Source organism: Saccopteryx bilineata, chromosome X (assembly GCF_036850765.1).
Source record: "Saccopteryx bilineata isolate mSacBil1 chromosome X, mSacBil1_pri_phased_curated, whole genome shotgun sequence".
In the NCBI taxonomy this organism is placed as follows: domain Eukaryota; kingdom Metazoa; phylum Chordata; class Mammalia; order Chiroptera; family Emballonuridae; genus Saccopteryx; species Saccopteryx bilineata.
This window is the reverse complement of record NC_089502.1, coordinates 95,738,412-95,810,500: the sequence shown is the minus strand read 5'-3', so window position 1 is coordinate 95,810,500 and position 72,089 is coordinate 95,738,412. Positions and strand designations below refer to the sequence as shown.

General features: G+C 38.0%; 1 pseudogene; it reads right to left on the bottom strand.

The window, feature by feature from the left end:
- Positions 1-38,955: 38,955 nt before the first annotated feature.
- On the bottom strand, positions 38,956-51,941 carry LOC136317733 (protein O-glucosyltransferase 1-like; annotated as a pseudogene).
- Positions 51,942-72,089: the final 20,148 nt, after the last annotated feature.

Sequence of the window (72,089 nt, the reverse complement as noted above, 5' to 3'; positions counted from 1 at the left end):
GTGTTGCAACCAAGAATTGATGCTTCTTATCTCTCTCCCTTCCTGTCTGTCTGTCCCTCTCTCTTTGACTCTGTCTTTGTCACAACCCCCCCCAAAAAACAACAATAACAACAGAAAAAACTACATTGATTCTTCCAATTCTTGAACATGGGATATTGTGTCTGTCTCAATTTCTTTCAATAATGCTTTATAGTTTTTAGCATATAGGTCCTTCACATCCTTCGTTAAGTTTATTCCTAGATATTTTATTTTTGTTGTTGTAATTGTAAAAGAAATTGTGTTTTTGAGTTTATTTTCTGAAGTTTCATTGTTGGCATATAGGAAAGCAGTAGAATTGTGTCTTGATTTTGTATACTAAGACTTTGCTGGATGTCTTTATTGTTTCTAATAGTGTTTTAGTAGAGTCTTTGGAGTTTTCCATGCACAGGATTATGTCACCTGCAAAAAGTGATACATTTCCTTCTTCTTTCCCAATATGGATGCCTTTTATTTCTTTCTCTTATCTGCTGCTTTGGCTAGGCCTCCAAGTACTATGTTGAATAAGAGTGGAGGGAGTGAGTGGCCTACTCTTGTTTCTGATTTTAGAGGACAAGCCTTCAGTTTTTCACCATTTAGTATGATATTGATTAATGGTTTGTCATATATGGCCTTTATTATGTTGAGGTACTTTCCTTCTATACCCATTTTATTGAATGTTTTAAACATAAAAGGATGTTTTATCTTATCAAATGTTTTCTTTGCATCTATTGATAGGCTCATATGATTTTTGTCCCTTGTTTTGTTGATGTGGTGTATTATATTGATTGACTTACATATGTTGATCCATGATTGTGCTCCTGGAATGAATTTCACTTGATTGTGATTTGTTTTTTTAATGTATTGTTGTACTTAATTTTCTAGTACAGTGGTCCCTCATCTGTCACTGGGGTTAGGTTACAGAACCTCGCACGATAGGCAAAAATTTGCGAAGTAGAAACCTTGTATTTACTTTATTATTTATATATTTTTTAAAGTGTTTTTTTTTCCTTTTTTAATTAATTTTACTAGGGTGACATCAATAAATCAGGGTACATATGTTCAAAGAACACATGTCCAGGTTATCTTGTCAATCAATTATGTTGCATACCCATCACCCAAAGTCAGATTGTCCTCCGTCACCCTCTATCTAGTTTTCTTTGTGCCCCTCTGCTTCCCCCTTTTCCTATCCCTCCCCCTCATAAGCTCCACACTCTTATCAATGTCTCTTAGTCTCGTTTTTAATGTCCCACATACGTATGGAATAATACAGTTCTGGTTTTTTCTGATTTACTTATTTCACTTTGTATAATGTTATCAAGATCCCACCATTTTGTTGTAAATGATCTGATGTCATCATTTCTTAAGGCTGAGTAGTATTCCATAGTGTATATGTGCCACATCTTCTTTATCCAGTCTTCTATTGAAGGGCTTTTTGGTTGTTTCGATGTCTTGGCCACTGTGAACAATGCTGCAATGAACATGGGGTTGCATGTGTCTTGATGTGTCAATGTTTCTGAGTTTTTTGGGTATATACCCAGTAGAGGGATAGCTGGGTCATAAGGTAGTTCTATTTTCAGTTTTTTGAGGAACCACCATACTTTCTTCCATAATGGTTGTACTACTTTAAATTTTCATGAACAGTGAATGAGGGTTTCTTTTTCTTCACAGCCTCTCCAACATTTGCTATTACCTGTCTTGTTAATAATAGCTAATCTAACAGGTGTGAGGTGGTATCTCATTGCAGTTTTGATTTGCATTTCTCTAATAACTAATGAAGATGAACATCTTTTCATATATCTGTTGGCCATTTGTATTTCTTCCTGAGAGAAGTGTCTGTTCATGTCCTCTTCCCATTTTTTTTATTGGATTGTTTGTTTGTTTGCTGTTGAATTTTATAAGTTTTTTGTATATTTTGGATATCAGGCCCTTATCTGAGCTGTTGTTTGAAAATATCATTTCCATCAAAGATCTAAACATAAGACCTGAAACAATTAAGTACATAGAAGAAGACATAGGTACTCAACTCATGGACCTGGGTTTTAAAGAGCATTTTATGAATTTGACTCCAATGGCAAGAGAAGTGAAGGCAAAAATTAATGAATGGGACTACATCAGACTAAGAAGTTTTTGCTCAGCAAGAGAAACTGATAACAAAATAAACAGAAAGCCAACTAAATGGGAAATGATATTTTCAAACAACAGCTCAGATAAGAGCCTAATATCCAAAATATACAAAGAACTCGTAAAACTCAACAACAAACAAACAAACAATCCCATAAAAAAATGGGAAGAGGATATGAACAGACACTTCTCCCAGGAAGAAATACAAATGGCCAACAGATATATGAAAAGATGCTCATCTTCTTTAGCTATTAGAGAAATGCAAATCAAAACGGCAATGAGATACCACCTCACACCTGTTCGATTAGCTATTATTAGCAAGACAGGTAATAGCAAATGTTGGAGAGGCTGTGGAGAAAAAGGAACCCTCATCCACTGTTGGTGGGAATGTAAAGTAGTACAACCATTATGGAAGAAAGTATGGTGGTTCCTCAAAAAACTGAAATTAGAACTACCTTATGACCCAGCAATCCCTCTACTGGGTATATACCCCAAAAACTCAGAAACATTGATACGTAAAGACACATGCAGCCCCATGTTTATTGCAGCATTGTTCACAGTGGCCAGGACATGGAAACAACCAAAAAGCCCGTCAATAGATGACTGGATAAAGAAGATGTGGCACATATACACTATGGAATACTACTCAGCCATAAGAAATGATGACATCGGAACATTTACAGCAAAATGGTGGGATCTTGATAACATGATACGAAGTGAAATAAGTAAATCAGAAAAAACCAGGAACTGCATTATTCCATACGTAGGTGGGACATAAAAGTGAAACTGAGAGACATTGATAAGGGTGTGGTGGTTACGGGGGGGGGGAGGGGGGAATGGGAGAGGGAAAGGGGGAGGGGGAGGGGCACAGAGAGAACAAGATAGAGGGTGACGGAGGACAATCTGACTTTGGGTGATGGGTATGCAACATGATTTAACGACAAGATACCCTGGACTTGTTATCTTTGAATATATGTATCCTGATTTATTGATGTCACCCCATTAAAAAAATAAAATTATTTAAAAAAAAAAAAGAAAATATCATTTCCCATTTAGTTGGTTGTCTGTTTATTTTGTTGGCAGTTTCTCTTGCTGAGCAAAAACTTCTTAGTCTGATGTAGTCCCATTCATTTATTTTTGTCTTCACTTCCCTAGCCTTTGGAGTCAAATTCACAAAATGCTCTTTAAAACCAAGGTCCATGAGTTTAGAACCTATGTCTTCTTCTATGTACTTTATTGTTTCAGGTCTTATATTTAGGTCCTTGATCCATTTTGAATTAATTTTAGTACAAGGGGACAAACTGTAGTCAAGTTTCATTCTTTTGCATGTGGCTTTCCAGTTTTCCCAGCCCCATTTGTTGAAGAGGCTTTCTTTTTTCCATTGTGTGATGTTGGCTCCTTTATCGAAAATTATTTGACCATATATATGTGGTTTTATTTCTGGGCTTTCTATTTCTGTTCCATTGGTCTGAGTGGCTATTTTTCTGCCAATACCATGCTATTTTGATTGTCGTGGCTCTATAATATAGTTTGAAATCAGGTATTGTAATGCCCCCAGTTTCGTTCTTTTTCTTTAGGATTACTTTGTCTATTCGGGGTTTTTTATAGTTCCATATAAATCTGATGATTTTTTGTTCCATTTCTTTAAAAAATGTCATTGGAATTTCAATGGGAATTGCATGAAATTTGTATATTGCTTTGGGTAATATGGCCATTTTGATTATATTTATTCTTCCTAGCCAAGAACAAGGAATATCCTTCCATCTCATTGTATCTTTTTTGATTTCCCTTAACAATGCTTTGTGGTTTTCATTATATAGGTCCTTTATGTTCTTTGTTATGTTTATTACTAGGTATTTAATTTTTTTTGTTGCAATCGTGAAGGGGATTATATTTTTGAGTTCATTCTCAAATGTTTCATTGTTGGCATATAGAAAGGCTATGGACTTTTGTATGTTAATTTTGTATCCTGCGACCTTACTGTATTGGCTTATTGTTTTTAGTAGTCTTTTTGTAGATTCTTTGGGGTTTTCGACTTATAGGATCATATCATCTGCAAAAAGTGATACCTTTACTTCTCCTTTTCTGATATGGATGACTTTTATTTTTTTGTCTTGTCTGATTGCTCTGGCTAGAACCTCTAGTACCACATTAAATAAGAGTGGAGAGAGTGGACAACCCTGTCCTGTTCATCATTTAAGGGGTAAAGTCTCCAGTTTTGTGCCATTTAATATGATGTTAGCTGATGGGTTATCATATATGGCCTTTATCATGTTGAGATATTTTCCTTCTATACCCATTTTGTTGAGAGTCTTAAACATAAAATTGTGTTGTATTTTATCAAATGCCTTTTCTGCATCTATTGATAAGATCATGTGGTTTTTGTTCTTTGTTTTGTTGATATGGTGTATTACGTTAACTGTTCTACGTATGTTGAACCATCCTTGAGATTCTGGGATGAATTCCACTTGATCATGATGTATTATTTTTTTAATATGTTGTATTCGATTTGCTAGTATTTTGTTTAGTATTTTAGCATCTGTATTCATTAGTGATATTGGTCTGTAGTTTTCTTTTGTTGTGCTGTCCTTGCCCGGTTTCAGTATGAGGGTTATGTTGGCCTCATAAAATGTGTTTGAAAGTATTGCTTCAATTTTTTGGAAGACTTTGAGTAGAATAGGAACCAAGTCTTCTTTGAATGTTTGATAGAATTCACTAGTATAGCTGTCTGGCCCTGGACTTTTATTTTTGGGGAGGCTTTTAATAGTTTTTTCTATTTCTTCCCTACTAATTGGTCTGTTTAGGCTTTCTGCTTCTTCTTGACTCAGTCTGGGAAGGTTGTATTGTTCTAGGAATTTATCCATTTCTTCTAGGTTGTTGAATTTAGTGGCATAAAGGTTTTCATAGTATTCAACAATAATTCTTTGTATATCTATAATATCCGTGGTGATTTCTCCTCTTTCATTTTGGATTTTGTTTATATGATTTCTTTTTTTCCTTGGTAAGTCTTGCCAAGGGTTTGTCAATTTTGTTAATCTTTTCAAAGAACTGACTCCTTGTTCTATTAATTTTTTCTATAGTTTTGCTGTTCTGTAATTCATTTATTTCTGCTCTGATTTTTATTATCTCTTTTCTTTGGCTGGTTTTAGGTTGTCTTTGTTCTTCTTTTTCCAGTTCCTTAAGGTGTGAAGTTAAGTGGTTCACTTGGGCTCTCTCTTGTTTGTTCATATAGGCCTGAAGTGATATGAACTTCCCTCTTATCACTGCTTTTGCTGCATCCCATATATTCTGATATGTTGTATTGTCATTTTCATTTGTCTGTATATATCTTTTGATCTCTGCGCTTATTTCTTTGACCCATTCATTTTTTAAAAGTATGTTGTTTAGTTTCCGCAATTTTGTGGGGTGTTTTTTCTCTTTTTTGCAGTTGAATTCTAGGTTCAAGGCCTTATGATCAGAAAATATGCTTGGTACAACTTCAATTTTTCTGAATTTGCTGATGTTGTTTTTGTGGCCCAACATATGGTCAATTCTTGAAAATGATCTATGTACACTGGATAAAAATGTATACTCTGTCACTTTGGGATGAAATGTTCTATAGATGTCTATCATATCCAGGTGCTCTAGTGTTTTGTTTAAGGCCAATATATCTTTGTTGATTCTCTGTTTGGATGACCGATCTAGAGCCGTCAGCGGTGTATTGAGGTCTCCAAGTATGATTGTATTTTTTGTCAATTTTTGTTTTTAGTTCAATAATTAGCTGTCTTATATATTTTGGTGCTCCTTGGTTTGGTGCATATATATTAAGAATTGTTATGTCTTCTTGATTCAGCATCCCCTTAATCATTATGAAATGACCATTTTTGTCTCTGAGTACTTTTGCTGTCTTGTAGTCAGCATTATCAAATATGAGTATTGCTATGCCTGCCTTTTTTTATGCTATTTGCTTGGATTGTTGTTTTCCAGCCTTTCACTTTTATTTTGTTTTTATCCTTGTGGCTTAGATAAGTTTCTTGTGGGCCGCATACAGTTGGATTTTCTTTTTTAATCCATTCTGCTACTCTGTGCCTTTTTATTGGTGATTTTAGTCCGTTTACATTTAGTGTCATTATTGACACTTGTGAGTTCCCTATTGCCATTTTATACATTGCTTTCTGTTAGTTTTGTGTCTTGTTTGATTTTTCTCTTTTGTTTTTCTATCTTTTATTTTTGTTTGTTTGTATTCCATACTTCTTTCCTCTGTTGCTACCTTTTTTAAATCATTTGCTTCTGTGGTGGGTTTTTCAATGGTGGTTACCATTAAGTAATGAAAAGGGTTCCTACCATGTTCATTGTAGCCCACTATCTTGTGAGTACTTTTGCACTCCATCGTCCTTTGCTACTGTTAATCTCCATCCTCTCCTCCCCACCCCCCTTTTTTGTTGTCACAGTTTAAATTTGGTTTTATTGTGTTCTTGGTGGAGCTTTTACTTGTGGTTATTTTTTGTTTTGTTCTTTGTATAGGTTGGAAAACCTTCTTTAAGAATTCCTGGAGTGGGGGTTTTCTGATGATAAATTCCTTCGTCTTCTCTGTATCTGTGAATGTTTTTATTTCTCCTTCATATTTGAAGGATAGCTTTGATGTGTATAGTATTTGTGGCTGAACGCTCCTCTCTTTCAGGACTTTAAATATTGAGGTCAACTCTCTTTTAGCTTGTAGAGTTTCTATTGATAAATCTGTTGAGAATCTAATGGGCCTTCCTTTATATGTTGTATTCTTCTTTTCCCTGGCTGCCTTGAGAATTTTTTCTTTGTCTTTGGTTTGTGTCAATTTCATTATGATGTGCCTTGGGGTAGATTTGTTGGGGTTAAGAAAACTCTGAGTTCTGTTTGCTTCTAGAATTTGAGGCTTTAGTTCTTTCCACAGGTTTGGGAAGTTCTCATCTATTTTTTGTTTGAATATGTTCTCCATTCCATTTTCTCTCTCCTCTCACTCTGATATACCTATTATTTTTATGTTATTCTTTTTGATGGAGTCAGACAATTCCTGTAGGGCTTTCTTATTTTTTAAAATTTTTGAGTCTCTTTCTTCTCTCTGTTGTGTCTCAAGTTGTTGTCTTCTATTTCACTAATCCTACCTTCTATCTGGCCTGTTCTATTAGCTAAGCTTGTTACCTGGTTTTTCAGCTTGTGAATTGAGTTTTTCATCTCTGTTTGATTTGTTTTTATAGTTTCAGTTTCCTTGGTAATATATTCTTTGTGTTCATTGAGTTGTTTTCTGAGCTCCCTAAATTGCCTTTCTGTGTTTTCTTGTATATCTCTGAGTATTTTTAGGATTTCAATTTTAAATTCTCTGTCATTTAGCTCCAAGCTTTCCAATATATTAAATTTTTTCTCCATAGATTTTCCTCATCTATCTGTGCTACCTCTCTGTCTTTTGTATCCATGATATTGGATTTCTTTTTCCTTAATGGCATCTTAGGGTGGTTTTGTTGATAGTATTGATGAGAATTAATAAAGAATAAAAAGTTAAAAACATAAAAATGAAAAATAGAAAAGAATAAATTTAAAAAAATTATTATTCCCCCTCCCTCTTTTTTTCCTCTCCTCTCTTCTCCCTTCCTTTTTGAGAAAATCTTGTGGTGAACTGTTAATTATACTCTCCTAAATGGAACAAAAACTACTTATAATGGAAGGCCTGAGTTGGGGAGAAGTGATAAAGGGGCAAAAAAAAAAGGGATATGAACCCACAAAATTCAAAAAAGGAAAAAATTTGGGTCAAGAATAAAATGATTTGCTTTTAGGTGATGGTTGACTAAAGATATGATGAGAGAAATAAGAAGGAAACAGGAAAAGGGGGAAAAATTAAAAAATTACTATTGTATTTAGTGGAGCAAGAACTAGATAAAATGGAGTGCCAGGGTTGGGAGCACTGTTAGTGAGTTAAAAAAGCAAAGTAAAAAAACCCAGAAAGCACCACAAAGAAAAATTTGAGTCCCAGATAAAGTAATTTGTTCATGATTGAGAGGAAAAGTAAAGGAGAAAAGAAGAAACTAATATAGAGGGAGAAAAAAAAAGAGGAAAACACTAAAAGAATAATAGAATAAAAGGAGAGGGAGAGAGAGAGAGAGAGAGAGAGAGAGAGAGAGAGTTAAGGGTTTTGGAGTACAACCCTAATAGAGAGAAAGAAAGAAGAAAGAAAAGATAATGAGAGATATAACACTTTTGGGTAGTGTAGTTCAAGGACAGGAGAGAATAAGACCAGCAGAGAATTAAATGACCAAATTGGGAGAGGAGGAAAATAAGGCAAGAAGATAAGAGAAACAAACGAACAAATATAATAAAATGGGATAGGTTATAAAGTTTGTGGATTATTCTTGATTTTGAGAGATTATCTTCTTGCTTTTTCTTTTCTCTCCCTCTTCCTGGTCGGTGATTCTGTACCCCGGGTTCTGCTCCTGTGGCGCACTTAGGTAGAGGTTTGCAGTTGATAAGTCTCTATGGCGATGTCATATATTGGGCTTCAGTCTCATTGGCAGTCGAGGCTCATTAGCATTTGCAGGCTCCGCCAGTGAGGGAGTCCATATTTCCAAAGCCTGTCTCCTAGTCTTTCCTTCCTAAATTAGTAGCCTGATGATCCAGCTATGGGGTTGCTGCTGCCTCTGTCTGGAGAGTAAGAGGCTCATAGAGCTGGCAAATCCCCACTCTATTCCCACTCAGCATAGGGCTCTGGGTAAGGCTCAATCAGTCAGAGCTGCTATTACAATCAGGCGGGGCTTCGGCCCACACAAAGACCTCTGATTCTGCCCCTCTGTCTGGGAAGATGGGCACCCACTCCCGGGGGAATCTCTCGCCCACTATCCATGCTCGCTGACCAGGATATCTAGCCAACTGCCTCTCATTCTCGGTGAGGTGCCCACCCACACAGAAAAGTTTGAGCGTAGGAAATTTTTCTCCAACTCACTCCCTGAGTGCTGCTTTTCAGGGCACAGTGGTGACCTCAAGACTCTGGTTTTGGCCCACAGAAAGGCCTCTGACTCTGCCCCTCTGTCCGGGAACATGGGCGCCCACTTCCAGGGCTCTAGGAGGAATCTCTTGCCCACTATCTGCGGCCGACCAGGAGATCAGGGTGGCTGCCTCTCACTCTGGGTGATGCGCCCTGCCCACAAGGAAAAGTTTGAGCATAGGGAATTTCACTCCCACTCCCTCCCCGTGCGCCGCTTTTTCAGGGTGCAGGGGTGACCCTGAGATTCCACTTTCAGCCCACACAAAGACCTCTGACTCTGCGCCTCTGTTCAGGAACACAGGAGCCCATTCCCGGGGTGCTTGGAGGAATCTCTCACACATTATCCATGCTCGCCGACCAGGATATCAGGCTGGCCACCTCTCACTCCGAGTGAGGCACCCCACCTGCACGGAAAAGTTCGAGCATAGGGAATTTCGCTCCCACTCACTCCCCACGTGCTGCTTTTTGGGGCACAGGGGTGACCCCAGACTCCAGTTTCAGCCCAGAGAAAGGCCTCTGACCCTGCCCCTCTGTCTGGTAACATGGGCGCCCACTCCCGGGGCTCTAGGAGGAATCTCTTGCGCACTATCTGTGTGCCAACCAGGAGATCAGGGTGGATGGCTGTCCCAAATGCCTTTCTTTGTCTGGGTTTGGTGTGAGCGTTAGCTTGTGTTGACTGGGTTGCCACAAGCACAGTTTTTCCTCGGCTTGGATGTCTGTGCCACAGCCTGGTTTGGACCTTTGTGCCACAGTCTGGTTCTATTCACACCCTATGCCCCCCTTAGTTCCTATACTCTCAGTTTCCAGTGAAAGCAGCCCTTATTTAGGTTAGTGAGGAAGGTGGAGTGTTTCTTCCTCATAATTTCCTTCGGGGTTGATTATATGTTTAGTCAATTTTTCACTCAATCATACCTTCGTGTTTAGTGTGGAACTTCTGGAGGCTCCAAGGATAGATTTTTCTTTTTCTGGTTGAAGACCTTGTTGAATTTTTGGGGAGATTTATCGGTATCGCTCCTTATGACGCCATTTCTCTGATATCAGTCCTCTATATTTTAAAGTTTTATAAACCCTCCCCACACTCTTATAAACCTTTCCCACACTGTTATTAACCTTTCTCAGACAATTCCTGTGCTCTTAAACACTATCTACTGTCTTAAACCTATGGAATTGTAGCATCTAAAAATACCTATATACCACAAAATCCTATGATATGGCAAAAAAAGCTGCAATATAAAATTAGATATATACAATTTAAACATCTGTGATATAATGAGACCGCAAAAAGTGAACAGCAATATGGCTATGGATACCTCATATTTTGTTTAGGATGTTTGCATCTATATTCATTTGTGATATTCATTGTACTTTTATTTTTTTGTTGTTGTCCTTGCCAGGTTTTGGTATCAGGGTTATGTTGACCTCATAAAATGTATTAGGGATTATTGCTTCTTTTTCTATTTTTTGGAAGACTTTGAGAAGGATAGGTGCCAAATCTTCTTTGAATGTTTGGTATAATTCATTTTGTAACCATCTGGCCCTGCGTTTTTTTTTGGGGGGGGTTGATAGTTGTTTCTATTTCTTCCCTGCTTATTTGGTCTATTTAGATTTTCTATTTCTTCATAACTCAGGCTAGGAAGATTATATAGTTCTAGGAACTTATCCTTTTTCTCTAGATTGTTGAATTTGGTAGCATATAATCTTTCATAGTATTGTAGTTTGATCCTTTGGATATCCATGATGTCTGTGGTAATTTCTTCTCTTCGTTTCAGATTTTGTTTATATGAATAATTTCTCTTTTTTTCTAAGTGAGTCTAGCCAGAGGTTTGTCAATTTTATTGATCTTTTCAAAGAAACATCTATTTAATGTATTAATTTTTTATAGATATTTTTGTTCACTATTTTATTTAGTTCTCGCATTTTTACTATTTTCTTCTGCCTTTGTTTTTATTCTAGTTTTTTCAAATGTAATATTAAGTTGTTTCTTGAGATTCCTCTTGTTTCTTCTTTCTTTCTTTCTTTCTTTCTTTCTTTCTTTCTTTCTTTCTTTCTTTCTTTCTTTCTTTCTTTCTTTCCTTTTGAGAGAGTCAGGGAGAGAGAGACAAGAACATTGAGCTGCTCCTGTATATGACTGACCAGGAAATCAAACTGGCAACTTCTGAAGCTCTGGGACAATGCTCTAACCAACCAAGCAATTTGGCCAGGGCTTAATATTTATTGAATTAAAAAAAAACAGAGGCAGGAAGGGAGAGAAAAAGGAAGGTGAAGGGAAGCATTTGTTGTTCCACTCAGTTATGCATTTTTTGGTTGTTCACAGTGTTGCCTTGACCAGGGATCAAACGCTCAACCTTGTTGTTTTGGGATGATGCTCTTTACAAATTAAGCTAACTGGCCAGGGCCTTTGTTGTTTCCTGAAATAAGCTTATAATGATATAAGCTTCTCTCTTTTTACTGCTTTTGCTGCATCCCAGAAGTTTTGATATGTCATGTTGTAATTCTCATTTCTCTGTATATATCTTACAATCTGCTTTTGACTCAGTCACCTTTTGGAAATATGTTGGTTAATTTCAACATTTTTGTGGGGTTCATTCCTTTCTGTCTGCAGTTGAATTCTAATTTCAAAGTTTTGTGGTCAGAGAATAATTTGAATATAATTTCAGTCTTTTTGAATTTGCTGAGGTTATAATTTTGGCTCAAAATATAGTCTATATTTGAGAATGTTCCATGCACACTGATAAACAATATATAATCTGATGTTCTGGGATGAAATGTTCTTTAAATGTCTATTATATCTATTTGGTCCAGTGTATTGTTTAAGGCTGACATTTATTATTTTATGTTTGGATGATCTATCTAAACTGTCAATGGTGTGTTGAGTTCTCCAAATATGATTTTGTTTTTGCTCATTTCTTTTTTGTTTTGTTTTGTTAGAAGATGTCATATATATTGGTGTTCCCTGATTTGATGCATATATATTAAGATATTTTATGTCCTTGATATATAGTCCCCTCTATCATTATAAAATATCCATCTTTGTCAGTTGTTATTTTTGTTATCTTGAAGTTGGTATTATCAGCTATTAGCATAGCTACCCTTATTTTTTTGTGTATTATCTGCTAAGAGAATCATTTTTTAACCCCTCATTTTGAGTATATTTTTGTCCCTGCAGCTTAGATGTGTCTGCTGAAGGCAGCATATGATTGGCTTTTGCTTTTTGATCCACTCTGGTGCTCTGTGGCTCTTTATTGGTGAGTCCATCCACTTACATTTAGCATAATTATTGACATGTGAAGATTTCCTATAACCAATGTGTGTGTGTGTGTGTGTGTGTGTGTGTAGCTTTGTGTCTCCTTTTATTTTTTTTCTTTCAATTGTTTTTGTTTGGTGGTATTCCATGCTGTTCTCTATTTCTTATTTTTCTAAGCTATGTGTTTCAGTTATTTCTTTTGTGTGTGTGTGTGGTTACCATTAGGTTGAGAAAAACACTTCATATATACAAGAATTCTTTGTCTTATGAGTGCTTCTGCATTCATTCTCCTTTCCTTCCTCAAACTTTTATCCTTCCCCCTTTTATTTATTTATTTTTTCCATTTTTCTGAAGCTGGAAACAGGGAGAGACAGTCAGACAGACTCCCGCATGCGCCCGACCGGGATCCACCCGGCACGCCCACCAGGGGCGATGCTCTGCCCACCAGGGGGCGATGCTCTGCCCATCCTGGGCGTCGCCATATTGCGACCAGAGCCACTCTAGCGCCTGAGGCAGAGGCCACAGAGCCATCCCCAGCGCCCGGGCCATCTTTGCTCCAATGGAGCCTTGGCTGCGGGAGGGGAAGAGAGAGACAGAGAGGAAAGCGCGGCGGAGGGGTGGAGAAGCAAATGGGCGCTTCTCCTGTGTGCCCTGGCCGGGAATCGAACCCGGGTCCTCCGCACGCTAGGCCGACGCTCTACCGCTGAGCCAACCGGCCAGGGCTCCTTCCCCCTTTTATGTTTTTGTTGCCACAGATTTTTCTTTTTTAAAATTTTTTATTAATTTTAATTTATTGTGCTAACAGATGCAAGTGTCCTACTCAATATAACTCCCTCATCTCCACTCTCTTGTCCCTCACTACCCCACCTTTGCCCTCCTTCTCCTAACTCCTTCCCCCTTCCCTTTAGAATTTGCTGTCCAGTTATATGTATCTATGTGTTATGTATATATAATTTCACTAATCCCTTCACCTTCTCTGATCCCATTTCCTTAACCCCCTTCCCTCTGACAGCTGTTCCTCTGCTCCCTGTGACTCTGCTTCTGCCTCTATTCCATTCCTCAGTTCACTTTGTTCATCAGACTCCACATATAAGTGAGATCATATGATATTTTTCTTTCTCTGCCTGGCTTATTTCACTTAGCATAATAATCTTCAGGTCCCTACATGCCATTGCAAAAGGAAAGATTTCCTTCTTTTACATGGCCACATAGTATTCTATTGTGTATATTTACTACTGCTATTTAATCCACTAGTCCACTGATGGACACTTGGGATGTTCCAGATCTTAGCTATTGTAAACAATGCTGCAATAAACATGGGAATGCAAATCTTCTTTTGAATCAGTGATTTGGTATTCTTAGGATATATTCCTAAAAGTGGGATAGCTGAGTCAAAAGGCAATTCCATTTTTAATTTTTTGAGGAATCTCCATACTGTTTTCCACAGTGGCTGCAGAAGTCTGCATTCTCACGAGCAGTGCAGGATGGTTCCCTTTTCTCCACATCCTCGCAAGCACTTATTATGTGCTGATTTGTTAATGAGTGTCATTCTGACAGGTGTGAGATGATTACTCATTTTAGATTAATTTGCTTTTCTCTGATAATTAATAATGCTGAACATTTTTTTTTATATATACCTATTAGCCATCTGTATGTCCTCTTTGGAGAAATGTCCATTCAGGTCTTTTGCCCATTTATTAATTGGATTGTTTACCTTCCTGCTGTTGAGTTTTAGAAGTTCTTTATAAATTTTGGTTGTTAACCCCTTATCAGATGTATTGGCAAATATATTCTCTCATTGTGTGGGTTGTCTTTTTATTTTGTTCATGGTGTCTTTTGCTGTGCAAAAGCATATTAGTTTGATTTAATTTGATTTGTTTATTTTTCTTTTATTTCATTTGCCCATGGAGATAAATCAGAAAAAATATTGCTACTAGAGATATTGGAGAGTTTACTGACTATGTTTCCTTTCAAGATGTTCATGGTTTCATGACTGACATTTAAGTCTTTTATCCATTTTGAGTTTATTGTAAATGGTGTAAGTTGGTAGTCTGGTTTTATTTTTTTGCATGTACCTGTCCAATTTTCCCAACACCACTTATTAAAGAGACTATCCTTACTCCACTGTATGCTCTTACCTCCTTTTTCAAATATCAATTGACCAAAAAGGCATGGGTTTATTTCTGGGTTCTCTGTTTTGTTTCATTAATCTGTATGCCTGTTCTTATGCCAGTACCAAGCTGTTTTTATTACTATGAACTTATATAGTATAACTTGACATCAGGAAGTGTGATACCTCCCACTTTCTTCTTCTTCTTTTTTTTTTTTTTTATAATTTTATTTTTTTAATGGGGTGACATCAATAAATCAGGATACATATATTCAAAGATAACAAGTCCAGGTTATCTTGTCATTCAATTATGTTGCATACCCACCACCCAAAGTCAGATTGTCCTCTGTCACCTTCTATCTTGTTTTCTTTGTGCCCCTCCCCACCCCCTATCCCTCTCCCATTCCCCCCTCCCCCCCGTAACCACCACACTCTTATCAATGTCTCTTAGTTTCACTATTATGTCCCACCTACGTATGGAATAATACAGTTCCTGTTTTTTTCTGATTTACTTATTTCGCTTCGTATCATGTTATCAAGATCCCACCATTTTGCTGTAAATGTTCCGATGTCATCATTTCTTATGGCTGAGTAGTATTCCATAGTGTATATGTGCCACATCTTCTTTATCCAGTCATCTATTGACGGGCTTTTTGGTTGTTTCCATGTCCTGGCCACTGTGAACAATGCTGCAATAAACATGGGGCTGCATGTGTCTTTACGTATCAATGTTTCTGAGTTTTGGGGATATATACCCAGTAGAGGGATTGCTGGGTCATAAGGTAGTTCTATTTGCAGTTTTTTGAGGAACCACCATACTTTCTTCCATAATGGTTGTACTACTTTACATTCCCACCAACAGTGTATGAGGGTTCCTTTTTCTCCACAGCCTCTCCAACATTTGCTATTACCTGACTTGCTAATAACAGCTAATCGAACAGGTGTGAGGTGGTATCTCATTGCCGTTTTGATTTGCATTTCTCTAATAGCTAAAGAAGATGAGCATCTTTTCATATATCTGTTGGCCATTTGTATTTCTTCCTGGGAGAAGTGTCTATTCATATCCTCTTCCCATTTTTTTATTGGATTGTTTGTTTGTTTGTTGTTGAGTTTTATGAGTTCTTTGTATATTTTGGATATTAGGCCCTTATCTGAGCTGTTGTTTGAAAATATCATTTCCCATTTAGTTGGCTTTCTGTTTATTTTGTTATCAGTTTCTCTTGCTGAGCAAAAACTTCTTAGTCTGATGTAGTCCCATTCATTAATTTTTGCCTTCACTTCTCTTGCCATTGGAGTCAAATTCATAAAATGCTCTTTAAAACCCAGGTCCATGAGTTGAGTACCTATGTCTTCTTCTATGTACTTAATTGTTTCAGGTCTTATGTTTAGATCTTTGATCCATTTTGAGTTAATTTTTGTACAGGGAGAGAGACTGTAGTCCAGTTTCATTCTTTTGCATGTGGCTTTCCAGTTTTCCCAGTACCATTTATTGAAGAGGCTTTCTTTTCTCCATTGTGTGTTGTTGGCCCCTTTATCAAAAATTATTTGACTATATATATGTGGTTTTATTTCTGGACTTTCTATTCTGTTCCATTGGTCTGAGTGTCTATTTTTCTGCCAATACCATGCTGTTTTGATTGTCGTGGCCCTATAATAGAGTTTGAAGTCAGGTAGTGTTATGCCCCCAGCTTCATTCTTTTTCTTTAGGATTGCTTTGGCTATTCGGGGTTTTTTATAGTTCCATATAAATCTGATGATTTTTTGCTCTATTTCTTTAAAAAACGTCATTGGAAGTTTGATGGGAATTGCATTAAATTTGTATATTGCTTTGGGTAATATAGCCATCTTGATTATATTTATTCTTCCTAGCCAAGAACAAGGTATATTCTTCCATCTCATTATATCTTTTTCGATTTCCCTTAACAATGGTTTATAGTTTTCATTATATAAGTCCTTTACATTTTTTGTTATGTTTATTCCTAAGTATTTTATTTTTGTTGTTGCAATCGTGAAGGGGATTATTCTTTTGAGTTCCTTCTCAGTTGTTTCATTGTTGGCATATAGAAAGGCTATTGACTTCTGTATGTTAATTTTGTATCCTGCGACCTTACTGTATAGGCTTATTGTTTCTAGTAGTCTTTTTGTGGATTCTTTGGGGTTTTCGATGTATAGGATCATATCATCTGCAAAAAGTGATACCTTTACTTCTTCTTTTCCGATATGGATGCCTTTTATTTCTTTGTCTTGTCTGATTGCTGTGGCGAGAACCTCTAGTACCACATTAAATAAGAGTGGAGAGAGTGGACAACCCTGTCTTGTTCCTGATTTAAGGGGGAAAGCCTTCAGTTTAGTGCCATTTAATATGATGTTAGCTGATGGTTTATCATATATGGCCTTTATCATGTTGAGATATTTTCCTTCTATACCCATTTTGTTGAGAGTCTTAAACATAAAATTGTGTTGTATTTTATCAAAAGCCTTTTCTGCATCTATTGATAAGATCATGTAGTTTTTGGTCTTTGTTTTGTTGATGTGGTGTATTACGTTAACCGTTTTACGTATGTTGAACCATCCTTGAGATTCTGGGATGAATCCCACTTGATCATGATGTATTATTTTTTTAATATGTTGTTGTATTCGATTTGCTAGTATTTTGTTTAGTATTTTAGCATCTGTATTCATTAGAGATATTGGTCTGTAGTTTTCTTTTTTTGTGCCATCCTTGCCTGGTTTTGGGATGAGGGTTATGTTGGCCTCATAAAATGTGTTTGGAAGTATTGCTTCTTCTTCAATTTTTTGGAAGACTTTGAGTAGAATAGGAACCAAGTCTTCTTTGAATGTTTGATAAAATTCGCTGGTATAGCCGTCAGGGCCTGGACTTTTATTTTTGGGGAGGTTTTTAATGGTTTTTTCTATTTCTTCTCTACTGATAGGTCTGTTTAGGCTTTCTGCTTCTTCTTGACTCAGTCTAGGAAGGTTGTATTTTTCTAGGAATTTATCCATTTCTTCTAGGTTGTTGAATTTAGTGGCATAAAGTTTTTCATAGTATTCTACAATAATTCTTTGTATATCTACGGTGTCCGTGGTGATTTCTCCTCTTTCATTTTGGATTTTGTTTATATGAGTTCTTTCTCTTTTTTCCTTGGTAAGTCTTGCCAAGGGTTTGTCAATTTTGTTGATCTTTTCAAAGAACCAGCTCCTTGTTCTATTAATTTTTTCTATAGTTTTTCTGTTCTCTAATTCATTTATTTCTGCTCTGATTTTTATTATTTCCTTTCTTCGGCTGGTTTTGGGTTGTCTTTGTTCTTCTTTTTCTAGTTCCTTAAGGTGGGAAGTTAAGTGGTTCACTTGGGCTCTCTCTTGTTTGTTCATATATGCCTGAAGCGATATGAACTTCCCTCTTATCACTGCTTTTGCTGCATCCCATAGATTCTGGTATGTCGTATTGTCATTTTCATTAGTCTGTATATATCTTTTGATCTCTGCACTTATTTCTTCTTTGACCCATTCATTTTTTAAAAGTATGTTGTTTAGTTTCCACATTTTTGTGGGATTTTTTTCCTCTTTTTTGCAGTTGAATTCTAGTTTCAAGGCTTTATGATCAGAAAATATGCTTGGTACAACTTCAATTTTTCTGAATTTGCTAATGTTGTTTTTGTGGCCCAACATATGGTCAATTCTTGAGAATGATCCATGTACACTGGAGAAAAATGTATACTCAGTCACTTTGGGATGAAATGTCCTGTAGATGTCTATCATATCCAGGTGCTCTAGTGTTTTGTTTAAGGCCACTATGTCTTTGTTGATTCTCTGTTTGGATGACCGATCTAGAGCCGTCAGCGGTGTATTGAGGTCTCCAAGTATGATTGTATTTTTGTCAGTTTTTGTTTTAAGATCAATAAGTAGCTGTCTTATATATTTTGGTGCTCCTTGGTTTGGTGCATATATATTAAGAATTGTTATGTCTTCTTGATTCAGTGTCCCCTTAGCCATTATGAAATGGCCATTTTTGTCTCTGAGTACTTTTCCTGTCTTGTAGTCAGCATTATCCGATATGAGTATTGCTACACCTGCTTTTTTTTGGATGTTATTTGCTTGGAGTATTGTTTTCCAGCCTTTCACTCTGAATTTGTTTTTATCCTTGTTACTTAGATGAGTTTCTTGTAGGCAGCGTACAGTTGGATTTTCTTTTTTAATCCATTCTGCTACTCTGTGCCTTTTTATTGGTGAGTTTAATCCATTTACATTTAGTGTAATTATTGATACTTGTGAGTTCCCTATTGCCATTTTATATCTTGCTTTCTGTTGTTTGATCCTTCTCTTTCGTTTTTCTATCTTTTGTTTTTTTTCGGTTGTATTCCATACATCTTTCCTCTGTTGCTATCTTTTTTATCTCATGTGCTTCTGTGGTGGTTTTTTCAATGGTGGTTACCTTTGAGTAATGAAAAGGGTCCCTACCCTGTTCATTGTAGTGAACTATTTTGTGAGTACTTTTGCACTCCATCGTCCTTTGCTACTGTTAATCTCCGTCTTCTCCCCCTCTTTCTTTTTGTTGTTGTCACAGTTTAAATTTGGTTTTATTGTGTTCTTCTTGGAGCTTTTACTTGTGGCTCTGTTTTTTTTTTGTTCTTTGTATCTGATTGGAGAACCCCCCTTAGTATTTCCTGGAGTGGGGGTTTTCTGATGATAAATTCCCTCATCTTTTCTGTATCTGTGAATGTTTTTATTTCTCCTTCGTATTTGAAGGATAGCTTTGATGGGTATAGTATTCGTGGCTGAAAGTTCCTCTCTTTCAGGACTTTAAATATTGGGGTCCACTCTCTTCTAGCTTGTAGAGTTTCTGCTGAGAAATCTGATGATAATCTAATGGGCCTTCCTTTATATGTTGTATTCTTCTTTTCCCTGGCTGCCTTGAGAATTTTTTCTTTGCTGTTGGTTTGTGTCAATTTCATTATGATATGCCTTGGAGTAGGTTTGTTGGGGTTAAGAAAACTTGGAGTTCTGTTTGCTTCTTGAACTTGAGGCTTTAGTTCTTTCCACAGGCTTGGGAAGTTCTAATCTATTATTTGTTTGAGTATGTTCTCCATTCCATTTTCTCTCTCTTCTCCCTCTGATATACCTATTATTCTTATGTTATTCTTTTTGATGGAGTCAGATAATTCTTGTAGGGCTATCTCATTTTTTTTTAATTTTTGAGTCTCCTTCTTCTTCTCTCTGTTGTGCCTCAAGTTGCTTGTCTTCTATTTCACTAATCCTCTCTTCTATCTGAGCTGTTCTATTAGCTAAGCTTGTTACTTCGTTTTTCAGCTCGTGAATTGAGTTTTTCATCTCTGTTTGATTTGTTTTTATAGTTTCAATTTCCTTGGACATATATTCTTTGTGTTCATTGAGTTGTTTTCTGAGCTCCCTAAATTGCCTTTCTGTGTTTTCTTGTATATCTCGGAGGATTTTTAGGATTTCTATCTTGAATTCTCTGTCATTTAGCTCCAAGGTTTCCAATATATTAAATTTTTTCTCCATATATTTTTCCTCATCTAGCTGTGTTACCTCTCTTTCTTTTGTATCCATGATATTCGATTTTCTCTTCCTTAATGGCATCTGAGGGTGGTTTTGTTGATAGTATTAATGAGATTTAATAAAGAATAAAAAGTTAAAAAAAATAAAAAATAAATAAAAAATCGAAAAGAGTTGTTTTTTTTAAAAAAAATTAATAATGAAATAAAGAAAAATAAAATAAAATAAAAATTTTTTAAAAAAGGAAATTATTCCCCCCCTCCTTTTTTCCTCTCCTCTCCTCTCCCCTCTTTCTTGAGAAAATCTTGTGGTGGACTGTGAGTTATAACAAACAATGCCTGTGATGGCGGGCCTGAGGGGAAAAGTAATAAAGGGGCAAAAAAGAAAAAAAGAAAAAAAGAAAAAAAAAAAAGGAAAAAAAAAAGAAAAAAAAGAAAAAAAAAAGAGCGTATGGACCCACAAAAAGCAAATAAGGAAAAAATTTGGGTCAAGAATAAAATGATTTGCTTTTAGGTGTTGGTTGTCTAAGAGTTATGATGAGAGGAATAAGAGGAAAACGGAAAAATGGGGGGACAAATTAAAAACTTACTATTGTATTTAGTGGAACAAGAACTAGATAATATGGAGAGCCAGGGATGGGAGCACTGCTAGTGAGTTAAAAAGGTGAAGTAAAAACCCCCCAAAATGCCACAAACATAGGTTTGAGTCCCAGATAAGATAATTTGTTTGTTATTGAGGTTTGAATGAGAGGAGATGTAAAGGAGAAAGGAAGAAACTAATATAGAGGGAGAAAAGAAAGAGAGAGAGAGAAAAAAAGAGGGAACCACTAAAAGAAGAAAAAAGAAAGGAGAGAGAGAGAGAGTTAAGGGTTTTGGAGTGCAACCCTCATAGAGAGAAAGGAAGGGAAGAGAAAAGATAATGGGAGATGTAACACTTATGGGTAGTGTAGTTCAAAGAGAGGAGAGAGTAAGACCAGTAGAGAGTTAATCGGCCAAATTGGAGGAAGAAAAAAAAAGTATCAAGAATGAAGATAAGAGAAACAAACGAACAAATATAATAAAATGTGATAGGTTATAAAGTCTGCAGATTATTCTTGATTTTGAGAGGTTATCTTCTTGCTTTTTCTTTTCTCTCCCTCTTCCTGGTCGGTGACTCTGTACCCCGGGTTCTGCCCCTTTGGCACGCTCAGGTAGAGGCTTGCAGTTGTTAAGTCTCTATGGCAATGTCATGTATTGTGCTTTAGTCTCGTGGGAGTCGAGGCTCATTAGCATTTATAGGCTCCGACAGTGAGAGAGTCCGTGTTCCTGGAGCCTTTCTCCTAGTCTTTCCTTCCTCAATTAGTAGCCTGATAATCCAGCTATGGGGTTGCTGCTGCCTCTGCCTGGATAGTAAGAGGCTCAAAGAGCTGGCAACTCTCCACTCTATTTCCACTCAGCACAGGGCTCTGGGTAAGGCTCAGTCAGTCAGAGCTGCTAGCATAATCAGGCGGGCTTTCCGCCCACTCAAAGACCACTGGCTCTGCCACTCTGTCCGGTAACACAAGCGGGCGCCCACTTCTGGGGCGCTTGGAGGAAACTCTCACTCACTGTCTGCGACCAGGATATCCAGCCAGCAGTCTCACGCTCTGAGTGAAACCCCCAACCGCAGGGAAAAGTTGCAGCATTAGAATTGAGTCTCGCTCCGTCCCCGTGCGCGGCTTTTGCAAGGCGCTGGGGCGGCTCGAGATTCCGCTTTGGCCCACACAAAGGCCCCTGACTCTGCCCCTCTCTGCGATAACACAGGCGCGCACTGCGGAGGCACTCGGAGGAATCGCTCACTCCTTGTCTGCGCGCGCACACCAGGATATGAGGCCGGCCGCGGTTCCCTCTGAGTGAAACCCTCACCAGCACGGAAAATCTCCACCGTTGGAAGTAGTTCTCACTCCCTCCCGTGCGTGGCTTTCCCAGGGCGCTGGGGCTGCCCAGAGACTCTGTCCTCGGCCCACAGAAAGGCCTCTGACCCTGCCTCTCCGTGGGGCAACACGGGAACCCACTCTCGGGGCCTAGGAAGAAATTCTCGCCCACTAACTGCGCACCGACAAGGAGACCGGGTAAAATGGCCGCTCCGCTTGTCTTTCTTTGTTTGGGTTTGGCGCGAGTGTTAGCTTGTATTGCCCGGGTTGCCACAGGATCAGATTTTCCTCGGCTTGGATCTGTGTGCCACAGCCTGGTTCGGCCGTTTGTGCCGCGGCGGCCTGGATGTATTCACCCCCTTTGCCCGCCTCTGTTTCTATATTCACAGTTACCAGAGAAAGCTGCCCTGTTTAGGTTAGTGAGGAAGGCGGAGCATTTCTTACTCCCTTTTTCCTTCAGGGTTTGGTTATATATTTAGCCAATTTTTCACTCAATCATACCTTTGGGTGTATTGCGAAGCATCTGGAAGCTCCAAGTATAGGTTTTTCTGTTTCTGGTTGAAGATCTTGTTGAGTTTTGGGGGAGATTTATCGGTATCGCTTCCTACCCCGCCATTACTCTGACCAGGTCTTCTTTTTTTCAATTTAGATGCCTTTTATTTCTTCATCTTACCTGACTTCTGTGGCTAGGACTTCTAGAACTATGTTGAATAAGAGTGGTGAAAGGGGTATCCTTCCTTGTTCCTGATTTCAAGGGGGTTGCTTTTAATTCTTTTCCATTGAGTATAATCTTGTCTCTCATTATGTTCATTCATTGTTGCTCTAATATTCTTGAACATTCTAAAAATCATTGATTTAAACTCTGCATCTGATAGTTTGGTTACTTCCATATTATTCAGTTCTTTTTCTGGGAATTTATGTTGCTGATTAATTTGGGTGACATTTCTCTGTCTGCCCATTTTGTTTGTGTATTAGATAACACTGTCTGAGTTTGAAATTTTTGTGGTGTCTTTATGAAGAAGATGAGCTTATTGATACTGACCTACATGCCACCTGTTTTTCTTGTTCTAGGAAGGCTTCTTGAGGGTACTAGTTTCCTGCTTGTGTATGTGATTATTAAATGCAATTTTTCCTTTTGTGGGTATGGGTATTCCTTCAGGATGGTGGGCTCTATGCATCAATCCTGATCATGTGTATTATGTACTGTGCAATGTCTGTTCTGTTGGGTGCATTTATTCTCCTCAGTGTCTGGTGCCTGTTATACTCCACCTTGGGCTTGCTGCTTGTGTAAGTAGCTGAGTCTAGGGTTAGTGTGGTCTGCCACCCGCACCAATTGTGTTGGCTCTAGATGGAGTGTTGACCTGGGATGCCGAGGTTGCTGGTTCAAAACTCCATCTTGCCCTGTGAAGACACATACAAAAAGCAACTATTATGAGATAATGCTTCCTGCTCCTCCTCCACTCTTTTCTCTCTCTCTTTTTCTCTTTCAAATCAATAAATAAAATCTTTAAAAAGATCCAATATAATATTAATAACTATAAATAGTCATAATCATTTTGATTTGGGTGAATATTATAACAGTCAATCACCAATGGCTGAAGTGACTTTATAAATAAAGTCATAGGAAAACCTCAATTTGAAGAGAAGAAAAATTTAAGTTGTTTTATGTTTTGGTTATAATTTTTTTCCACAAAAAGGATAAATGAGGGAAAGATACAGTAAACATTAGTTATTTTTTATTAATAAATTTATAATTTTGACATGGCTAAAATAAAGGCTTTTAGGTACTTTAGTAGTGTAAAGTTATTTGTGAAAGAAATTGACTGAGAAACCCAGCATTCATGATGTGTTGATAAGTAAAAGCAGAATATTTTAAAATAGCATGCTTATTAGCGTTTTATTTTATATATACATGTAAAATAATGTGAAGACACATACCAAAATGGCAATAGTGGTTATCTTTGGGTGATAATATTATAGGTATTTAAATTTTTTTACTTTGTGTTCTCCTGAGATTTCACAATTTTCTCTACTGAGCATGTATTTCTTCGTAATGAGATTGAACTATGTAAAAATAAAACAACAAAAAAGATAATTAAACTTAAGGTGGAAAGAATAAAGGTAAGCATTCAAGAGTTGAACTCTTCATGCTCTTAAATATCTTTACCTGTGATGTAATAAGTATTGTTCTTGCTTTTGGCTGCCAAACACCTTTTTAAATTTTTCCTATATTTAGGAATTTTCTATCTCATGATTTTTGAATTTTTACTTCCCCAGTGAAGACAAGAACAAGACTGAAAGGAAAGGGTAGGCAAGGAACAAAAGATATCAGTTCCAAAGAAAAAGGATTCAGAGGGAAAATGCTTTCTTATTCTTTTAAATAACATATATTTGTTTTTATTCAATTATAAAATAATTACATGGTCATTGTAAAATATTTGAAAAATATATAAAAAATTAAATATACACACACACAACCTAGAGATAAGCATTGTTAAAATTTAGGTGCATTTTCTTCCAGTCATTTTTCTATGTATATATAACACATTTTAAAACTCCTGACTGGCAGGTACTGTGTAGTCTGTTTCTATTGTGCATTCATTTATTCCACTTAATGCAGTGAGAGCATGTCCCAAGACAGTCTTTTTATATGAGTCTTGGGGGTTTGGTTTTTTCAGGGCCAGAAGATAGAAGGTGAAATGCCTGAATAAATTTGAAAGGAAAAACACTTATACCTGAATATAAGGGCAGATCTTAAAAACAAGATAGATTTATATCATTTCATTCAAAGAGGTCTGCCATGATCTTGTCACTTATTCACTGCTTGTTTTTTAAAAATGGTCTCAAGTTTTAGAAATTCAGGTTTCAGATATTTTTTTTAAAAGCATATTAGTGAGGGGGCGGCAAGATGGCGATGGAGTAGGTGGATGTACCAACTTCCACGTCCCAGAACCAAAGTGGATTACAACTTAATTTTAAGAACCATCACCTGGAAAAACCAACTTTGGACTGAACTAAGAGGACACTTTAACCAAGGAATGCTGAAGAAGCCACACTGAGACTGGTAGGAAAAGTGGAAATACAGGGAGGGCTGACCAGCTCCCAAGAGTAAATGGCAGCCCTGAGAGACTTGTATGGCAAGAAGTGAGTTTGGCAAAGAGGGGAGGGTCCTGGGCCCATGAACAACACATTAATCAGCAGCTCCAGAGCCAACAAGAAGTATATGGATAGTATTTAACTGCAAAACAAGCCAGGATACTCTTTGTGAAAAAGAGACAGATTTCTCAGACTCAAGATTCTTCTTAAAGGGACTGTATAGAAAATCTCTTTCAAAACCACTCACCTGGGGCTCCGGCAGATGGGGAGAGATGAGAGTACAGGAGTAGTAGGAAGAGGGTGTAATCTAGGAGGCACAGGGATAAACATTTTGAAGGAAAGCCACCCTAATCCCTGGGCTGAGCCACCCCCTAAATTTAAAGTGAATATTTTCCCTGGAACCAGCAATACCAGCAAAGGGAATCAGGACACCAGCCAAACAAGCTCTGCCATGGTACTCTGAGCAGAGTTGCTCAGAAGGAGGGAGCCTTCAGGAATACAGTATTGAGTGCTTAGGTCTGAGCTGCAGCAACCATATTCACACTACTGAGGGCTCACCAGAGAGCAGGCAGTGGGGTGGAAGCCGAGCTGACCATGACTGAGGCCTGGCATGAGCTCAGTCTCTCCAGGTGGGGGCAGAAGGGATGCACAAAAGCGGTCAGGCCTGGCTGCAGGGCTGGGGAAGCAAGAGTGGTCAGACCTGCAATCCCACCCACAGGTGAAAGGCAAAAGTCTGGGAACTGTAGAGACCCGCAGCTGAGCACAGGCACACAGCCCCACATGGCCAACAGAGCCAGGGTTTGCGGCTTGAATTGCGAGCACAGCACCACCCGCCAGGGCAGGGTGAAAGACCAGGAACAGGCAGAGACCCATAGCTGAGCATAGGTATGCAGCCCCACCCTCATGGGCTGTGTGAAGTCTGAGGCTGGCCAAGGCTTGAAGCACAGGCAGGTGAACACACCCCTCCCATGGAAAAGAGGTGGAAACTGCAGTGACAGCCGCAGCAGTCTGGTGCCAGCAACGCCCATATCTGAATGCTCGAGGCAGCTGCAGAGGCACTGGTGGGCCTGCAGACAGACCACATCTAGGGAACAAAGGGGCTACAGCCATTGGACTCCAGTGGCCACACCCTTCTTATACACTGACAAAATGGGAAGGCAGAGAAATGCAACCCAAATGAATAAAGAGAAATCCCCAGAAAAAGATGTAAATGAGTCAGATATAACCAAATTACCAGATGCAGAGTTTAAAATAATGATTGTTAGGATGCTCAAAGATGTCAGAACAACAATAGATGGAAATAACAAACACCTAAATAAAGAGATAGCAAGTATAAAAAAGGACATTGAAATATTAAAAAAGAATCAGTCAGAAATGACAAATACAATATTAGAAATGAAGATCACAATGGAAGGAATTAAAAGCAGGATGGATGAAGCTGAGGATCAAATCAGGGAGTTAAAGGACAAGGTAAATGAAGGCATGGAAGCAGAGCAGCAAAAACAACAGAGACTCAAAAAGTCTGAGGAAACTCTAAAGGAGATCTGTGACAACAAGAAGAGAAATAACATCCACATCATAGGGGTTCCTGAATAAGTAGAGAAAGAACAAGGGATAGAGACTTTGTTCAATCAAATCATAACTGAAAACTTCCCCAAATTGATGCAGGAAAAAGTCACACAAGTTCAAAAACACAGAGAATTTTATTAAAGTGAAAGTCAAAGATATCTACACCAAGACACATCATAATTAAAATACCAACGCTAAGAGATAAAGAGAAAATAATAAAAGCTGCTAGAAAAAAAGGGCTATCACCTACAAAGAAGCACCCATAAGGATGACATTTAACTTCTCAACAGAAACACTTGAGGCCAGAAGGTAATGGCAAGAAATATTCAAAGTAATGCAAAACAAGAACCTATAACCAAGACTTCTTTATCCAGCAAGGCTATCATTTAAAATTGATGAAGAAATAAAAAGCTCATACAAAAAAAACATTAAGGAATGTATTACAAGCAAACTAATGCTGCAAGAAATGTTAAGGGGCCTGCTGTAAACAGATCAAAGGGGGAAAAGAATATAGCAAAAGAGGAATACAGCTTTAAAGAATAAAATGGCAATAAACAACTACATATCAATAATAACCTTAAATGTGAATGAATTAAATGATCCAATCAACAAACATAGGGTAGCTGCATAGATAAGAAAACAGGACCCATACATATGCTGTTTATAAGAGACACACCTTAAAACAAAAGATGCATAGACTGAAGGTAAATGAATGGAGAAAATATTTCATGCAAATGCAAATGCAAATAAAAAAAGCTGTGGTAGCAATACTTATATCAGACAAAATAGACTTTATTTTTTAATGCTTTTTTTATAGTTTTTTTTAATTTTAATGAGATGACATCAATAAATCAGGGTATATACGTTCAAAGAAAACATCTCCAAATTATCTTGTCATTCAATTATTTTGCATACCCATCACCCAAAGTCAGATTGTCCTCTGCCAACTTCTATCTGTTTTTGTGCCCCTACTCTTCTCCCTCCCTCTCCTTCTTCACCCCGTAACCACCACACTCTTGTCCATGTCTCTTAGTCTCATTTTTATGTCCCACCTATGTATGGAATCATGCAGTTCTTAGTTTTTTCTGATTTACTTATTTCACTCCGTATAATGTTATCAAGGTTTATCCATGTTGTAAATGTTTCGCTGAGATTATTTCTTATGGCTGAGTAGTATTCCATAGTGTATATGTACCTCATCTTCTTTATCCAGTAATCTATTGAAGGGTTTTTTGGTTGTTTCCATGTCTTGGCCACTGTGAACAATGCTGCAATGAACATGGGGCTACATGTGTCTTTATGTATCAATGTCTCTGAGTTTTGGGGGTTTATACACAGTAAAGGGATTGCTGGGTCATGTGGTAGTTCATTTTCAGTTTTTTGAGGAACCACCATACTTTCTTCCATAATGGTTGTATTACTTTACATTCACACCAACAGTGTATGAGGGTTCCTTTTTCTCCACAACCTTACCAACACTTGCTATTACCTGTCTTGTTGATAATAGCTAATCTAACAGGTGTGAGGGGGTATCTCATTGTAGTTCTGACCTGCATTTCTCTAATAACTAATGAAGATGAGCATCTTTTCATATATCTGTTGGCCATTTGCATTTCTTCCTGGGAGAATTGTCTGTTCATGTCCTCTTCCCATTTTTTATTGGATTGTTTGTTTGTAGTTGAGTTTTATGAGTTTTTTGTATATTTTGGATATTAGGCCCTTATCTGAGCTGTTGTTTGAAAATATCATGTCCCATTTAGTTGGCTGTCTGTTTATTTTGTTGGCAGTTTCTCTTGCTGAGCAAAAACTTCTTAGTCTGATGTAGTCTGATTCATTTATCTTTGCCTTCACTTCTCTTGCCTTTGGAGTCAAATTCATAAAGTACTCTTTAAAACCAAGAACCATGAGTTTAGTACCTATGTTTTCTTCTATGTACTTTATTGTTTCAGGTCTTATATTTAGGTCCTTGATCCATTTTGAATTAATTTTAATACAAGGGGCCAAGCTGTAGTCGAGTTTCATTCTTTTGCATGTGGCTTTTCAGTTTTCCCAGTCCCATTTGTTGAAGAGGCTTTCTTTTCTCCACTCTGTCTTGTTAGCCCCTTTATAGAAAATCATTTGACCATATACATGTGGTTTTATATCTGAGCTTTCTATTCTGTTCCATTGGTCTGAGTGTCTATTTTTCTGCCAATACCATGCTGTTTTGATTATTGTGGCTCTGTAATATCATTTGAAGTCAGGTATTGTAATGCTTCTAGCTCCGTTCTTATTCCTTCGCATTGCTTTGGCTATTTGGGGTTTTTTATTGTTCCATATAAATCTAATGATTTTTTGTTCCATTTATGTAAAAAATGTCATTGGAATTTTTATGGGAATTGCATTGAATTTGTATATTGCTTTGGGTAATATGGTCATTTTGATTATATTTATTCTTCCTATCCAAGAACAAGGAATATTTTTCCATTTCATTGTATCTTTTTTGATCTCTTTTAACAATGATTTGTAGTTTTCATTATATAGGTCCTTTACATTCTTTGTTATGTTTATTCCTAGGTATTTTATTTTTTTGTTGCAACCATGAAGGGGATTATTTTTTTGAGTTCGTTTTCTGATGTTTCAGCATATAGGAAGGCAATGGACTTTTGTATACTAATTTTGTATCTTGCGACCTTACTGTATTGGTTTATTGTTTCTAGTAATCTTTTTGTGGGGTCTTTGATGTATAGAATCATATCATCTGCAAAAAGTAAAACCTTTACTTCTTCTTTTCCAATATGAATGTCTCTTATTTCTTTCTCTTGTCTGATTGCTCGGGCTAGAACTTTTAACACCATGTTAAATCAGAGTGGAGAGAGTGGACAACCCTCTCCTTTTCCTGATTTAAGGGGGAAAGTCTTCAGTTTTATGCCATTTAATATGATGTTGGCTGATTTATCATAAATGGCGTTTATCATTTTGAGATATTTTCCTTCTATACCCATTTTGTTGAGTGTCTTAAACATAAAGTTGTGTTGTATTTTATCAAATGCCTTTTCTGCATCTATTGATAAGATCATGTGTTTTTTGTTCTTTGTTTTGTTGATATGGTGTATTATGTTAACTGTTTTACATATATTGAATCATCCTTGAGATTCTGGGATGAATCCCACTTGATCATGATGTATTATTTTTTTAATATGTTGTTGTATTCGATTTGCTAGTATTTTGTTTAGTATTTTAGCATCTGTATTCATTAGAGATATTGGTCTGTAGTTTTCTTTTTTTGTGCCATCCTTGCCAGGTTTAGGTATGAGGGTTATGTTGGCCTCATAAAATATGTTTGGAAGTATTGCTTCAATTTTTTGGAAGACTTTGAGTAGAATAGGAACCAAGTCTTCTTTGAATGTTTGATAGAGTTCACTAGTATAGGTTTCTGGCCCTGGACTTTTATTTTTGGGGAGGTTTTTAATAGATTTTTTCTATTTCCTCCCTGCTTATTGGTCTGCTTAGGCTTTCTGCTTCTTCATGACTCAATCTATGAAGATTCTATTGTTCTAGCAATTTATCCATTTCTTCTAGATCGTTGAATTTCATGGCATATAGTTTTTCAAAATATTTTACAATAATTCTTTGTATATTTATGTTATCTGTGGTGAATTTTCCTCTTTCATTATTGATTTTGTTTATATGAGTCCTTTCTCTTTTTTCCTTGGTGAGTCTTGCCAAGGATTTGTTAAATTTGTTGATGTTTTCTAAGAACCAGCTTTTGTTTTATTAATTTTTTCTATAGTTTTTCTGTTCTCTATTTCATTTATTTCTGGTCTGATTTTTATTATTTCCTTTTTTTCTGCTGGTTTTGGGTTGTCTTTGTTCTTCTTTTTCTAGTTCCTTAAGATGTAAAGTTAAGTGGTTTATTTGGGTTCTCTCTTGTTTGTTTATATAGGCCTGTAGTGATATGAACTTTCCTCTTATTACTGCTTTTGCTGCATCCCAGAGATTCTGATATTTCATATTGTTATTTTCATTTGTCTGTATGTATCTTTTGATCTCTGCACTTATTTCTTCTTTGACTCATTTATTTTTTAAAAGTATGTTGTTTAGTTTTTAAATTTTTGTGGGTTTTTTACCTTTTTTCAGTTGAATTCTAGTTTCAAGTTTTTGTGATCAGAAAATATGCTTGGTATAATTTCAGTTTTTCTGAATTTGTTGATGTTATTTTTGTGGCCCAACATATTGTCAATTCTTGAGAATGTTGCATGTACATTAGAGAAAAGTGTATACTCTGTCACTTTGGGATGAAATGTCCTGTAGATGTCTATCATATCCAGGTGCTCTAGTGTTTCATTTAAGGCCAATATGTCTTTATTGTTTTTCTGTTTGGATGAATGATCTAGAGCCGTTAGCGGTGTATTGAGGTCTCCAGGTATAATTGTATTTTTGTCACTTTTTATTTTTAGGTCAGTCAGTAGCTGTCTTATATATTTTGGTGCTCCTTGGTGTGGTACATATATATTAAGAAGTGTTATGTCTTCTTGATTCAGTGTCTCCTTAATCATTATGAAATGATCATTTTTGTCTCTGATTTCCTTTGCTGTCTTGTAGTCAGCATTGTTAGATATGAGTATTGCTACACCTGCTTTTTATTGGATGTTATTTGCTTGGAGTATTGTTTTCCAGCCTTTCACTTTGAATTTGTTTTTATCCTTGTTGCTTGGATGTGTTTCTTGCAGGCAGCATACAGTTGGATTTTTTTTTTAATCCATTCTGCTATTCTGTGTCTTTTTATTGGTGAGTTCATTCTATTTACATTTAGTGTAATTATTGACTCTTGAGTGTTTTCTATTGCCATTTTATATAGTTTATATGCTTTCTGTTAGTTTTGTATCTTGTTTGATTCTTGTCTTGTTTTTCTATAATTTGTTTTTGTTTGGTTATAATTTATACTCTTTTTTCTGTTACTTCTTTTTTTAAGTCATTTGCTTCTGCTCTGGTTTTTTCAGGGGTGGTTACCATTAAGTAATGAAAAGGGTTCCTACCATATTCATTGTAATATACTATCTTATGATCTTATGAGTGCTTCTTCACGCCATCCTCTTTTGCTACTGTTGGTCTTCATCCTCTCCCCTTTATTGTTTTTGTTGTCACAGTTTAAATTTGGTTTTATTGTGTTCTTGGTGGAGATTTTACTTGTGGTTTTGTTTTGTTGTTTGTATTCAGTTAAAAAAAACCCTTTAGTATTTCCTGAAGTGGAGGTTTCTTGATGATAAATTCCCTCATCTTTTCTGTATCTGTGAATGTTTTTATTTATACTTCATATTTGAAGGACAGCTTTAATGGGTATAATATTCTTGGCTGGAAGTTCCTCTCTTTCAGAACTTTAAATATTGGGGTCCACTCTCTTCTAGTTTGTAGTATTTCTGCTGAGAAATCTGTTGATAATCTAATGGGCCTTCCTTTATATGTTGTGTTCTTCTTTTCCCTGTCTGCCTGGAGAATTTTTTCTTTGTCATTATTTGTGCCAATTTTATTATTATGTGCCTTAGAGTAGGTTTTTTGGAGTTAAAACAACTCCGTGTTCTATTTGCTTCTTGAATTCGAGGCTTTAGTTCTTTCCACATGCTTGGGAAGTTCTTGTCTATTATTTGTTTGAATATGTTCTCCATTCTATTTTCTCTCTCTTCTCCTTCTGATATACCTATTATTCTTATTTTACTCTTTTTGGAGCCAGACAATTCCTGTAGGGTGTTCTCAGTTTTTTAAATTTGTGAGTCTCTCTCTTTTTCTTTCTGTTGTGCCTCAAGTTACCTGTCTTCTACGTCACTACTTCTCTCTTCTATCTTGCCTGTTCTATTAGTGATGCTTGTTACCTTGTTTTTCAGTTCATGAATTGAGTTTTTCACCTCTGTTTGATTTGTTTTCATAGTTTCAATTTCCTTGGTAATATATTCTTTCTGTTCATTGAGTTGTTTTTTGAGCTCTCTAAATGGCCTTTCTGTGTTTTCTTGTATATATCTGAGTCTTGTTAGAATTTCTATTTTAAATTCTCTGTCATTTTTCTCCAAGGTTTCCAATCTATTAAAATTTTTTTCTATAGATGTTTTCTCATATATTTGTACTACATTTCTGTCTTTTGTATCCATGATATTTGATTTCCTTTTCCTTAATGGCATAAAGGGTGGTTTTTTAAATAACACTAATGAGAGATAATAAAAAATAAAAAGTAAAAAAACCCAGATATTAAAAAAATAATTAAAAAAATATTATTTCTTTTTTTTTTGAGACAATACCGTGAATTATATTGTGGTAAATGGAAAAATACCTAGAACAGAAAGCCTGAGTTTGGGAGAAGTGACAAAGGGGCAGAAAAACAAGGTAAGGACCCACAAAATACAAAAAAGGAAAAATTTGGGTCAAGAATAAAATAATTTGCTTGTAAATGATGGTCAAATGAGAAATATAGTGATAAAGATAAGAAGAAAACAAGAAAAAAAATACTATTGTATTCAGTGGAATAAAAAGTACATAGAATGGAGAGCCAGGTTTAGGGGGAATTCTAATCAGTTAAAAAGTGAAGTAAAAAGCACACAAAATGCCACAAAGAAAAAATTTGAATCCAAAATAAAATAATTGTTTGTGAGTGAGGATCAAATGACAGGAAAGTGAAAGAGAAAGGAAGAAACTAAGAAAGAGGGAGAAAAATGAAAAAGAAAAAAAGAAGAAAAAAAAAGGAGAGAGTTAAGGTTTTCAGAGTGTTACCCACATAGTTAGAAAGAAAAAAATGGGAAATGTAATACCTTGAGTAATGTAGTTCAAGATGAAGAGAAAAGAATAAGATGAGCAGAGGATAAAAGGACCAAGGTGGAAGAAAAAAAATAAAAATAAGAAAATGAAAGAAACAAATAAGTGAAAATGTTATAAAGGCTCTGGATTATTCTTGATTTTGAGAGGTTATCTTCTTCCTTTTTCTTTCTTCTCCCTCTTCCTGGTCGGTGGCACTGTACCCCAGGCTCTGCTCCTGTGGCACACTTAGGTAGAGATTTGCAGTTGATATTTCTCTAAGGTGATGTCATATATTAGGCTTCAGTCTCATTGGTATTTGGGGCTTGTTAGCATTTGCAGGCTCCAACAATGGTAGAGTTTGTTTTCCTGGAGCCTCTCTTTAAGTCTCTCCTTCCTGAATTAGCAGCCTGGTGATCCAGCTATGAGGTTGCCCCTGCCACTGCCTAGAGATTTAGAGGCCCTAATAGCTGGCAAATCCCCACTCTATTTCCACTCAGCGCAGGACTCTGGGTAAGGCTCTGTCAGTCAGAGCTGCTAGCATAATCAGGCAGGGCTGGGAGCCAATTGCTCTCCAGGTGTCTTTCTATGATCCTCCAGGCATGTCTAATATGTCTCAGCACTCTGCAGGACCACTCTCCCCAGGCTTTTTTCACTTTGTAACCTGTATTGGTTGGCAGGAAGATGCCCTAGTTGCTGCCTGCAGTGCAAGAGGTCTTGAAAGCTGACAAATCCCTCCTTTTAGTGCACAGCCCTGAGTATGAAAGCTCTGCTGATCAGAGCCACCAGCTTAAGCAGGTAGGGAGGCCTGTTGACTACTGTTCAGGCTCCTTTCTAAGGTTCCTCGAATCTCTATGAGATGACATCAGAGTAATGGCGGGGTAGGAAGCGATACCGATAAATCTCCCCCAAAACTCAACAAGATCTTCAACCAGAAACAGAGAAACTTATACTTGGAGGCTCAAGATGCTTCGCAATACACCCAAAGGTATGGTTGAGTGAAAAATTGGCTAAATATATAACCAAACCCTGAAGGAAATAAGGAGTAAGAAATGCTCCACCTTCCTCACTAACCTAAACAGGGCAGCTTTCTCTGGTAACTGTGAATATAGAAACTGAGGCGGGCAAAGGGGGTGAATAGATCCAGGCCGCGGCACAAACGGCCGAACCAGGCTGTGGCACGGAGATCCAAGCCGAGGAAAATCTGATCCTGTGGCAACCCGGGCAATACAAGCTAAAACTCGTGCCAAACCCAAACAAAGAAAGACAAGCGGAGCGGCCATTTTACCCGGTCTCCTGGTTGGCATGCTCGCAGTTAGTGGGCGAGAGATTTCTTCCTAGGCCCCGGGAGTGGGTCCCTGTGTTGCCCCACGGAGAGGCAGGGTCAGAGGCCTTTCTGTGGGCCGAGGGCAGAGTCTCTGGGCAGCTCCAGCGCCCTGGGAAAGCCACGCACGGGAGGGAGTGAGAACTAATTCCAACGGTGGAGATTTTCCGTGCTGGAGGGCGTTTCACTCAGAGGGAAACGCGGCCGGCTTCATATCCTGGTTTGCGTGCGCAGATAGTGAATGAGAGATTCCTCCGAGTGCCTCGGCAGTACGCGCCCGTGTTATCGCAGAGAGGGGCAGAGTCAGGGGCCTTTGTGTGGGTCAAAGTGGAATCTCGGGCCGCCCTAGCGCCTTGCTAAGGTTCCTCGAGTATATCTAGTTAAATTTGCTTTAGCATTCCATTGGATTGCTCTCTGCAGGCTTCTTCCTTGTTAAAAAAACTACAGCCTAGCCTGTCCAACCTCTGCAGTGTTCTCTGAGGTCTGTTCTGTAAGAATATGTTTTTCACCCTGTATTGGCTGGTAGGAAGTTGCCCCAGCCACTATGTGCAGAGCAAGAGGCCCTAAAAAATATCACATCTCTTCTCTTAGATCGCTGACCTGAGAAAGAAGACCTTGTCAGCCAGAGTCGCTGCCAGTGTAAGCCAGTTGGGCAGTGAGCAGACTGTGGGTTAAGCTAGTTTCAGCGGTTGGATCTGCGGATCTGCTCCAGAGATTGTCTGCAAGCTGCCTGTGCACCCCTCCCCCTAGCACTTCAGTATTCTGTATTTTTTCTTCCCTGGGAATGTGCTTTGTTAGCCTTGGTGGAAGTGTCCCACCCACCTGGAGAGATCTGGGCCTAAGGAAGTTGGCTTTCATGCACTCCCCATGTGCTGTTGTTTGGGGAGCAGGGATTACATGGAGACTCTGGTCACAGCCCATGCAGAAGGCTACTGCTGACAGTTTCTAACCCTGCCCCTCTGTCCTGAAACTTGGGTGCCCATGCCTAGGGCGCTAGGAGGAACCACTTGCACACTGTCCACGCTTGCCAACCAGGATATTGGGAGTAATGAAGTCCACTGCTTGCCCACCTCTGCCAGGGTCTGCCGCCAGCATTAGCTTACATGTGCTGAGCCACCGCGGGTACACTCTTTTCTTGGCTTGAACGTCTCTGCCACAGCCCAGCTCTTTCCATGCCCCTAGCCCTCACTTTTTCTCAGTTTCAAATGAAAGCAGCCCTTGTTCAGGTCAGTGAGGAAGGCAGAGTGTTTCATTCTCCGTCTTATTTCCTTCAATGTCGATTATATATTTAGCCACCTTTTCGCCCAATCATACCTTTGTTCAGTGTGTGGGATGTACAGAGGTGCTTCTGGGATTGATTTTCTGTCTCTAGTTGTAGAACTTGTTGAAATTTAGGGGAGAAGTATCTGGAGCGCCATTTATCTGACGTCCCTCCTTGTTTTTTTTTAAATCAATTCCCAAGTGGGAGCAAAGTCTCTGATGAAATGGTAAGTAACAAAATCCTTTAGAGAGAATTGCTTTGTCCTTCCAAAGACTTTTGTTGTTGTTGTTAAGGCTACAGAAATTACCTTCTTAAAAATGTGTTTTTGAAAAGATAAATTAGTAACAAATTTCAATGTTTTAAAATTCCATTAAAATGCCAACTGATTTCTTCCAAGCATGGCCTACTTTGTTTCAACCTCCAGAGCAGTATTCATTTTTATTGTTTGCAATGCAAACACACTTACAAAGAATTATAGCACATGGTTATATTTAAAGCATATATTATTTATGTATTGAAGGGTATAGAATTATATTCATTGACACATAATTAAAGTACAGAGACATAATAATAAGTTGGAAGTGTGTGTAATAATAATTCAAGGTAATCATTGTGTTATGATTGTGCTGCAGATTAGAGCAGAATATAATAAAGTCTACATTTAATTAGAGCTCTTTAATTCTAAGGCAGATTGAAAGCAAAGGGTACTTCAAAGAAGTGCCAGCCTCATTTTTGCTACTGAAGCATGTGAAAATGTTTTCTGCAAAAATTCTACTTTGAGCTTAGGAGTAGCCAGTGAAATGAGAGATAAAAAAAATTTTAACCTCTTCAGCACTTTGTTGTATGTGTACAAGATAGAGTCCTTATACTAAGATCACACAAATAATTCTTTATTGGAGTACACAGGTGTCTCCCAATCAAGCCCCATTTGTCTTTGCTACCTTAGCTCATGTTATTGTTCCACAGAGAACCTCTTCTCTGGTCAACAGCCTTGGCATTGGCATCAGAAATACCATGAACACTTCCTGAGAAATTGAGAACATGCATGTCAAGCACCTGGTGTTGCTAAGACTTGATGAAATAAGAGCTTAGGAGCAAAGAAGTTAATCAGCTACATTTTTAGAGATATTCAGGCTCAGATATCTGAATCCTGTATCTAACCACATGTCGTGCTTCCCAGGAGCCCTTGAACTCCAACTTTCTTCAATCTGGCTGATTGAGCTTACCAGCAGCCCCTCAGAATGGTTGCCAGGATCCCCTTGTATGAGAAAATGGCACCCTATTCTGGCCTTCCTAAAACAGTGCGCAGACTGTTTTTGATCTTGCCAACTTCCTACTTAGGGCTCTGCACAACCCTGAAGTACCCAGAGGCAAAATCCATCCTTTCTTCTAATTCCCTTGCTAGAGCAGCTTCTCAATTTCTCCTTTTCAGAGAGCCCTTAAGTCTCAAAAGTCACTTTTACTTGTGAATTATACTGATTCTGATTGCCTGTGGGACTCACAGAACAATTCGTGGATGGATGCTGAATTAATATTTTTTATACTTGTCTTCTTACTAATATAATATACTCTCTGTGAAGAGCATTCTTTCAATGCTCTTTGTATCCTCAATGGCTGGCACAATGCCAGTTGTGGAAAGGTAGGTATATTGTACGGTGATTAGGAGTGTGGGCTCTGGATGAGGTTCATTGCAAAGGGAGATATAGACCGGTAGACACCACCTTAACCAAGTGATCTAAGTTAACATTGCTGGTAGTGAACTAACTAACACTATGTGCCTTCTGATAAAATGCGTGGAGAAAGACATTGCATCATTTTTGCAGTTTTTTGCCAAAAATTGATAACCTGAATCTAAACATGAGAAAACATCAGACAAATAAAATTTAGTGATATTCTATAAAATAACTGGCTTATCCTCTTCAATCATTTTAAGATAAAAAAGACAAAGAAAGACCGAAGAAATGTTCCATGTTAAAAGAGACTAAAGTAATGTGAAAATTGAATGCAATGTTTAATCAAGCATTTGATGCTGGATGACCAGATTTTTTCTAAAACAGGCATAATAAGAAGAATTGGCAGAATCTAATAAGATCTGAAGACCTTATAACAACATGTTTCTAATGTTAATTGACAGTACAGTGACAGTTATACCATGTTTAAATAAGAGAATTTCTGTTTTTTATAAAATCACAAATGGAAGTATTTAGGAATAATTTGATGCACTCTTCTTGCAACTTGAAGACTGAAATTTTGTCAAAATAAAAGTTTTCTATTTGTTTGTTTTTGCTATTTTTGGAAGTGTGGATTCTAGTATCAGACTACCTGGATTAGAATTCCAGCTTAGCCATTTACCAGTCATGTGATAGGGGCAAGTCTACAGCTTTCCTATATGCCAACAATAAAACCAGAAAGTGAACTAAAAAAAATTCTTTTTACAATTGCAACAACAAAAAATACCTAGGAATAAACTTAACAAAAGATGTTAAGGATCTATATAGAAAACTACAAAGCATTATTGAAAAAATTGAAAAAGACACAATATTCCATGTTCATGGATCAGAGGAATCAACACAGTTAAAATAGTCATATTACCCAAAGCAACATACAAGTGTAATGCAATCCCCTTTAATACCCCAATGTCATTTTTAAAAGAAATAGGACCAAAAAACATCACCAGGTTTTTATGGAATCCCATTACACCTTTAGTCTATTTGGTGTGTGGACCTTTCAAGTGTGCCTGCTAACCCATCTGGAGTTCCTTCGCTATGTTATAGTTGTTCAATTTATTGAAATTTCAAGAGGAGAGTTCAGGAATATCTCTCATGCTGCCATTATCTGATGTCATCTACATAAGATCAAATTTAACTTTTTAAAAATTAAAAAAATAAAAGCAAGGGGCCTTGCTAACAGCTATGACTACTGAAAACTTATGGGGACTCTTCTTAATTTTTTGGGCTTGATAATTGTATTTAAGATATAGGTACCACACTCATGGTAAGTTTTCCTACCACAGGATATTTCAGGTCTGCTGCCATAGAGAGGACTTTGGCTCAATGGTGACTATTAGAATTTAGTTTTCAAAATTTTGAGAATAATCTGATAATAGCTTTTTCTTCTTATTACATTATAGGACAGAAATTTAGAGTATTCTGTCAAGTTCTCCCAGTAACAGGTGATGTTGTCCATCTTCAAGTGGTTCATAATAATCTGGCTTCCCCTTTCTGTAATTTCTTGAGCTATGTCATTTGCTTTCACAAATTGCAACAGCTCCTGGACATTGAGAGATCTATTTTGACTGGCATATTGTGAATTCCACCCACTCATCACCAATATGGAAAACAAGTGAACTACATAGGAAGAGGTGTTTGAACCAGAATCATGCAGCTACACCTCAAAAATTAAACAAATACTTGTATTTGCAGTGATCCACAAGAGGGACATCCTTAGCAGCTGACTTTCTAAAGGTATCCTTGATCCTTGGAAATACACTGTGGAATTTTTCATTTACCATGGCCACTATGCTGCTGACCTTACCAGATTTTCTCTGAAGAGATCCCACTGTCCAAGATCTGTAGGATAAACTGGCCAAACAGCAGGCCCCTCTTCCCAAAATGTCCAAGCAGGATATGTGATATCATGGTACTCTGATATCTTGCTGAAGGAGAAGACTGGAATGGCAGGCTCCATTTATTTAGGAACCTGAGGATAATCTCGTAAATTGATCACCATCTCCATGTTGAGGAGGTGCTCAATAATTTACAATAAAAAGCATTCCACACTAGTACATCTTAACTCTCACACCTGAAGTCCTGGCTAGTGTAGCTTGTGTAATCTGAAGCTCCAGTTATCCCTCTTGACTTTCCACCACCTTATTTCAAATACTTGGTATCTAGGACAAGACTTGGACCCTGACAATTGATTATTTCTTATTGATTATTTTTAAGATCATTAGGATGTTTACTTTAAAGAAGGCATAGTTAACTTTGAACCCCCATCTAGAGCTCAAGTACAATGAGATGATCATTCTACAGGTTGGTGACACACGGCTGCTCATTAGGACTGCACAAGACTCATTCTTAGAATAGGCTTTAACACACTGCCAGGTGAACACATTTGCTTTGGGCTGGATGTCCAATGTATCTTTCCTTTTCTCTTACCAGAAGAGAGCTGTTCTGAATAGCTCAGAATTTCATTTGCTTTGTTGATCCTGGTTCTAGAATCAGAGTGATGTCTCCATGGAAGAGAGAAAAATGATTAAAGAATAACCAAGACCAAATCCCTTACTTTAGTAAAGAAGACACCGAGGCCCAGAAAATTCATAAAACATGTTTGAGATTACTCTGCTGGTTTTGGCAGAGGACTGGAACAAGTTTTCTAACTCTCACGTAATTGTCCCTTTCCACCAGGCCATATTGTAATTGGTAGAGTCAAGGAACTCAGAGAGGCTAGTGTGAAGGCAACAACAAGAACAAGGGCCAATGGTCCTCACATAAGCTTGAGCCATTAAAGAGCTAAAGGGCCTCTGCTGAGATGTTGTTTGGAAAAACTCCATGTTACAGTAATGCAAGAAAAATAAGATGGCAACAGTTACTGACATTTGGGCAATAGTTCTCTATAGGCTCAGGTGGTCAATTTAATGTTCCCTAAAATTTAGTTGTATTTCTACTTCACTGACTAAAATAAAGTGTTCAGATTTCACTATCCTGTTTGCTCTCTTGATTTTATATCCTCTTTCTTATTTCTTAATCAAGAAGTCTATTATACTTTTTCCTGGTTCTAAGTTTTTGCCACATTGCTTCATCAATCTTCCTGGTTTTTGTTTTGCTATGATCATCTTAGAATTAAGATATTAAGTGTGGCTTCACTGAAAAGTTCACAGCTGAACTTGACCTTGAATAACTCAAGAAGTACAGGACTGCCGCAGAAAGAAAATTCAGAGTTTACCTTTTTTATTGGTTAAAAAAACTATTTCCAAAACAACTTGAACATAGATTTGAAAAACTATAGACTTGGAGCTGAACATTTCTGTAGAACTCATCCATCCATTGTCTCTGACATCTGAGAGTTAGAACAATTAATTTTCATAAAGTTTTCCCAGAAGGAAGGTAACACAATTAATGTAGATATATAGGCAATGGGGTATCTGGAAAAATTGTTTTTCTTTTCTAGCATATGGCTGTTACTTTGAGGGAGGATATCAAGATTAAAGAGCTAAGTAAGAATCTGATAGCAACCAAATTTTAGAATGCTCAGAAAAAACAATCTATTTGGACTGAAACATGCACTTGAAAGAGAGCAAAGCAGAGTTCTGAATTCACTACAGGGCTTGTATTATCTGTTTGGCATGGTGTTAAGACATTTTAGAATTTTACATAGGTAGCTAGTGCTGGTATATGGTGAATATCATAAGTGTGGCTCTTGCAAGTATCTTTACTTTTTAAATATATATATATCTCTTTATTCCAAAATATCAAAATCAGCATCTCTGAATTTGAATTAGAGAGCATCAATATTTTTTAAAAATTAAACAAACATAACCAAAATTCAGAATATTGACTCTTAAGGAAAACATTTAAACATCTAAAGCTATTAGATTCTCTTTTGGTAAAAATGATATCTTTCTGCAGAGAAAAATTGTAAAACTTTAAGATAATTTAAAATTTTATTCTTTAATTAATGATGTGAAATATTCTGCTGGAAATAAGAGTGCTTTGCTTCTAGTAGCCTTTGGTTTCCAGCAGAGTTTTGCAGCCTGCCACTCACCCTCAGAGCAGATGCTCAAAGGCAGAGGACCCCAAGGAGTCAGCTGCCTTTAGCTCTTTCTTCATGCAAGGCTGCGCAATGGGCAAGCCACTGATAGCAGAGTCAACATTTGTTCAAGGGAAGAATAGAGAAGAAGCAATTGTTCAGAAATTAGAGCGCTTTGTTAAGTTTCAAGAATGTAGATTTTAAAGAATCAACACGTGGTTAAGTGATCATGACATAAAACTAAAATTTGAAAGCTCAGGGTGTGGAGTAAAACAGACATCTGAATATCTCAAAGGGCCAAAATGTCTTTTTTTCTTGCATATCTAGTTTGACCTATTTTGTTCTATTCTTTCTGCCTTCATTTGGAGTCATGATCTTATTCTGAGCCATTCCATGGTTGGTTAAGTGGTTTTGAGTCTCTTCCTCATTCAATCCAGACTCCATATTCTGCTGAGGTTGCTTTAATTTAGGAAGAAAAAAAAAAGTTCATGGAAAATTGGAGAAAACCAGAATGTCCAAGAGCAGGTATATTGTTGGAGACACTTTGTATCCATTGATATGATGAAGCATTTATTGTGTAGCTATTGAAGTCTGAACATGGAAGGAATTCTTTATGACCTGGACCATGGTCATAACAGGGCACTAGGTGACAGAAGTGGTGTGGTTTAAGTTATTTTAGCCAGGTCATCTGAATTTCTGCATACACTTAGTTGTGCCTGTCACATTTGGAAAGATAAAAAGGTGCTGCCAATTACCAAAAAGAAATTTTTAGTATAGACCAACCTTTCTCAGCTGGAGTCTTGTGATAGAACTAAACCTTAAGGCATCCACTGTGTGTAATAAGTTAATTTCTTTCTAATCTCTCGAGAATAGGACTACTTATGTACCATCTTTATAAGAATTGAGAAAATGATCACTTGAATCATTTTTCTATTTCATGTGATTTAGAAAAGCATTTCAGTTATAGACCATTATAAATATACACAGAGTCCAAATGATGGGACTAAACAGTCCTTTAGTTTTGCTATTAAGTCAACTATCATTAGAATCATCCTTAGGTGGGGATCAGAGGCCCTTTTCTCTAGTCTGTCACTCAAGGTCTTCAATGCCACGATCCCCTGGGTCTTTGTATTCCTTGACTCCAAATCCTCCTAGACCCCAGTTCTTAGTTCCCAAGTGCCAATTGACTGTGAACTCAGGTCCTGGGTGAGGTGGCAGAAACTGGACCAAACATTGGAAATAAAATATCAAAGGACAACAAGAATTTCATAGAGTGGATAGAAACCATGAGAATGTGTGAGGCATTTGAAATGGTGAAGAGAATCAGAATAAGATGGCAATATTAGTTGTTCACTAATTCATTTGTTCTCCCATTTTTATTTAACATATATTTACTAAAAATCAGTAAGTGGCAGGCAGGTACTGAGCTGGGCACTGACGATACAGTGATGAGAGTAAGACAGATGTTATTCCCTGCCTGTTGGCAAGACATTTACAGACTGGACAGGCTAAGCTATAGAGGGAATAACAAGGTTTTACAAATTCCATAGGAAAACCACTTTTATCCAAAACTATGCAGACAAGCAAAAGAAAATAATAAATAAGTTGGGACCAGATTGCCCAATTGACCCCTTCTGATTCAGGCAACTCTCACTGACACAGTAACCAAAAAGAATGTATGAGACACAGTCTTTTTGTGGAGGAGATGGGAAATGCCTTTGCTGGCAAATCTTGACCTTTATAAGGAATAGCAGAGCCATGGTAAACATGGCATTGTGAGTTCAGCAAGTCAAACCATTTCTGGGCTAGGTGTACTTGGGCTGCTAAGGTTATGCTAAAGAGCTGTGGTAGATGCTTTTGTGTCTTGTATCACATTTCCTTGGCCCTTTCTGACTTCAGCTGCAGTCAGCATGAATGAGCCTTAAACTCCAGCAGGCGTCCCCAAACTACGGCCCGCGGGCCACATGTGGCCCCCTGAGGCCATTTATCCGGCCCCCTGCCACACTTCTGAAAGGGGCATCTCTTTCATTGGTGGTCAGTGAGAGGAGCACTGTATGTGGTGGCCCTCCAACGGTCTGAGGGACAGTGAACTGGCCCCCTGTGTAAAAAGTTTAGGGACCCCTGCTCCAGGGTGTCTTAGTTTCTCTAAAGGCTTTTACCAAAGCTTTTAAGAAAACACTCAGAAATTGGAAGGAAAGGCCAGGAATATCTACCAACCAGAGTGAGATCGGGGCCCAAAAATAAATGGTCTCACCTATTGTCCTCGAGAAGCTCAGTATATATGATTCCTCAGTGGTTCCCTGTGAGAATGGGTCTGCAGTAGTAATTAGCTCACTAAAGCAGCCTTCCTTTAGCTTATTTTCCTTCTCTGTCTCACTGTCCTCACTCGCTCATCTTGTTCCTGGGGTCACCTTCCAAATACACTACCTGCAACCAAGTGTCCTTGTTTCAAGCTCTGCTTCTTGGAGAACTTGAACAAAGACAGGTACCATATCTCCTTCCACAGCACTACCTTATCCTCAAGGAAAGAGGCTCTGCAGATAAAGTTCTGAATTTGAGACTGCCTTACCTAGTGTGTCATATCTGCATTTGACTAATGCTTGTGCTGTTTGTCCCCAGGCCCCCATTCTTTTTCTCCAGATGTTTGCTGGTCTTCTCAGGAATACCCATGGCTTCTCTTATCTCTATGCTTTTGATGCCTTACCCAAGAACCTGTCCTTATGGCTTTCTCAGGGCTTGGCATTTTCTTTCTTGGGTCTCTTACTCTCTTGCATGCTGGTGCAGTTCCACTCAGCTCGTGTCAACTGGCCACTTGGGATGATCTGTTTTGAGTGGGTATAGTATACCTACTGGAGTTAATGGCTCCTGAGGTCTTCACTCCTTCCCCCTCCCCCTGCCATCCCTCAGGCTAAGAGACTCAAAATCTGGAGTTTACCAAGCAGCTTTTAATGTCCTGGACAGAAGCAGATGGATCAAGTGTTAATAGTGAGGGGAGAGAACCAGGGTACAGCTAGAGGCACAGAACCTCGTAGAGAGAAGACATTCATTGATTGTCATCATTAAGCAGTGTTCCTTACAATGTCTCATGATGAAACTGCCCAAAGAACTTCATCTAGGTTTCTAAAGAAAAATGGAGAGACTGGCTGAGGTGGTGGACCTTGACTTCTAGGACTTCTGGAAGAGTCTGGGGGCAGAAATGCTGGTCTCTGCTTTGTGTCCTTGAACAAATATACACTGGAGAGATATAGGCCCTCTCCCCACATTTCAAGAAGAGATGCAGCACATGCACAGCTAGGAAAGGAAGAACCTAGGGACAAGGAGGAGCAAGTGAAACTTGGCTTGTCAAGCAATCATCAGCATGCAATCCATGAGAAGATGCATAGCATGAGGTGTCAAGAAGAAAATTCATGGGATGTTAGTAAGATCTTTAAGGACCCTCAGATCATCAACAACTACAACAAAAAAGAAGTAGTTCTGGGATTCCAGTGAATTTTGAAGGTCTGGAGTGTGAAAAGTATTATCACCATAATGAACCTTGTTTCTTCCTTCACAGGACATAGGCCAAGAAAAATTACATGTGGAAAAAACCAAATCAACAATGAGCATCTCAGTCTGACCAGGCAGTGGCGTAGTGGATAGAGCATCAAACTGGGATGTGGAGGACCCAGGTTTGAGACCCTGAGGTTGCCGCCTTGAGCGTAGGCTCATCTGGTTTGAGCAAGGCTCACCAGCTTGAGCCCAAGGTTGTTGGCTTGAGCAAGGGGTCACTCAGTCTGCTGTAGCTCCCCCCCGTCAAAGCACATATGAGAAAGGAATCAATGAACAACTAAGATGCTGCAATGAAGAATTGATCCTTCTCATCTCTCTCCCTTCCTGTCTGTCTGTCTGTCCGTATCTGTCCTTCTCTCTGACTCTCTCTGTCTCTGTCACAATACAAAAAACAAAAGAACAAAAACCAAAAACCAAAAAAAAAAAAAAAAAGAATGCTCATCTCAGTTTCCCCTTTCTATTCATTCAAAAGGATGGAAAGGAATGACATTGCTTTGCCCTCTTCTTTTCTTTCAGAAGTGTTTACCTTTGAGCAAAAGCATTTGTTTCTTATAGCAAATAAGATCCTTCTATTTGCATGGTAGTTGAATGAGACCATTTTTGTACACTGAAAATTGGAAAGCAGACAAGCTGGTTCCATGAAAGGGTGCTAAAAGGAGTGTGGCCCTACATTCCCTGAGCTAGAATGGTCATCACTCTGGTCTAAGTAAATGAAAGCCCATCCCCCTTCCTCCCTTTTCCAGGCTACACCAGCCTGCACCTAGTGCCCCATTACTTGGAAAAAGTTAAACCATCCCACATTCTGCTCATAGAGTGAGTGGTATTGTCCCTGTAATAGAACCCATGATTTACTTTCTTACATGGACAATCAGCTCCTTGCCCATGAGATATAAAATTATTCTCATTTTACTGGCTTTTGAGTCCTCTTTCTTCTAAAAATTAAAAGGTTGTCTATCTTTGGTTTTGATAATAATTCAAAGTAAAGACATCGGTTCAGTTCACATCTTACAAATCAAACATTTCTGACTCTAAAATTATTTTCTGGGTTCAGTGTCTCAGAACCACAATAATTGACTTGGCAATATGAAAAGTCATTTACAATGAAAGTCTGATGAGGTTCTTCTTCATTTGATGCTAGAAATGTCTTCCATAAATCTAGCCTATTAAAACAATGAGTTCTTCAAAAGATCTATGCAATTTTCAAATGAGATGGTCATAAAATTGCTATAAAATGTTAAAAGTCTATTCTCTGTTGATGATAATGATACAGATATTGATGTAAGCCCACTAAGTTACACCAAGCACATGCTTATCAAAATGGATAGATGGTGGCATTGAAATATTTCTTCATACCATACAGAAACAAGATTATGTGTTTTTATTTGATTTTTTAGTCTTTTCTAGTTAGAGGAGACATCTTTCATGTTTATAAGTATGATTTTCAGTCTTCACATATTTTATGTTAAAGTTACTATCTATTTTCATGACTCTTCACCTACTGACTTATGCGTTCACTCCTCAACAAACATATATGGGAAAAGCACCATGTAGTTGCTTTAAGGAATAAAAATAGAACCAAATGGTTCTTAATGCTCAGACGTTCATGATTGTGTAGTAAGCATAGGGAACGGGGTAGGGATGTGAAAATGTTAGTGTAAGCATTTAGTTAGTTATTAAGGGAGAAAAAGATAGTTGAAAGAAAGAGTAAAAATATTAAAGTTTAATAAAAGTAGAGGGTATGCTTTAGTGAGAAGCTTTAACATCCCATTTAGCTTAAATTGCTAGAAGGCTAAAAGTATTCATAGATTCAATTGCACATTTCAGGAATCCATTGTGTCTTCAGAATCCATTGTGCCTCAGCTCTCTAGACTCAGGTTTGGGAGGAATCTCCACAAGAAACTGCTAGTCATGTGCTGGGGTGGGGAGAGGAGGTGTTTCTGTGCTTGTACTTTAAGCATGCACAGTGGAAGCCAGAATGGCAACCACAGAAACTTGTCAGTCTAGTCTAGAAGAAGAATCTGATTGGTTACTGAGAGGAATCAAAGCAAGCCCATAAAATTTTAAAGATTGGCTTAAAGGAAAAGCTAGTCCTTTCCAGCCTGAAAATATAAACCTAAGCTTAAGAGAGATCTGGTCCATTTTACCCTGTTTGCCCCTCTTTCTGCTTCCCTGCTGAGCCACATTTGCAGCCATGATACATAGGGTGGCAGCCAGATGGTCTTTTAAGTATAGGCTTTGAGCAGCACCTAAACTGGACTGAACTTTGCTATAGGCTGAACCATGGCACAGCATATCTAGACTTTGATTTTTATAGTGGGCTTACTGAAGACTAGAGTTGACTTTTTTCTTGGTGAGACAGAAGGAAATAAGACATTTGGAACTTGTGGACAACCCTCTAGTTCAATCCCAAATAAATCTTATTATAAAAGCCTAAGCTTTTCCAAGTGTGGGTTTTATAATTTTTTTTATATGACACTGTACATGAACCTCCCAGAACTGGCTCCAGAACTGATATCAAAAAGAGCTAACCAAAATGGTACCCAGAAAAGAATAAATGTGAAATAAAAGTGTGATCATTGCGCTATGAGAGTGAAGACAAAGAAAGAATTACTTCTCACTTGAGTACCAGAGAGAAATCATGAAAACACTGGTAATTCACTCTGATCAATGGAAGACACCATTGCAAGCAGCTATCTGAACCTCCACTGAAATAGAAATCCATCTGTTTTAAGACTGATCCAATTTCCTCTTTAAAGATGAACTTGATAGTGGCCTCTGTTACCATTCGGTAGAGAAGAAATAATCAAAAGTGCTGTCATGACAGAACAGAGAATAGAGATGTCGTGATAAAATATTATTTTTATTCTAGTTGAATTTATTTCTAATATTTCATGATGTAAATTAAAGTAATTAAAAGCCAATTGAATAGGCAAAGACACCCATAGCAAGCTAAATAACATAGACTTTAATTCACTCATGGTTAGGAGTGGCCTGCTAAATCTGGTCATCACTTTGGTGGGGCTCCAAACAAACTTGCTTGGAGAGGCAGAGTACTTCACGGAAGTTGCTGAGGGGTCTTGGTAGGCTACACGGAGTCTGCGTTAGAGTCTTGAGCTACTGTGTTGATTTTCACCCCAGATACTTTTATCTGATTTGGCCACTTGTTACATCATAAGGTTACATTATCACACTTCAAACATAAGTCACACATGGGCTTGATAAGGTTGACAGATGGAGTTATTAGAAAAGGGAGTAAACCTGTTACACCTTGGTAATTGGACCTTACACAGTGAACTTTTACATAAAATATGGTTAATCACATTAATTCATACATAGTTGGCACACACCTTAATTGGCACACACTTGAAACATATGGAGTTATCTCAAAAGAGCGTAGTAGGTTATATCTAACTCATTCTTGGTTTCCTTTTCACATTTTATATTAATTTGATTTTATGTTTACTATAACAAGAGAATTTATGTGTAAATACTTTACAAAGCCCAAAGTAATTTACAACTCTGAGCATTTATTATGATTGATCTTATTTTTCAGAAACCTTACATCATGAATGTAAACAACTATAAGGAGACCACTTGGTGACTCAGGAGCACTTGTAGACCTGAGATATTTCACTTTCTCACTCAGGTTGGGTTTTCTGACATTACCAGCACTGCAGCTACTTTCCAGGCCTTCCCTCTGAGGATCTTGTTTTGATGGAACCCAAACATGCTACGAGGCCACTTGCTCATAGCAGAGCTTCCTCACTGCTGGGCCTCTGGGCAAGTGTAGTCACTGACTACCCAGCCAACTCTTCTTTTTCTTCTCTTCCCCTGTTTCAGATTCATAAACCCATAATAAGCATACTTATGAAACTTGCTGCATTTGAAAAAATTCCAGGGAAAGGTGTTAGAAGATTACAAGGGAATGGAATTGGGTTTGGGGTTACCATACTAAGAAGTTTGATCTAGCAATATCTGTGGCCTTTCCCCAGGCAGACAGAGTCACTGACTGTGGTGTTCTAAAATGTTCCCACAAATTCTTGATCACTACAGCTACCAAGGTGGAGTTTACTTCCTCCCCTTGAATGTGAGCTGGCCTATGGTTAGTCACATGTAATAAAATAGAGAGGAAGTGACACTGAGTAACTGCTGATCCTAGGTCAGAAAAGGTAATACAGCTTCTGCCAGGCTCTTGCTCTTTTGGGACAACTGCCTTGGATCTTGGAGCTATCATGTAAGAAGTCTAGCTACCCATAGGCCACCAGCCACCATGCTAGTGAAGCCACATAATGAAACCCCATAGAGATAGAGAGAGATGCCTAAACAGCAACAGTTGTCCCAACGTACAGCTGTTTAAGTCTTCTCAACATCAACCTCCAGATGTGTGTGGGCAAGCCTTGGATGGTTCCAGCTTGTAGCCTTCAAGCCATTTTTGTTAATGCTAAGTGCAGCCAGTTTAAGTCACCTCATGGAGTGGAGCAGTGACGAGCTGTTCCTGCTGAGCTCTGTGCAGATTTTAGATTTGTGAGCAAAATAAATTTTGCTATTTTAAGCAATGAAGTTTTGGGTGGTTTATTACACAGTCTAAGAACTGGAATACCTACTTAATTTTGTCTTATACCCAATTTTATTTCCCCTGAATTGACCAATAGAACTGTTGTTTAGCCGAGTGTAAATGGAGCCAGACTTTCTATTTTTGGAGATGAAGTTTTCAGAATGGGTCTTCATATCTGAGACATGTAGACCTTAATCATTGCAATGTGCTTTCTTTTAGTAGCAGAGAAGTGGACTGACCCCTCCCCCCATTTTATTATCTATGGTAAAAGCAGGATTTGTGTGTTTGAATTCAGATATTTTCTTAATTCTATGTCAGTTTTTGTTGTTGAAACCTTTCTTTCCCACAGGGAAATGTTTTTTAATCAATTTCTAGAATTCAACACTGCCCACTGTTAACTCACAAAGTGTTTAAAAGTGATTTATCTACAGAAAAAGTTGTCTCTACATATTTTCTCCTTCCATGACAGGAAGATGCTGGGTTAATATAAATTTTAACACAATTTTCCCCCCTGCATATTCATTTATGGATTTAAAGGGTGGGGTGTCAATACTTTTTATTTCTTGGAAATGACCTAAAGTAGTTAGCTAAGTGAGGATTTACAGACAAATAGATGTTTAAAAATGAAAAGAAGAGAATCTAATCAAGTAAAGAGAGAATATGAAGAAAAGAAGTAAAGAAATACCATAGTTCTTACAGTATCAAACTGTTGGTAACTCAACCATCTAGATTACTTGAGACAGGTAAACACAGGAATGAAAATAAAAAGTACCTACAAATACCTAGATGATTGTTTGAGTTCTTATAATTTATTCATAGATTGGCTCTCCAACCTTTACTTTGATACTATTTCTTCACAGCAGTAAATTCCAGCTTCTGAATTTGCAAATATTTTGCACAATATTGTAACATTTGTAGTCATCTAATTTTCTTATCCATGGTAAATTAGAATTAACAAAATAAGCAAAGAGGAGGTGCTTAAAAGGGAAAAGATGGTAGAATAAGAACAATGACGGGGTGACGTCAAAGAAATGGAGCCGTGAGGGGTGCTCCCAAAACCTCTTCCTGAAATTTCAACAAATTCAACAACTAGAGACAAAAAAACAATCACAGGAGCATCTGAAATACACATACATCAAAGGTATGATTGGGCAAAAAGGTGGCTGAATATATAATCCACTCTGAAGGAAATAAGATGGAGAAAGGAGTATTCTGCTTTCCTCACTGACCTGAGCAAGGACTGCTTTCACTTGGAACTGAGAAAAAGGGAGAGCTTGGGGCATGGAAAAAGCTGGGCTGAGGAAGAGACGTTCAAGTTGAGGAGAGAGTGTACATGGGGCTCAGCCCACGCAGAGCTAACGCCAGTTGCAGACCCCGGTGGAGGTGGGCAAGCAGTTGCCTTGTTTACTCCCAGTCTCCTGATTGGTGAGCATGGGCAGTGTGCGAGTGGATCCACCTGGTGCCTCGGGCATGGGTGCCTGCATTCCCAGACTGAGGGGTTAGGTTGGAGACTGTCAGCAGTGGCCCTCTGTGTGGACTGTGACCAGAGTCTCTGTATAATCCAGTGTCCCAAATGACAGTGTGACAGTGTGCAAAGAGCCAGCTTCCCTATGGGTGTGGTGCCTCCACCAGCCATACAGGCAAACAAAGCACATTTCTGGTAAAGAGAACTATGAAAATGGTAGGGGGAAGGGCGCACAGACAGCCTCTGGAGAGCAGATCCACTGAGTGCTGAAAGGAGCCTAATCCATAGTCTGCTCACTGCCCGATGGGTTTATGCTGGTGACTCTGGCTGACAAAGCCTTCTTTACCAGGCCTGCGATTTAAGGGGACCCAAAAGAGGGACTTGATAGTTCTCAGGGCCTCTTGCTCAGTAGGCAGTGGCTGGGGCAACTTCCAGCTAGCCAATACAGGTTAAAAAGTAGAGTTCCACAGAACAGACCTCAGAGAACACTGCAGAAGTTCGGCAGGCTGGGCTGTAGGCTTCCCAACAAGGGAGAAGCCTGTGGAGAGCAGACATGCGTAGTGCTGAGGCAAAATTTACTCTGAACCAGAAATCAGCTCACTTCCCTGCCTGCTTGAGCTGGTGGCTCTGGTTGACAAAGCTTTCATACACAGAGCTTTGCTTTGAACGAACCTGGAGAAGGGACTTGGCAGCTTTTAGGACCTCTTGCTCTGCAGGCAGTGACTGGGGCATCTTCCTGCCAGCTGATACAGATTACAAAATTCAAAAACCTGGGGAGAGTAGACCCATGGAGTGCTGAGGCATACTAGACATGCCCATAGAAAGACACCTGAAAAGCAATTGGCTCCCAGTCCTGCCTGATTACACTGATGGCTCTGGCTGGCAAAGCCTTACCCAGAACCCTGCTTTGAGCTGAGATAGAGGGGGAATTTGACAGCTCTTAGAGCCTCTCACTCTACAGGCAGTGGCTGGGGCAAATTCACAGCTGGATCCCAAGGCTGCTGGTTCAGGAAGGATTGAAGAAGAGGCTCAGGTAAAACGGACTATCCCATTGTGAGAGCCTGCAAACGCTGACAAGCCCCACTTACGAATGGGACCAAGGCCTAGTTTATGTCATCAACATAGCTACATATCATCTGCAAATCTCAGCCTAAGAATGCCACAGGTGCAGAACCTGGAGTACAGCACCACCAGCAAAAAGAGAGAGAACAAAGGAAAAAGAAGATAACCTCTCAAGAGCCCAAGTAAACCACTTAACTTTACATCTTAAGGAACTATAATAGAAAAAGAACAACAACAACAACAAAAAAACCCTCAAAACTAGCAGGAGAAAAGAAATAATAAAAATCAGAGCAGAAATAAACAAAATAGAGAACAGAAAAACTATAAAAAAATTAATAAAACAAGGAGCTGGTTCTTGAAAAGATCAACAAAATTGACAAACCCTTGGCAAGACTCACTAGGGCAAAAAGAGAAAGGACTCATATAAACAAAATCCTAAATGAAAGAGAAAAAATCACCACAGATATCAAAGATATACAAAGGAATATTGTAGAATACTATGAAAAACTATATGCCACCAAATTTAACAATCTAGAAAAATGGATAAATTTGTAGAAGAATATGATCTTCCTAGACTGAGTTATGAAGAAGCAGAAAGCCTAAACACATCCATAAGCAGGGAGAAAATAGAAACAACTATCAAAAACCTCCCCAAAAATAAAAGTCTAGGGCCAGCTGTCTATACTAGTGAATTCTATCAAACATTCAAAGAAGACTTGGTTCCTATTCTACTTAAAGTCTTTCAAAAAATTGAAGAGGAAGCAATTCTGCCAAACACATTTTATGAGGCCAACATAACCCTCATACCAAAACCTGGCAAAGCCAACACAATAAAAGAAAAATACAGACCAATATCTCTAATGAATACAGATGCTAAAATACTAAACAAAATACTAGCAAATTGAATACAACAACACATTAAAAAAATAATACATCATGATCAAGTGGGATTTATCCCAGAATCACAAGGATGATTCAACATACGAAAAACGGTTAACGTAAAACATCATATCAACAAAACAAAGAACAAAAACAATATGATCTTATCAATAGATGCCAAAAAGACATTCGATAAAATACAACATAATTTTATGTTTAAAACACTCAACAAAATGGGTATAGAAGAAAAATATCTCAACATAATAAAGGCCATTTATGATAAACCATCAGCTAACATCATATTAAATGACATAAAACTGAGGACTTTTCCCCTAAAATCAGGAACAAGACAAGATTGTCCACTCTCTCCACTTTGATTCAACGTAGTGCTGGAAGTACTAGCCAGAGCAATCAGACAAGAGAAAAAAATAAAAGGCATTCATATTGGGAAAGAAGAAGTCAAGGTTTCACTTTTTGCAGATGATATGATCCTATACATCAAAACCTCCAGGCCCTGGCCGGTTGGCTCAGCGGTAGAGTGTCGGCCTGGCGTGTGGGGGACCCGGGTTCGATTCCCGGCCAGGGCACATAGGAGAAGCACCCATTTGCTTCTCCACCCCCCCTCCTTCCTCTCTGTCTCTCTCTTCCCCTCCCGCAGCCAAGGCTCCATTGGAGCAAAGATGGCCCAGGCGCTGGGGATGGCTCCTTGGCCTCTGCCCCAGGCGCTAGAGTGGCTCTGGTCGCGGCAGAGCGACGCCCCGGAGGAGCAGAGCACCGCCCCCTGGTAGGCAGAGCGTCGCCCCTGGTGGGCGTGCCGGGTGGATCCTGGTCGGGCGCATGCGGGAGTCTGTCTGACTGTCTCTCCCCATTTCCAGCTTTAGAAAAATACAAAAAAAAAAAAAAAAAGAAAAAAAAACCCCAAAGACTACTAGAAACAATAAACCAATACAGTAAGGTCACATGATACAAAATTAATATACAAAAGTCCATTGCCTTCCTATATGTCAAAAATAAAACAAAAAAAATGAGCTCAAAAAATAATCCCCTTCATGATTGCAACAACAACAACAACAAAAAATACCTAGGAATAAACGTAACAAAGAATGTAAAGAACCTATATAATGAAAACTACAATGCATTGTTAAGGGAAATCAAAAATGATATAACGAAATGGAAAAATATTCCTTGTTCTTAGATAGGAAAAATAAATATAGTCAAAATGACTATATTACCCAAAGCAATATACAAATTCAATGCAATTCCTATCAAAATTCCAATGATACTTTTTAAAGAAATGGAACAAAAAATCATGAGGTTTATATGGAACTCTAAAACCCCTGAATAGCCAAAGCAATCCTAAGAAAAAAGAATGAATCCGGGGGCATTACAATGCCTGACTTCAAACTATATTATAGAGCCACAAAAATAGGCACTCAGATCAATGGAACATAATAGAAAGCCCAGAAATAAAACCACATGTATATGATCAAGTAATTTTTGATAAAGGGGCCAACAACGCACAACAGAGAAAAGAAAGCCTCTTCAACAAATGGTGCTGGGAAAACTGGAAAGCCACATGCAAAAGAATGAAACCCGACTACAGTTTGTCCCCTTGTACTAAAATTAATTCAAAATGAATCAAAGACCTAAATATAAGACCTGAAACAATAAATTGCATAGAAGAAAACACGGGTACTAAACGCATGGACCTTGGTTTTTAAAGAGCACTTTATGAATTTGACTCCAAAGGCAAGGGAAGTAAGGGCAAAGATAAATGAATGGGACCACATCAGACTAAGAAGTTTTTGCACAGCAAGAGAAATTGCCAACAAAATAAACAGACAGCCAACTAAATGGGTGTTAAAATTTTCAAACAACAACTCAGATAAGGACCTAATATCCAAACTATACAAAGAACTCATAAAACTCAACAACAAACAAGCAAACAATCCAATAAAAAAAATAGGAAGAGGACATGAACAGAAACTTCTTCCAGGAAGAAATACTAAGGGCCAACAGATATATGAAAAGATGCTCATCTTCATTACCTGTTAGAGAAATGCAAATCAAAAGTACAATGAGATACCACCTTACACCTGTTAGATTAGCTATTATCAACAGGACCGGTAATAACAAATGCTGGAGAGGCTGTAAAGAAAAAGAAACCTTCATTCACTGTTTGTGGGAATGTAAAGTAGCACAACCATTATGGAAGAAAGTATGGTGATTCCTCAAAAAACAAAAAATAGAGCTACCATATGACCAGCAATCCCTCTACTGGGACGATACCCCCAAAACTGAAACACACTGGTACGTAAAAACACATGCAGCCCCATGTTCATTGCAGCATTGTTCACAGTAGCCAGACATGGAAACAACCAAAAAGCCCTTCAGTTGATGATTGGATAAAGAAGATGTGGTACATATACACTATGGAATACTACTCAGCCATAAGAAATGATGACATCGGATCATTTACAACAACATGGATGGACCTTGATAACATGATACTGAGTGAAATAAGTAAATTAGAAAAAACTAAGAACTATATGATTCCATAAATAGGTGGGACATAAAAATGAGACTTAGGGACATGGACAAGAGGGTGGTGGTTTTTTGGGGAGGAGGAAAGAGAGAGAGAGGGTTGGGAGAGGGGAGGGGCATAAAAAAACCAGATAGAAGGTGGTGGAAGAAAATTTGACTTTGGGTGATGGGTATGTAACATAATCAAATGTCAAAATAACCTGGAGATGTTTTCTCTAAACCTATGTACCCTGATTGATCAATGTTACCCCATTAAAATTAATAATAAATAAAACGAAAGAATTAGGAAATAATATCTGAGAACGTGAGACCAATATCTTAAAAATGACATCAGAAATTAAAAAATGTAGTCTGGTGCCCTTGACATGGGCCTCAATGGTCCAGGAGAATGTCATTAATATCCAATTATTGATATACATACTTGGTGACAAGTATTGGTTAAATTGTGTTGAGACACTTTTTGTAAAAGAAGGAAAATTTTTTAGGCCATATTTTAGGTAGACTATAAAAATGATCTAAAATATGTTTTAGCACTTAAAGGGATAAAATTCAATTACCTAGAAAAGTCACTTTTTTGTGTGTGTGAAAACATTTTTTTAATATACTGGTTAAATGAGGGCTTGCTTTATTACAAATACCCATCTGAAATGACTGTGGAGGTTTGTTGATTAGTATGAGGTTTAAAGGTTAGATTTGAGTCTTTAATGAGACTATAAGGTTATCAATTTGTTCCTTGTGCCCAGTTCCCCTCCTGTCCTCTGAATGCAAGACTGCTTTCTTCTAGGAGATGATCCTTTAACCCTAAGGCCGTATAGGAAAAGCCATCTTACAGACCTCATTTCCTTGACCAAAGTCATCTGACTAAACTGGCTGGAACTCTGGCCACAGTAATGGGACTAAAGGATGAGCTTGTGACCTAAGACAGATCTGGGTCCTCTAGGATAATTTTAATTAAAACAAAAGAAAGAGGCCACTTGCCTGTGAGGTGGTGAAAGTGAGCAAATATAAGGCCTGAAGCTGCCAGGGCCTTGGTATTAACTGCTGGGCAAAAGCTGGTCTGAGAGAATGTCACAGGTGCACAGACAGGTGCAGAGAGCGGGGGACAGAGGACAGAGTTAGAGAAAGAGGGCTGGCTGACTTTGAGGATCTTCTTTTCAATTCATGAGATCTCCCTAGCTGTCCTGATTTTTACCTCTATAACTTATTTATTTAGCAAACGTCTTCATTCTAGGAGCTACTCACAGTATCTTTTCAACAAATCCTCTTTTGCATTAGTAATTCCAGTTGGCTTTTTGTCATCTGAAACTAAGACTCCTGCCAAGTGCAGGGAAATATGGAAACTGTGTGAAGTCCCTCTGAGCTGACCACTGCAATATTGAGGGTCTGACATGGATTCCAAGAAAGGAAAAAATGAGAAGCAGCCCTTGTTTGTGCAATTAATGAGGAGTTGGTATCTCTCAAGTCATGTGTTTGAAAGGAAATGCTGCTGTTTATGGGAAAGAGGAAAAGACCCTGAAGGCCGTAGTAGGATTCCTCGGAGCGATCTGCCTTATCCTTTCCCTTTTCTGAGCAATTCAAGACAAATGCTCAGGCTTACTCCCCCATTCCTACTCTCCCAGACGCTGAAACTGCATTGACCTGACCAGTGCATCCCAACTCAGTGAAGGAAAGATAGTAAGCAGTTCTCCAAAGACCCTTTCATTTCTAACTTGCTGAATCCTCGAGGCTTCTTAAATCTCTCCTGTTGTCTACCAGTGGCCTTTCCTTATGACCAGATGAAAGGAAGATGGTACTCATTCTTAAAGACCAGCCTCTATGGTGACAAGTTTGTAAACAATGTAGAGAGTAATAATGATAGCTAACAGAGTGCCATACCCTGTTTTAAGTGATTGACATGTACTATTTCATTCAATCCTCATAACTCTATGAGTTAGGTACTAATATTATTCCCATTTTAGAGATGGGCAAATTGAAGCTTAGAGAGGTTAAGAAGCCTGCAGTAGGTGATGCTTTGTATAAAATAGAGCCAGAATTTAAATTCAGGCAGGGTGACTTCAGAACTTTCTGTCCTAATCACTATGTTACATTGCCTTCTGAACACAAGCCACTGATTGGCACACTCAGGTGAAATGCTCTACCTGCCCAGCCTCCTGGTGTCATCAATGTTGTCCCTATAAGTGGATGAGGCAAATTTTGGGATGTGAGGTTTACCTCCTCATACTCTATGGGAAGTTCCTATCTTTTTTGTTATTTAAGCCAGACCTGTGGACTTATTCTCATGTCCCTTCCTAAACTGCTGGTGCCTTTAGCCTCAAGTTTGGCCACCTTTTGGTAGAAACCATGAGCCACAAATACTCTATGGACAAGATGTTCTTCAATAAATGAAAAAAAAGCAACAATAATAGACACTAACATTTATATAACACTTTCTTTCTTTCTTTCTTTTTTTTTTTGTATTTTTCTGAAGCTGGAAACGAGGAGACACAGTCAGACAGACTCCCGCATGTGCCCGACCGGGATCCACCCAGCACGTCCACCAGGGGCGATGCTCTTCCCACCAGGGGGCGATGCTCTGCCCCTCCGGGGGGTCGCTCTGCCGCGACCAGAGCCACTCTAGCACCTGGGGCAGAGGCCAAGGAGCCATCCCCAGCGCCTGGGCCATCTTTGCTCCAATGGAGCCTCGGCTGCAGGAGGGGAAGAGAGAGACAGAGAGGAAGGAGGGGGGGGTGGAGAAGCAAATGGGCGCTTCTCCTATGTGCCCTGGCCGGGAATCAAACCGGGGTCGCCCGCACGCCAGGCCGACGCTCCACCGATGAGCCAACCGGCCAGGGCCTATAACACTTTCTATATGAAGTGTTTTACTAATTGATGGAATCCTGTGAAATAGGTACTATTATTATCTCCATTTTGCAGATAAAGAATCTAAGGCCTAAGATTGTACAGATGGTAATTGGTGACGCTGAAATTCAAACTTAAGCCTTCTGGCTTCATAGTCTACTGATTCAACTTACAGGTCATACTACCTCCAGGTATATCTGTCTATCTATCTAACACGTATACATAGCGATAGATTTGGTTTTCTAATTTTCTTTTTGTAGTCGGGGATTTGTATCCCTGCATTTGTAACAGTGGTTGATTTATTATTTTCTTTTCCTGTACTTTCTTATTTTGTTGTTGGCATAAAGATTATGTTAACTCCAAAAAATGAGCTGAGTGGTTTTTTCAAGCTTGCTAATTGTATTGCCCAATTATTCTATATTTTATACCTATTTTGTAGTCTTAATTTATTAGTTTTTAATAAGCCTGTTAAAAGCCTCTGTTAAGATTGTGTTTTACATATTTCAAAATAATATCATTATAAAAAAGAATACAAAACAAGCTAAAATTAAAAATAAAGTGAAACAAATGAACTTAACAATATATCAAATCAATAACATTACTCACAGTGCCCTGACCAGTGGTGCAGTGGACAGAGCATTGTCCTGAAGTCTGAGGTTGCCAGTTTGATCCTGAGAGCACTGACTGGATTCCGAGGGTGCCAACTCAACCCCAAGGTTGTAGATTTGAGCCCTCCCTGGTCAGGGTACTATGAGAAAAAATGAATGGCTGCACAATTAAGTATAACAACGAGTGGATGCTTTTCTATCGCCCCCCCCACCCCCAAAAAAACCATTAGTAACAGAAAGAAAATTATTTTAATTGATTTGAGCACAATACTCTTGTGTAATACTGTATATCATAAACACATTTTAAAAACTACAAAGAAATCTTAAACTTCCATCGGTAATTTTATTTTATGTATTTTATTTTTTTATTGAGTTTAATTTATTGTGTTTACATAGATTCAAGTGTCCCACCAAATACATCCCCCCACACTCATGTACCCCTAAAGATCCCCCTTGACCCTTCCCTCCTAAAGTCCTCCCCCCTTCCCTCAAGGATTTGCTTTCCGGTTCTCTATAATGCTGTGTTATGTATATATAATTTCACTAATCTTTCCTTTCTCTGATCCCATCTTCTCTTCTACTTTCCCTCTAAACACTTTTCCTCTGGTTCCTTTGATCCCGCCTTTGCCTCTATTCCGTTCCTCAGTTCACAATGTTCACTGGGTTCCTCAAATGAGTGAAGTCATATGATATTTTTTTCTCTCTGCCTGGCTTATTTCACTTAGCATGATAGTTTCCAGGTCCATCCATTTTGTCCCAAAAGGTAAATATTCCATTGTGTATATATACCACAGTTTTTTATTTTTTATTTTTTTTAAATCAATTTTAATGGGGTGACATTGACAAATCAGGGTACATATGTTCAGAGAAAACATCTCTAGGTTATTTTGACATTTGATTATGCTGCATTCCCATCACCCAAAGTCCAATTGCCTTCTGTCACCTTCTAACTGGTTTCCTTTGTGCCACTCCCCACCCCAACCCTCTCTCTCCCCCCCCACCCTGTAACCCCCACACTCTTGTCCATGTCTCTGAGTCTCATTTTTATGTCCACCTATGTATGGAATCATATAGTTCTTAGTTTTTTTCTGATTTCCTTATTTTGGTCAGTATAATGTTATCAAGGTCCATTTTTGTTGTTGTAAATGATCCAATGTCATCATTTCTTATGGCTGAGTAGTATTCCATAGTATATATGTACCACAGCTTTTAAATCCACTCCTCTACTGATGGACATTTGGGCTGTTTCCAGATCTTCAATATTGTAAACAATGCTGCCATAAACATGGGGGTGCATTTCTTCTTTTGAATTAGTAATTTGGTACTCTTAGGATATATTCCTAAAAGTGGGAAGGCTGGGTCAAAAAGCAGTTCCATTTTTAATTTTTTGAGGAATCTCCATACTGTTTTTCACAGTGACTGCACCAGTCTGCATTCCCACCAGCAGTGCAGGAGGGTACCCTTTCTCCACATCCTTGCCAGCACCTATCGTGTGTTGTTTTGTCAATGAGCACCATTCTGACTGGTGTGAGGTAGTATCTCATTATGGTTTTAATTTGCATTTTTCTAATGATTAGTGGCATTGAATATTTTTTCATCTGCCAATTAGCTATCTGTATGTCCTCTTTGGAGAAGTGTCTATTCATTTCTTTTACCCATTTTCTGATTGGATTGTTTATCTTCCTGTGTTGAGTTTTACAAGTTCCTTATAAATTTTGGTTATTAACCTCTTATCAGACATATTGTCGAATATGTTCTCCCGTTGTGTGGTTTGACTTTTTATTTTGTTCATATTGTCTTTAGATGTGCAAAAGCTTTTTAGTTTGATATACTCCCATTTGTTCATGCTGTCCTCTATTTCACTTGCCTGTGGAGATAAATCAGTAAATATATTGCTGCGAGAGATATCTAAGAGCTTACTGCCTATGTTTTCTTATAAGATGATTATGGTTTCACGACTTACATTTAAGTCTTTTATTCATTTTGAGTTTATTTTTGTGAATGGTTTAACTTGCTGGTCTTGTTTCATTTTTTTTTTTTTTGCAGGTAGCTGTCCAATTTTTCAACACCATTTGTTAAAGAGACTAACTACTCCATTGTAAGCTCTTACCTCCTTTGTCAAATATCAATTGACCATAAAGGTGTGGGTTTATTTCTGAATTCTCTGTTCTGTTCCATTGATCTGTATACCAGTTCTTATGCCAGTACCAAGCTGTTTTGAGTACAATGGCCTTGTAGTATAACTTGATATCAGGAAGTGTGATACCACCCACTTTATTGTTCTTTTTCAAGATTGCTGAGGCTATTTGTGTTCATTTTTGGTTCCATATAAGTTTTTGGAATATGTGTTCTATATCTTTGAAGTATGTCATTGATATTTTAATAGAAATTGCATTGAATTGATAAATTGCTTTGGGTAATATAGACCTATTAATGATGTTTATTCTTTCTATCCATGAACACGGTATATGTTTTCACTTGTTTGTATCTTCCTTGACTTCTTTTTTCAATCTTTTACCATTTTTTGAGTACAAGTCTTTAACCTCCTTGGTTAAATTTACTCCTAGGTACTTTAATTTTTTGTTGCAATACTGAAGGGGATTGTTTTCTTAATTTCTCTTTCAGAGAGATCATTGTTGTTTTATAAAAATGCCTCTGATTTCTGAATATTAATTTTATATTCTGCCACCTTGCTGAATTCATTTATCAGGTCCAGTAGTTTTCTGACTGAGACTTTAGGGTTTTCTATGAACAGTATCATATCATCAGCAAATAATGATAGTTTTACTTCTTTTTTTCCAGTTTGGATGCCTTTTATTTCTTATTCTTGTCTGATTGATGTAGCTAGGACTTCAAGAACTATGTTGAATAAGAGTGGTGAAAGGGGTACCTGTGCCTTGTTCCTGATCTTAAGAGGATTGCTTTTAATTTTTGCACTTTGATTATGATGTTGGCTATGGGTTTGTCATAGATGTTCTTTATCATGTTGAGGTATATTTCTTGTATTCCCACTTTGCTGAGTTTTTTTATCACAAATGGGTGCTGGATTTTATCAAATATTTTTTCTGTATCTATTGATATTATCATGTAATTTTTCCCTTTATTTTGTTTATATGATAAATCACATTTATTTATTTGCAAATATGGTACTAGCCTTGCCTCCTCAGAATAAATCCCACTTGTTCATGATGTATGATTTTTTTCATGTGTTGGTGGATTCGGTTTGCTAATATTTTGTTAAAAATTTTAGCATCTAAATTCATCAGGGATGTTGGCCTATAGTTTTTCTTTCTTTGTTTTGTCTTTGCCTGGTTTTGGAATGAGGATTATGTTCACCTCATAAAAGGAGCTCGGAAGTCTTCCCTCCTCTTGAATTTTTTGAAATAGCTTGAGAAGGATAGGAGTTAGTTCTTCTTTGAATATTTGGTAGAATTCACCTGTTAAGCCAATGAGCCTAGGGCTTTTGTTTGTTCAGAGTTTCTTGAAAAAATTTTCTATCTTATTTGTTGTAATCAGTCTGTTTTGGCTTTATGATTCTTCCAGATTAATTTTTGAAAGATTATATGTTTCAAGGAATTAGTCCATTTCACCTAGGTTGTCTATTTTTTTGGCATACAGTTCTTCATAGTATTTTCCTACAATTGTTTAAATTTCTGTTGTGTCAGTTGTTATTTCTCCACTCTCATTTCTAATTTTATTTATTTGAATTCTCTGTCTTTTTTTCTAGGTCAGTCTGGATAAAGTTTCATCAGTCTTGTTTACCTTTTCAAAGAACCAGATCTTGGTTTCATTGATCCCCTGTATTGTTTTTTTAGACTCTATGTCAGTGGTTCTCAACCTTTCTAATGCCATGACCCCGCAATACAGTTCCTCATGTTGCGGTGACCCCAAACCAAAAAATAATTTTGGTGGCTACTTCATAACTGTAATTTAGCTACAGTTATGATTCGGAATGTAAATACCTGATATGCATTATGTATTTTCTTTTTTTTTTTTTCTTTTTTTTAAATAATTTTATTTTTTTAATGGGATGACATCAATAAATCAGGATACATATATTCAAAGATAACAAGACCAGGGTATCTTGTCGTTCAATTATGATGCATACCCGTCACCCAAAGTCAGATTGTCCTCTGTCACCTTCTATCTTGTTTTCTCTGTGCCCCTCCCCCTCCCCCTTTCCCTCTCCCATTCCCCTCTCCCCCCCGTAACCACCACACTCTTATCAATGTCTCTCAGTTTCACTTTTATGTCCCACCTACGTATGGAATAATGCAGTTCCTGGTTTTTTCTGATTTACTTATTTCGCTTCATATCATGTTATCTAGATCCCACCATTTTGCTGTAAATGTTCCGATGTCATCATTTCTTATGGCTGAGTAGTATTCCATAGTGTATATGTGCCACATCTTCTTTATCCAGTCATCTATTGACGGGCTTTTTGGTTGTTTCCATGTCCTGGCCACTGTGAACAATGCTGCAATAAACATGGGGCTGCATGTGTCTTTACGTATCAATGTTTCTGAGTTTTTGGGGTATATACCCAGTAGAGGGATTGCTGGGTCATAAGGTAGTTCTATTTGCAGTTTTTTGAGGAACCACCATACATTCTTCCATAATGGTTGTACTACTTTACATTCCCACCAACAGTGTATGAGGGTTCCTTTTTCTCCACAGCCTCTCCAACATTTGCTATTACCTGTCTTGCTAATAATAGCTAATTGAACAGGTGTGAGGTGGTATCTCATTGCTGTTTTGATTTGCATTTCTCTAATAGCTAACGAAGATGAGCATCTTTTCATATATCTGTTGGCCATTTGTATTATCTACTCATAGCTAGTGTGTATGGCCTCTCTACTCCTGAGGTATAGTCTTTCTACTGGCCCCTCACTTCTGTTGCCTACTTGGGCAATTAGACACCAATACTGCTGGGGACACAGACTCACAGGCTGCAGCTCAGGCTGTCCTGCATGTTTTGGGGGCTCCTCACCTCCCCACATTCTGCCTCTCGTGGGCTTGTGGGCTGCTTCGCTGGGCTCCACCCCCTATGGGCACGTAGGATCACTTTTCAGGCTCTTCCCCCTGCATGCATGCTGGACCCCCTCACCAAGCTTTGTTCCTCATTGGCATGGGGGTCACCTTGCTCCCCTGCGCTCTGCTTTCACTGATGCATGGTACTACTTGCCCCACTGGGCTCTGCCTCCTGTGGGCTTGTGGGCTGCTTCACTGGGCTTGGCACCTTTCTGCTGGTGGTTCGATCATGTAGCCATCACCATAACTGGGCCCTCCTGTCCTTAGAAGGGTACTCAGTACCTTCCCTGGGCAGTGTAGCCCAGACTTCAGCACTTAAAACCTATGTCCCTGATGTGCCCCCTGCTTCTAAGCATCTCTGAGAAGGTATCTGAGAAGAAAACAAACAAATCAAGATTTCAACGCGCTTCTACTAGAAAAGCCAAACCCTACAGTGGATTACAAACAACAGCTGATGCCAACCCAAGAAGACCTAGAAATAACACAACTGAAAATTGGAGGCAGAAAACACCAAGCCTAGACTCAACCAGACCTACAAACAACACACCGAAACACACAGACAGCAAGTATAAAATAGGACATTGAAATATTAAAAAAGAATCAGTCGGAGGTGACAAATACAATATCAGAAATGGAGACCACAATGGAAGGAATTAAAAGTAGGATGGATAAAGCTGAAGATTGAATCAGCGAATTGGAGGACAAGATGAACAAAGGCATGAAAGCAGAGGAGAAAAAAGAAAAGAGACTCTAAAAGTCTGAGGAAACTCTGAGAGAGCTCTGTGACAACATGAAGAGAAATAACATCCGCATCATAGTGGTTCCTGAAGAAGAAGAGAAAAAACAAGGGATAGAAACTTTATTCAATCAAATCATAGCTGAAAACTCCCCTAAATTGATGCAAGGAAGGGTCTCACAAGTTGAAGAAACACAGAGAACTCTATTAAAGAGAAACCCAAAGAAACCTACACCAAGACACATCATAATTAAAATACCAAACCTAAGTGATAAAGAGAAAATATTAAAATCTGCTAAAGAAAAAAGGCTATCACCTACAATAGAGCCTCCATACGGATGACATCCAACTTCTCAACAGAAACACTTGAGGCCAGAAGAGAATGGCAAGAAATATTCAAAGTAATGCAGAACAAGAGCCTACAATCAAGACTACTTTATCCAGCAAGGCTATCATTTAAAATTTAAGGAGAAATAAAAATCTTCCCAGACAAAAAAAGAACTCAAGGAAATCATTACAACCAAACCAATGATGCAGGAAATGTTAAGGGGCCTGTTGTAAACAGATCAAAGTGGGAAAAGAATATACCAAAAGAGGAATACAGTTTTAAAAATAAAATGGCAATAAACAACTACATATCAATAATAATCTTAAGTGTAAATAGTTTAAATGATCCAATCAAAAGACATAGGCTAGCTGCATGGATAAGAAAACAGGACCCGTACATATGCTGTCTACAAGAGACACACCTTAAAACAAAAGATGCACATAGACTGAAGGTAAAAGGATGGGAAAAAAATATTTTATGCTAATGGAAATGAAAAAAAAGCTAGGGTAGCAATACTTATATCAGAAATAATAGACTTTAAAACCAAGGCTATAGTAAGAGATAAGGAAGGTCACTGCATAATGATAAAGGGAGCAATCCAACAGGAAGATATAGCCATCATAAATATCTACACACCTAATATGGGAGCACGTAAATATATAAATCAGACTTTGATGGACATAAAGGGCAACATCAACAGCAACACTATAATAGTAGGAGATTTCAATACCTCCCTAACATCACTAGATAGATCCTCAAGAAAGAAAATTAACAAGGAAACAGCAGACTTTGAGGACACACTAGATCAACTCAATTTAATAGATATCCTTAGAACCTTTCCCCCCTAAAGAAGCAGAATATACATTCTTTTCAATTGCTCATGGTACATTCTCTAGGATAGACCACATGTTAGGACACAAAAGCAGACTCAACAAATTTAAGAAGATTGAAATCATATCAAGCATTTTCTCTGATCAAAATGGCATGAAATTAGAAATCAACCACAACAGAAAAACTCAAAAATACTCAAACACATAGAAACTAAATAGCATGTTATTAAATAACAGATGGATTAACAATGAAATCAAAGAAGAAATAAAAAAAAATTCCTCAAAATGAATGATAATGCACATACAACAACTCAAAATATATGGGACACAGCAAAAACAGTCCTGAGAAGGAAGTTCATAGCACTACAGGCATTCCTTGAGAAGCTTGAAAAGCTCAAATAAACAACCTAACCCTTCATCTAAATGAACTAGAAAAAAAAAACAGCAAGTAAGGCCCAGAGGTAGTAAAAGGAAGGAAATAATAAGGATCAGAGCAGAAATAAATGACATACAGTTTAAAGAATCAATACAGAGGATCAATGAAACCAAGAGCTGGTTATTTGAAAGGGTAAACAAGATTGATGAACTTTTTACGAGACTCATCAAGAAAAGAAGAGAGAGGACTGAAATAAACAAAATTAAAAGGAGAGTGGAGAAATAACAACCAATACAACAGAATTACAAAATATTGTAAGAAAATACTATTAAGAACTGTATGCCAAAAAATTAGACCACCTAGGTGAAATGGACAAATTCCTTGAAACATATAATCTTCCAAAAATCAATCTGGAAGAATCAGAACACCTAAATAGACTGATTACAACAAAAGAGATCAAAACGGTTATCAAAAAGCTCCCAAAAAACAAAACCCCTGAGCATGATGGCTTCACTGGTGAATTCCACCAAATATTCAAAGAAGAACTAACTCCTATTCTTCTCAAGCTATTGCAAAAAATTCAAGAGGAAAGAACACTTCCAAGTTCCTTTTATGAGATGAGAATAATTTTTATTCCAAAACCAGGAAAAGAAAACACAAAGAAAGAAAATGATAGGCCAATATCCCTGATTAATTTAGATGCTAAAATCCTCAACAACATATTAGCAAACCAGATCCAGCAATACATGAAAAAAAATCATACATCATGATCAAATGGGATTTATTCTGGGGAGGCAAGGATGGTACAACATTCGTAAATCAATTAATTTGATTCACCACATAAACAAAGGAAAGAAAAAAACCATATGATAATTTCAATAGATGAAGAAAAAACATTTGATAAAATCCAGCACCCATTTATGATCAAAACACTTAGAAAAGATGGAATACAGGGATCATACCTGAACATGAAAAAGGCCATCTATGACAAACCCACAACAAACATCATAATGAATGGACAAAAATTAAAAGCAATTCCCCTAAAATCATGAACAAGGCAGGGGTGCCCCCTTTCACCGCTCTTATTCAACATAGTACTGAAAGTCCTAGCTACAGTAATCAGACAAGAAGAAGAAATAAAAAGCATCCAAATTGGAAAATAAAAAGTAAAACTTTCATTATTTGCAGGTGATATGATACTGTACATAGAAAACCCTAAAGTCTCAGTCAAAAAACTACTGGACCTAATAAATGAATTCAGCAATGTGGCAGGATATAAAATTAATACACAGACATCAGAGGCATTTTTATACATGAACACTGAACTGTCAGAAAGAGCAATTAAGGAAACAATCCCCTTCACTATTGCAACAACAAAAAAATAATGTACCTAGGAATAAATTTAAGCAAGGAAGTTAAAGACTTATACTCAGAAAATTATAAAACATTGATAAAAGAAATAAAGGAAGACACAATCAAGTGGAAGCATATACCATGCTCCTGGTTAGGAAGAATAAACATCATTAAAATTTTTATATTACCCAAAGCAATTTATAAATTCAATGCAATACCAATTAAAATAGTAAGGACATATTTCAAAGATATAGAACACATATTTCAAAAAGTTATATGGAATCAAAAAAAGAACATAAATAGCATTAGCAATCTTGAAAAAGAAGAATAAAGTGGGAGGTATCACACTTCCTGATATCAAGTTATACTACAAGGCCATTGTACTCAAAACAGCCTGGTACTGGCATAAGAACAGTCTTATAGATCAATGGGACAGAACTGAGAACCCAGAAATAAACCCACATCTTTATGGACAACTGATATTTGACAAAGGAGGTAAGAGCATACAGTGGAGTAAAGACAGTTTCTTTAACAAATAGTGTTGGAAAAACTGGACAGCAACCTGCAAAGATATGAAACTAGACCACCAACTTACACCATACACAAAAATAAACTCAAAATGGATAAAGGACTTAAATGTAAATTGTGAAACCATAAGCATCCTAGAAGAAAACATAGGCAGTAAGCTCACCAACATCTATCGCAGCAATATATTTGCTGATTTATCTCCACAGGCAAATGAAATAAAAGACAAGATAAACAAATGGGACTATATCAATCTAAAAAGCTTTTGCACATCTAAAGATAATATAAATAGAATAAAAAGACAAAGAACACAATCGGAGAGCATATTTGACAATACATCTGATAAGGGGTTAATAACCAAAATTTATAAAGAACTTGTAAAACTCAACACCAGGAAGACAAACAATCCAATAAAAAAATGGGCACAAGAAATGAATAGACACTTCTCCAAAGAGGACATACAGATGGTCAATAGACAGAAGAAAAAATGTTCAACATCACTAATCGTTAGAGAAATGCAAATTAAAACCACAATGAGATACCACCTCACAGCAGTCAAAATGGCACTCATTAACAAAACAACACATGACAGGTGCTGGTGAGGTTGTGGAGAAAGGGGAACCCTCCTGCACTGCTGGTGGGAATGCAGACTGGTGCAGCCACTGTGGAAAATAGTATGGAGATTCCTCAAAAAATTAGAAATGGAACTGCCCTTTGACCCAGCCATCCTACTTTTAGGAATATATCCCAAGGGACACCATATCACTGACTGAAAAAAAGAAATGCACCCCCATGTTTATGGCAGCATTATTCACAATATTGAAGATCTGGAAACAGCCCAAGTATCCATCAGTGGACGAGTGGATTAAAAAAGTGGTACATATATACAATGGAATACTATGGGGCTATGAAAAAGAAGGAAATATTACCTTTTGCAACAATATGGAGGGTCCTGGAAACTGTTATGTTGAGTGAAATAAGCCAGGCAGAGAAAGAAAAATACCATATGACCTCACTCATTTGAGGAACCCAAGAAACAATGAGAACTGAGGGACAGAATTGAGACAGAGGAGGGATCAAAGAGACCAGAGGAAAAGAGGACAGAGGGAAAGGGGATGATAGGATGGGATAAAATTGAAGGGATGGGTGGAGGGCGCTGTAGGGAGAGGGGCAAGGAAGATTTTGAGGGGAATATGGAGGAGGGGGGATGCTTTTGGGGTGACCCTAGAATCTATGTAAACAAAATTAATTAAATTAAAAAAAATACTTTTTTCTTGCCTGACTGGTGTTGGCACAGTGGATAGAGCGTTGACGTGGGATGCTGAGGTCTCAAGTTTTTTGTGTTTTTTTTTTCTGTTTAATTAGTGTAGTTTTTCTTTTTTTTTCTTTTTTTTTAATAATATTATTTTTAATGGGGTGACATCAATAAATCAGGATACATATATTCAAAGATAACAACTCCAGGTTATCTTGTCGTTCACTTATGTTGCATACCCATCACCCAAAGTCAGATTGTCCTCTGTCACCTTATATCTAGTTTTCTTTGTGCCCCTCCCCCTCCCCCTTTCCCTCTCCCTCTCCCTCCTCCCCCCGTAACCACCACACTCTTATCAATGTCTCTTAGTTTCACTTTTATGTCCCACCTACCTATGGAATAATGCAGTTCCTGGTTTTTTCTGATTTACTTATTTCACTTCGTATAATGTTATCAAGATCCCACCATGTTGCTGTAAATGATCCGATGTCATCATTTCTTATGGCTGAGTAGTATTCCATAGTGTATATGTGCCACATCTTCTTTATCCAGTCATCTATTGATGGGCTTTTGGGTTATTTCCATGTCCTGGCCACTGTGAACAATGCTGCAATGAACATGGGGCTGCATGTGTCTTTACGTATCAATGTTTCTGAGTTTTGGGGGTATATACCCAGTAGACACTGTTGGTAGGAATGTAAAGTAGTACAACCATTATGGAAGAAAGTATGATGGTTCCTCAGAAAACTGAAAATAAAATTACCTTATGACCCAACAATCCCTCAAGTTTTAAACTTCGAAGTTGCTGGCTTGAGCTCAGGTTTGCCAGCTTGAGCATGGGATCATAAACATGATCCCATGATCGCTGACTTGAGCAAGAGGTCAATGGCTCAGCTGGAACACCCTCCCTGTCAAAGCACTTATGAGAATCAATCAATGCAACTAAAATGCTGCATCTAGGAGTTGATGCTTCTTATCCCTCTCCCTTCCTGTCTGTCTCTCACACAACATAAATAAATAAATGAATTAATTAATTAAATAAATAAATAATCAAGACTTTTAAGAATAAAAATATAAAAATCAAAAAAATTAAGGAAAACACTGTGGTCCAATTTGAATTTAAAACAAATGTGAAATATTATTATCACAAAATATAATTTCTAGATGCTTATACCATGTATGGAGAAACAGTATATGAAAAATATTAATTTGAACTTAATTGAACATGAAAAATAAGGGTCACAAAAATGATTAAAAGAATGACTGAGTCATTTACTCTGGTAGGATAAGTTGTTCTGCTGCAGTTTCCCCTGAAGCCAGGGAGGATGTTCTTATTACTTGACTGCCGGTATTGTTAATTATTGCAGAACTTAGTGACCTTCCTTTGTTCCTAGACACTATGCATGAAAGCCCCTCATGTTATAGCCTCCAGCCAAAAATTTCCCATAATATAGGTAGGGTCTCAGACTGCTTCTCAAGCTCTAGAGAACTATTTCTTGTTGATGTGCTCGGCAGGTGGCTGACTTTGAAGGCCAGGCTGAGGCTCCTTGGTCTGATGATATGTTCCTCCACGGTTTGTTGAAAATTGTATTCGTGCCCTGGCCGGTTGGCTCAGTGGTAGAGCGTCGGCCTAGTGTGCGGAGGACCCGGGTTCGATTCCCAGCCAGGGCACACAGGAGAAGCGCCCATTTGCTTCTCCACCCCTCCGCCACGCTTTCCTCTCTGTCTCTCTCTTCCCCTCCCACAGCCAAGGCTCCATTGGAGCAAAGATGGCCCGGGCGCTGGGGATGGCTCTGTGGCCTCTGCCTCAGGCGCTAGAGTGGCTCTGGTTGCAACATGGCGACGCCCAGGATGGGCAGAGCATCGCCCCCTGGTGGGCAGAGCATCGCCCCTGGTGGGCGTGCCCGGTGGATCCCGGTTGGGCGCATGCGGGAGTCTGTCTGACTGTCTCTCCCTGTTTCCAGCTTCAGAAAAATGAAAAAAAAAAAAAAAAAAGAAAATTGTATTCGTAATTCTCTTTTTTCTTAGCCTTTTTAATAGCTTTAACTAGCTATTACTCTAGAACCCAGGCTAATGTTTCTCCATCTGGTGATGTTGTGTAGTTTATTGATGCGTTGATTCTTTTTCTTTATTCTACTTTAGGTTACATAAGTCCAAACCTTATTTGATTGTTATTATTATTATTTTATGACAGAGACAGAGAGAGACAGAGAGAGGTATAGAGAGGGACAGACAGACAAGAAAGGAGAGAGATGTGAAGCATCAATTCTTTGTTGCAGCACCTTAGTTGTTCATTGATTGCTTTCTCATACATACCTTGACCAGGGGGCTCCAGCAGACTGAGTGACCCCTTGCTCAAGCCAATGACCTTGCGTTCAAGCTAGTGAGCCTTGCTCAAACCAGATGAGCCTGCGCTCAAGCTGGTAAGCTCGGGATCTCAAACCTGGATCCTCTGAATCCCAGTCTGATGCTCTATCTACTGCACCACCACCTGGTTGGCTCCTTGATTATTTTT